The following is a 72089-nucleotide window of genomic DNA, read 5'->3' as shown; positions in this document are numbered from 1 at the left end:
ACGTTACTTGAGAAATTCTCTACAGTAGCATAGTCTTTTAAACATGTTGCCTAAGCAATCTATTACTGAGGCGTTAAGTAATCTGGGTCACCTGGATCACCTAGATCACCTGAATCGGCTTCACTGGTCACAGCATTCGCTCCATTCACCTCGTGCTTTCGTCATTCTCCTCCAAGTTGTTCCAAACATGTTTCTTAAATTATCCTTTCACCTGATTAAAGGATTTCTTAATGGCTTCTTATGCTAGCTCTGATACCACTCAACACCTGCATGGGTCCATTGACCATCTGTGTGCCTTGCATCACGGCCGGCCCATTTTAGCTTTGCGATGACGTCCTTCACCAGTTCTATTCCTGATCTCTTCGTTCCGAATGTGATCTCTGAGCGTGATTCCCAACATCGATACTTCAATGGATTTCTGTGCCGTAAGCAGATGCTGTCCTCTCTTCCTCCATGTCTAGGTCCTGCTGAAAAGATTGATACGACTTGACCTGACTATGTTCGCCTTCAGCACATCCTTCACCAAGTTGAATGGTCTCCATCCTAATCTTTCAATTCCCGATATCTCATTTTCTATCTCTCGCCTCATAGTCATGAATATTTCCCTGTTACCATCGCCAGTGAATGTTCTGGTGGAGAAGTATATCAAGCAAGGAGACACCATCTCTCCTAAGCTTTTCACGGCGTGTCTCGAGATGGTCATACGAGACATGAACTTTAATGGAGACATAAAAATAAACGGAAAGCCACTGATCCATCTAAGATTCGCTGAGGACATAGCGCTGATAGCGGAGAGCATCGATCAGCTGCAGATCATGCTGGACGAACTGGATTTTAGGGAACCGGCAGTCAGCCTGGAGACCAACTGTACGAAAGGCGTAGCAATCAGTCACCTAACAGTCGGGGGTGATGGTATACAAGAGCTGAGCAGCTATGTGTGTATTGTTGAAAAGGCATTAAGTATAAAGGGATTAAACGAAAAGAAATAGGTATTGATAACATATTTTTTACAGATGCATATGCAATTTAACGTTGGAATTTAGCAACCAGAAAGATTGGCCGATCACAAGTAAAAGTAATTTAGATATTTAGGTGAATTTTATTGTATAAAGAAAAAAACAAGTCGACTACAGGACTAGTCATGCTGGCACTCACATAAAAGCCCTAACATACACAAACTTACATGCACACATGCATGCATATACACATATACATATGTATATGTATGTATATTTATAGGAATGAATGTACGTATGTATGTAAGTATATATGCATGCATGCATACATGCAGTGATGGACTGGGCAGGTTGCCTCCTTGCCCGATGGCAAGTGGGCACCTGCGCCAGTAGATTCTATATATGGGGGCCCATGTTAGTATCTAAGGGGCCCATCTCCTCAAGTTTGAGAATTAAAAAAAAATTACTCCTGGAAGAATGCATTAATTATTTCAGCCTGGCTGTGTTTGTAGACAGTTGAAAAGAATACTTTAAAAATATATATATATATAACATTGTAGTTGCAGGTGCGCCCCCTTGTAGTTGCGGGTGGACCCCATTCTAGTTGCGGGTAGACACCCTTAGTCTCCTGGCAACTAATAATTTTAGAGCCAGTCCGCGGCTGCATGCATGCAGAATTACAATAGTTATGCTGATATGTCAAGCGATCTCACTGAAACAATTTCAGAATGCTTTTTGTTTTGTTCTTTTCTCCATAAAATAGAAATACAGTATGAATGTACAATAAAGTATTACGATTTTATTTGGAATTTCATCGATAAATAACTATAATTCGTAATTAGCTTGCTCTTTTCTCAGAGCACAATGAATTAATTTACAGAAATTAAATTAGAGTAAATGTACATTTTGAAAAATAATAAAAATTATAGGAAACTGCTATATATGTCACATTCAGTTCAAATATGAAATGTATTCTAATTGATGTTACCACTTCATTAAATAATTTAAATCGTACTGAAATCAGATCGTTTCATAATTGATTTGATATAGTACTAATGTTCCCAAAATCGTATTGAACTTACATATGCCACCATCTAATGAGATTGGGGTCAACGGAATATGTGTAACAATGTGTATTTATCTCAAATGTCAAAAATATGCTAATTGTATTGATTGATTTAATGATTCCTTGATAATACATTTACATGACCTAATTGTGTTCCGAAAGTTTACAAGGGATATTCACAAAATGATTACAAGTGTGTCTGGTATATTAGACTCTACAATTGCTTCTACCTCGTTTCTATAGTCTCATTCATAATTGCTATTCAATATCTCCTCATATGCTTATATTGCCAAAGCATAATATATATATATATATATATATATATATATATATATATATATGTAAGTGTGAGTGTGTATATATATATATATATATATATATATATATGTATGTACATATATATGTATGTACATATATTTATATGTGTATGTATATATATATATATATATATATATATATATATATATATATATATATATATATATATATATATATATATATATATATATATATATATATATATAAGCGACGGAGTGCTACTAACAACAACAACAGCGTCGTTGTTTCCAGTTGATCCGATCAACGGAACAGCCTGCTCGTGAAATTAACTTGCAAGTGTCTGAGCACTCCACAGACACGTGTACTCTTAACGTAGTTCTTGGGTATATTCAGCGTGAAACAGTGTGACAAGGCTGGCCTTTTGAAATACAGGCACAACAGAAACAAGAAGAATGAGTGAGAGAAAGTTCTGGTGAAAGAGTACAGCAGGGGTCGCCACCATCCCCTGCCGGAGCCTCGTGGAGCTTTAGGTGTTTTCGCTCAATAAACATTCACAACGCCCGGTATGGGAGTCGAATCCGCAATCCAATGACCGCGAGTCCACTACCCTAACCACTAGGCCATTGAATCTCCATATATATATATATATATATATATATATATATATATATATATATATATATATATATATATATATATATATATATAAATATATGTACATACATATAAGTCATAAATTAGAGGCAATGTAACCATCTAAGGGATAGATGTATCCATAGGCACTCCTGGTATTACCTCAGTATGTATGGTCCTTGTTATAAGGTATACGGTAGTAGGTAATGTAAATGGTAAACCGTGGTTTAATATATATATATAAAGACGATAAGAAATGGAGTAATAAACAGTGAAAAGTGGATTGTTGGTGTTATAAAGTCATTATTTAATTAAGAAGAGAGTATATTTACCGCTGTTTCGGTATATCAATCAACGAATATTTTTCCTTCTTTTTCCTTTCCCTTCCTCACATTTTCTTTCGATTGCTTTTCTATTTATCTGTGCCTCAGCAGTGATTTTCTTAGATACCTCCATCGGTGTATATGCATTTTAAGTGTAATAATCTTTGACTTGCCTTCAATTCTTACTAGAGTTGGTATAATTCTTGAAAACATGACACTATCGTTGTTTAACGCATGTTTAAAACAAATAAACAATAATACGTTAAACGATATAATTGTTTCAGCTTGTCCTTTTAAATGTGTTGAAGATGGGATGTGGACAATCGCTTTGTAAATATGGGATTTCCTGATCCGTTTTTCTTTCATCGTCTTAAGACATGTTCAAATGACCAAGATGTACGGGAAGACTTATAGAGTGTGTATACAACTGACATTATTACTCGTTTACTCAAAGTCAACAAACGTTCGTAGATATCTGCAGCAGGCTCAACATTAACTACCACTACTACTACTACTACTACTACTACTACTACTACTACTACTACTACCACCACCACCACCACTGCTGCTGCTGCTACTACCACTACTACTTGTACGAATAATAATAATAATAACAATAACTACAAAATAATAGTAATATTAATAAGTTGTATTTATAAGACGAAAAAGAGGAGGAGGGGAGGGGGAGGAAGTATAAGAAGAAGAAGAAGAAGAAGAAGAAGAAGAAGAAGAAGAAGGAGAAGAAGAAGAAGAAGAAGAAGAAGAAGAAGAAGAAGAAGAAGAAGAAGAAGAAGAAGAAGAAGAAGAAGAAGAACAATACATTTAAACAAGATATATGCACTTAATTAGAGAAATATCTTTGGGCTTTCCTTATGACTCCTGACCATGCGCAAATCACTGATTTATTAAAAACTAAAGTGAAAAAAACCAAAAAGAAGTGCATAAACGTGAAGAACGAAATGAATATCATATTTTATGTGTGTATTTTGGGAAATCTCTGTAAGGAATAATTTCTAAGTTTGATGGTCAATACGTGGTTAGACACCTACTATGATGATAACAGTTTCAGTCAAAATTAGACCAGTTTCATTCAGGAATATATGTCTTTATATATTTTATAAAACAATCAGTACAACAAAGCCGAAGTATTTGTACAGAGAACGTGAGTTAGAAATGTGGTATGAGATAGATGTACTGAACACTACACTTATGATAATTTAGAAAGTACATTCTTTGGACTTCTTAAAGTCAGCATCCGAGAAATTATTGACAGACCAAGAATCCTTCCGTTTTGAGCCACTGCTTCCCTACTGTAACAGACTACGAACGTATGGTCAGAATGTCGCAGGAACGAAGTGTAAGCTGGACGCTTGAATCCGCGCCAACCAGGTTTCAAAGGCAACGATGATAATACTGATACGGACAGAATATACCCAGCAGGCAATGACACTGGGCACGTCCTGGTAAGAAAGGAAAAATGCTAGAAGATAACAATAGAGCGACTAGGGATATTAGAAACATGAATGGAGAAAAAGATAAGAGTAAAAGAAAAGCCTGACGCAAAACAACAATAAATTTTAAAGAAGTAAATGAAAACTAGAGCACTCAGAGAGCGCAAACCTCCGACAAGGCAACACCTCCGTCCTCTCAACCATTAGCCAGAGATGATTTTTAAAATGGGAATATGTGAAATAAACTCGACTGCTCTCACAAGCGAGAATACTAAAAATGTACCCGACTGCTCCCAAAAATTACGTTAAAGAAATGGAAAAATAATCCAGAATCCTTGTCTGATACCAGACCAATCCCCAAATCTAATCAGTTGTTGCGATCGTTTCGGTAATTTGATGCAGTAAAACGTCTGTGTGTAATGAAACCAGGAAAGAAACACGATAGTATTCTGTCAGACAATTGATCCCGACTAGCCAAGATATTTCTTTGAAGAGTGAGTAGAATTTAAAAATACATCGATCTAATGTTGATTTCGAAAATTACTAAACAATTCGCATACCTCACACACGACAAATCTTTCCTTTTCGAGTCGCTGCTTCCCTACTTTAAGAGACTACGAACATATCGTCAGAATGTCGCAGGAACAAAGTGCAAGCTGGACTTTAGAATCCGAGTCAACCAGCTGGAGACCAAGGGATTCAACACGAACGGTTTGATAATATCCATATTCCCAGTTGGTTAAAGTTGGCGATCTTTGGAAAATTATCCAAATCATTTTCCAAAGCTGGAAAATGTAACGATGGTTACTTGTGACATATGGAAGAGTTATCTATGGATTCTAAATCCCAAGACTCTCCACCAGGCAGATTACTTTTCTTTCCTCCCGATATAAACCAAAAACAAAGTCTGGAAGAAACACAATGTAAGTGCGCAGCTTTGATTCAAATCTAATGAGGTATCACTCTAATGTTGAAAATAGCAAGATTACGTAAATTTTCAATCCGAACTTTTGCATAAATTATATCTCTGGTCAGTTAATTTGGGATTCTCTAACGACACTGATACCTTCATTTAACTAAGGTATATTTGGCCTGATGAGTAACTAGCGGCGTAACCCTGGTTGAGTAATGATTATTTCCAGGATTCTGCTAGGTAGGAAAGCCTAAGTTCTACCTGGTCCATTCTCTCAGTTTGAGTATATATATGTATGTGGTGTATGTGTGTGTGTGTTTGTGTGCGTGTGTGTTTGTGCGTGCGTGTTTGTATTACATATAAACATGTGATTTTTTTTATGTATGTGTATGTGTTCCTGTACATAGTAACTTGCCTATGTATTGTTAATAATCTCCGATAATTTCGAATGCAAATATGATAATAGATGTTCAGTTCGTCCCAGGAGAATAGCTTCAACTTTATGACGGGGAAATGGATCCGAGATAAAGCCGTACCTTCAGTTTAGGCAAAGCACTGAAAGCTGATAACATAAAAGAGTCGGGCTTCATTTTGAGGATGCCGAGCTTGTGTTTGGCTACCAGTTCTAGAGTCAACCGACTGTGTAGATACTGTTTCCTAGCTTAATAAAAGTGTAGAAAAACAGGTGTAGCTTCCGAACTTTTATTACTTTGTCAGTCGCCAAATAAATGTATCATATTGAGATTCTGGAATATATTGTATATGAATATAACTTAATGAAATTGCGAAGTAGCGAACCGCAGTCAGGTATTTCCATGCATATAGATATAATTTAAATGAAAATGTCAGTGAATTTCACAAAATAGCAGAGAAACTATAATAGCAATACGCAGTGGAAAGGAAACTATTATTGCATAGACGTGTAAGCTAGCTAAAATGCATTCCAATGCATGAATAAACATCTAGTAGACAATGGATATGGTTGACTTACATTTTCTCTAGTGTATAATCTATTTAGATACTAACGGGAATCGAATGGTCTGATTGCATCTCTATAACAAGGAAAATATTGGAAATTTCGATATTCGTATTCCTGTGTAATTTTGAAGCGCCATCATATGTGTAACTGTTTATATATATAATCAGGAGCTTATATCGTCTCACAATAATATAAAATGTAGATGTGCAGAAAAAAAATCGGAAAATGGAGGTTCATTATTGTTTGAACTAATTATGTCGATCTTTTCTTCGAAAGTACAGAGCAGTCATCAGTATGATTGTTGTATTTCTATAGTCGATTTAATTAATCTAATCATTTGGTAAAATGCTTCCAGATAAAATTTCATTAACGATGTATCTTTAAATGTATTGTTGTTTGCTTTACAATATCTGACGAGTGAAAAGAAGTTACAAGTAGAACATGCCTTTGGTGTTCGATTTTTTTTTTCTTTTTCATTTCATTCACTTTGTCAGCTGCGAATAGGAAAAAAATTCGCTCGATCTCCCGCCAAATAACGATGATAATAATGATGATGATATAACAACATTAATGATGATGATGATGATGATGATGATGGTGATGATGATATAACAACTTTAATAATAAGGAATAAGAATAAGATAAGAAGCAGAAGAATAAAGAGAAAAAGAAGAGGAGGAGGAGGTGGTGGTGGTGGAAGTAGTAGTAGTAGTAGTAGTAGTAGTAGTAGTAGTAGCGAAAAAGAAGAAGAAGAAGAAGAAGAAGAAGAAGAAGAAGAAGAAGAAGAAGAAGAAGAAGAAGAAGAAGAAGAAGATGATGATGAAGAAGAAGAAGAGGAAGTAGAAGAAGAAGAAGAAGAAGAAGAAGAAGAATGATCGCCATTATTTTGAGGGCAGCCTTTTCAAGAAGCACTCACTTTTTCATCTTCATTACAATATCGATGATCAGAAATAATAATTTTTTCTTAAATCTCCTTCATTTGATCGAGTTTACCTGAATTTAAAATACAATATCGTGTTAATTTGTTTTATACAAGCTTAAAGCATTAAAAAAAAAATTTATGTATGTCTTAATACTACTACTATTACGATGACAAACATCTACAACAGCAACAATAATAATGGTTTCAAATTTTGACTCAGGGCCACCAATTTCGGGATAGAGGTAAGTCGATTACATGGACCCCAGTGCTCAACTGGTTCTTATTTAGTTCACCCCGAAAGAATGAAAGGCTCAGTCCACCTCGCCGGGATTAAGATTTAGAATGTAAAGTCAGACGAAATGCCGCTAAGCATTTTGCCTGGCGCGCTAACAATTTTAACATCATGACAGCTTAAACAACAACAACAAAAAATAAAATTAATTATAATGATGAATTGAATGAAAATGAAGAATAAATTTAATTTCAAATCAACGGAGTGTATAGCAGAAATATTATCGATAATTCAAGTTTTAGAAAACCTTTAATTTTTTTTCATTTCATATCTTATGAAATTTAAAAGTTATACAACATAAATGAACGAACACAACGTACGAACCAGAGGTACATCAGGTCATACGTTTACCTTGAATGTGGAAATCTAAAATGTTAAATTTATTTACTGGCATTGAGAAAAACAAGATACGCTCAGTTGGAATTTATCCTCTTCCACTGCATTAAGCGAGTCTAGGTAGTTGGTATGCCAATGCGTCCACCGTTTTCTGGTACTAGGTCAGTATGCGTCGACGTCAAAGCGCTCGGGGTGTAGCGTTTTGTCCATTTAGGAGAGTAAATTGTGGTAGTGTAGCAATTCTGAGTTTCGTTAATACAAGAAGCTGAAAAGATTGGCCGCAAATAAGCTTTACTCTTCTAGGAATGAGAGTACAGTATCCGTCAGTAGTAGATTTAGCCAGGAACTTCGCTGGTCAGCAGACAACCATGTTTAAATAACTTTCCTAAACCTTGTTTTCATTCCAAAGCTCCATTTTCATTTCAAAGCCTCGTTTTCATCTGGTAGTCGTAATATTAAGAATAATAAATATATGTATAGTTATAGTGATAATATTGGTAGCCATTACCACAAACATATCTACGTTATCTAAGTTATATTAGCGAGGGGTATTCTTCGGTTTTGAGTCTCCAATCAATGATTTGAGATAAATGTTTTACCCATGTGTGGTAGATTCATACACACACAAACATGCACACGGATACAAAAACACACATGTCAACGCACACATGTCAACGCACACATATGTTTGTATATCATATATCATACATTACATATCATATATCTTATATTTATGTAATGTACGTATACTATTATAATTTACACCATTTATAAGTCGTATAAAAATAGCTATATAACAAGAGGGGAATGGAATTTTTAGTATCACGTAATGCTATATATATATATATATATATATATATATATATATATATATATATATATATATATATATATATATATATATATATATATATATATATATATATATATATATATATATATATATGTATATATATATATATATATATATATATATATATATATATATATATATATATATATATATATATATATATATATATATGTATGTATGTATATATGTATATATATGTATATATATGGGGGAGCGCAGTTTGATAGTGAGACAGAGACCGATAGAAATATTGACAGACACTGTTATAGATATGGATTATTGAAAGCAAGTTACGTTTATTACTAAATTTTGCAGACGAGTATTATTAATGCATTTGCTCTGATTCTTTGAATAAATAGTTTTAGAATATAAAATATGCCGCTCTCATTGAAATTTAATCATGACTGGAAGTACAACAGTTAAGTCATTGAAATTTGATATTTTCGATAGTAAAATTTTTGAAAAGTGTGGTTTTCCACTAATGAATAATGCAAGTGAATACATACTTGACTGCATCTACAGAGCTCGCACACCTAAGAATTAATAATTACATACTGACTGTGTAACAATAGCAACCCTACAGATATTGACATTCACCAGAATTAATGGCAATCACCGCCGTTACACGGGATACATTTAGTATATTGACATATAACCATAAGTCTCACACAAATGAATACATTTTCATTCAAAGAAATAATTCTTTGTGTAGACATTCCATTGTCTGAAAGGAAATTCTGATTTAATAACTTTTACTTCATATATTGGAAGCCATTCTTTCTCTTATGATCCCGTATTTGAACTGAGGCAAACGAAACGAAGTGTATGCATTACCTCTATATGTATATATATATATATATATATATATATATATATATATATATATATATATATATATATATATATATATATATATATATATATATATATATATATATATATATATATATATATATATATATATATATATATATATATATATATATATATATATATATATATATACATATATATATATATATATATACATATATATATATATATATATATATATATATATATATATATATATATATATATATATATATATATATATATACATATATATATACATACACATATATATACATATATACATATACACATATATATATATTTATACATATATATACATATACACATATACATATATATCTATATATACATATCTATAGATATATGCATGTATCAATGTATGTATTTATATATATGTGTGGGGGGCGGTGAGTGCGTGCGCGAGCATTTGTATGAATGTATTAAAATCTAGTGTACACACCCCGTTAGATTTGCCTGAGACTAAATAAAGGATCAGACGAAAACAAGTAACTTTTCATATATGAAGAAAAATTCAAATACACACACACATGCACACACTCAAACATATATGTATGAACTATAAAAATAACTATAAACAATATTTGTGTATATGAACAGATAAATATATATATATATATATATACATATATATATATATACATACTTTATATATATATACATATATATACATATATAAGAATATAAGTACATATGTATATATTTTTACTAAATATTGGGAGCCTGTTGCATTATAACAATAAAAGCAAAATTTCTTTCCTGAGAGACCTGGCTGCATGCAATCAAGCCCTATGCATAGCACTCGTGGAAACTCACCTCAACCCTTATATAGAGGATGCAGAAGTACACGTACCAAAATATGTCATACTGCGAACAGACAGAAGGGAAAGGAGCCATGGTGGAGTTGCTGTATACATCCGTGACGACCTCACACCCCAGGTCTTACTGTCATACTCAAATTCGGTATGCGACACCCAAATTGTATACATAAGACAACATAATATAGCCATATGCAATACATATTGCCCACGGGCTGCTCCAAACCACGTTGGCAAATTTGAAGTTTGCCTCAGTAGAATTAAAGAAATCCTCATGAAACTGGAACACCATGTGACCATATTTCTTATGGGTGATTTCAAATTCCCCAACGTCAAATGGCCCGAAGGTCTCATACTCTCAGGAATGACTTATCGCAAGCAAGCACAGGTGGAATGCCTGCTCAACCTCACCAATGCCCTATTCATGGAGCAAGCTGTTCTCAGACCAACTAGAGCGAATAACATTCTAGATCTCTGTTTCACGAACAACACGGTCATCATTCATGATGTGAAAGTGACGCCGACATTAGTTTCGGATCACAACATAATAGAGCTGTCTATGTTTGAACCGAAAGAAACCAGAGACATACAGCCTAAAGGAAGCACCGAAAATCTCTCCAATCTAAACTTCCACAAAGCGGAATGGAAATCGATCTAGAAAGAGATCCTCAGAGAGCATTGGCCAAAATGTCACTCCACACCAGACATTGACATGAAACTAGAATGTTTCATGTCTAATGTGCAAGCCATATGCCAGAAATATGTCCCAGAGCACAAGGCCAAAACAAATAGGAACAAGATTCCAAGGGAGAGGAAGATCCTCATGAGACGACGGACGAAAGTTGCAAATCGACTCAACCAGCATCCCAAGAATGGCCAAAGGTCCCGCCTAAAAACGACACTGATGGAGATTGAAAAAAGGCTGCAACAATCCTATGTGAAGGAGAGAGCAGACAAAGAAGCCTGGGTTATAAAAAAACATTAAGTCAAACCCAAAGGCCTTCTTTCATTACGCAAAAGAAACAGCCTCAGTACGCGGCAAGATTGGACCCCTCTCCGAAGAGGATGGCACCCTCACAGACAGTCCAACTAAGATCAGTGAGGTACTGAAGGAGCAATTCAAAAGTGTCTTCACCACTCCACTGGAGCACAAACAAGTGAACGAACCAGTGGACTTCTTTGCTACCTCCCCATTAACCAGTGAGGCAGTTACAATGGAATACATCAACATTAGCGAATAAGATGTACTACTAGCTATACATGAAGTGGACACAAACTCAACTGCTGGCCCTGATGGTTTCCCACCAATCCTCCTTAAATCGTGTAAACATGCCCTGGCAAAACCCCTCCAGATCCTCTTCCAGAGCTTTCTCGCAAACGGCAGACTGCCAAGCAAGCTGAAGGAGGGAATAATATGCCCAATCCATAAAGGGGGAAGCAGCGCTGATGCAAAAAACTATAGGCCTATCTCTCTGACTTCACACATCAGCAAAGTCATGGAAAGGAGAGTCAGAGGAAAACTAATCGCATTCCTTGAAGAAAATAAATTGCTGAGTGATACCCGACATGGCTTTCGACCAGGTAGGAGCTGCCTGACCCAGCTCTTACAACATTATGACTGGGTGTTGAGGCAGTTACTCAACAACTCAAATGTGGACGTAATATACCTTGATTTTGCAAAAGCTTTTGACAAAGTGGATCATGGTGTGATATGCCACAAACTGCGTGATCTTGGCATAACTGGAAAACTTGGAGAGTGGTCACATGACTTTCTGAAAGATAGAAGTCAAGCAGTAATGGCTAATGGAGCCACCTCTATGAAAACACAAATAATGAGCGGTGTTCCACAGGGCACTGTCTTGGGACCATTGCTTTTTATAGTCGCTCTCTCAGATACGCCTTCAAGTGCCCGGGTAGCCACACTTGCAAGCTACGCAGACGATACGAAAGTCTCGCCGAAAATACAGAACTCCAGTGATGTTGCACACCTGCAGCAGAAGTTGGACTCAGTTTACAGATGGGCTGAGGATAATAATATGCAGTTTAATGCTGTAAAATGCCAAGCCCTGCGCTACCAACGCCCAAAACTGAATATGAAACTTACAGAGTACACTGGTCCGCAAGGAATTTCAATCCCAGAGCCGAAATCAGTGAGAGACCTGGGTATCGACATGAGTGATGATGCCTCTTTCCAAGTGCACATTACCAGGATGGCAACAAAGTGCAGACGATTGACTGGATGGATCCTGCGAACATTCAGAACCAGAGATAAGGAAACCATGATGATCCTCTGAAAGACATTCGTCCTCAGCCGCCTGGATTACTGCTCACAGCTATGGTCACCCAGCAGTGTGAAATTAACAGCAGACCTTGAAGCAATCCAGAGAAGATTCACAAAGAAGATTGTCTATTTGTAACTGCTCCGCTACTGGGAAAGGCTGAAACAGCTAAGACACTACTCCCTGGAGAGAGGGCGAGAGAGGTATGCAGTAATATACATCTGGAAGATCCTGGAAGAAATTGTGCCAAATTTTGGCATTGAAAGCTACACCAATGCTAGAACGGGACCACACTGCATAGTGCCAAAGATCCCAGGAATGCCATCGCGCTTCAGGACCAGTTACTGCAACAGTTTGGGTTTCAGGGGCCCACAGCTTTTTAATATTCTCCCAAAGAGCCTGAAGAACCTGCACAAAGTATATGTAGGGGTTTTTAAATCAAAGCTGGACCTCTTCCTGTCGAGAGTCCCAGATGAACCTACCTCGCGGCAGGAGGTGCAAATGAGGGTTGCTAAATCAAACTCCATTCTTCACCAAGTGCCACAAATTGTCAGAGGCTCCCTGTAATAACAGTATAGCAACACGGCGGTGCATCAGCATGGCCGCACTTCTAAGCTGAAACTATAACAACAAAATATATAAAAATATATATTTTTCCGAATTTCTGTAAATGTATTTTTATTCTGTAAATGTGTAAAAGTTGAATAAAGTTATAACATGTAGGAGAGGGTCTTTTTTGCTTGACATAGTGTTAATAATCTCTAACACCACAATCACAACTGATATTTATTTAAAAAGCTCAGATACACACCGGTATCTAAATTTCAAATCGTGCCACCAAGATACACAAAAAAACCAACAACCAGTACTGTCTATCTCAAGAAAGTGTACTATAGAAATTGGTCTATGCCGGGAACATTCGACTTATTGATCGCACAAGATTTCTGCTCAAGCAAATATATCCTCTCCTACTTATAGAAAATAGCATACAAGGAGCAAAAGAGTTTCCAATCGAACAACGTAGGGTAAACCTATCGACGGAACACAATACTATTTCTAGTAACACTCAATCCGCATCACCAAAGCATTTTTAACATTATCAAAGCAATTTTGACAATCATGAATCAAAGTGAAAAATAATAAAAAAAAGGAACATATCAAATCAAACACTTATCTTAAGCAAAAGGCAACCACATAACCTAAACAATCTATTAACAAAGGCAAAATTCAACATCAAGAAACATGATCAAAAGTTCGCAATATCCAAGTGCAATGATAACAGATGCGGAACATGTCAAAGCGTGCATAGTGATAGATACACTAGAGCAAAAGATGGACAGATTTTCGCAAGTGCAGATATGAATTGAAATACTAGAAACTTAATGACCTAATTGCGAGAAACTATATATTTGCGAGACAGGGAAGGTATTATGGGAAAGCTCATGAGTCCACAAGCAACAAATGCGGAACACTAACGTTCGCCAAATTCCACTGAGCGTAATTTTTCCTTTCCACTAACTGCATGATACAAGTGAGTTTGGAAGAAAGAAAAAAGAAAATAAAGAAAAAAGAAAATGTTCAAGAAAAACGAAAATCTTCAAGAAAACGAAAATGTTCAAACCTCTTCTAAACGAAGATAACAACAATAATGTATATCAATCAGTTAATGCTGTGAATTTTAAAATATCTTTAACATCTGATTATAAACAGCCTACAGAAGACTTCCACCAATTGAAATAAAAACGATCGAAACCAACTAAGTTTGTTCACTCATTAGACTATTACATGTAAAACGCAAGCTAATTGGTTAAAATAAAGGCGGGATCTATGCCAATAATATTGGTACACTTGGCACACATGACGCTGAAGCTTCATGTGGATTTGTCAAAACCCTGTACCAAAAATTCAGCTTGTTGGAGCCTTCTATGATGATGATGATGATGATAGCGATAATGATGATAATATTGATGATGGTGATCATCATCATCATCATCATCATCATCATCATCATCATCGTCAGCATGATGATGATCATAAAGAATATATTGTCTATATTGATAATGTCTTTGGGATACATTGCCCTATATAGGGAAGTCATGTTATTATCGAACATCTAGGTTGTGATTAAAAACTTGAAGAGCATTTTCTCCACAACTTCAAAACTATTTGCGCGAAAAGTAGTATACCAAACAAACATATTTTATTTTGTTGCGCTTTAATTCCCAAAAAATCTTGCAACTAACAAATTCATGCACTTTGGAAAGGTCAGATTCAAAGTATAACAATAGCAACAACAACAACAACAACACCTACTACTACTACTACTACTACTACTACTACTACTACTACTACTACTGCTGCTGCTACTGCTGCTGCTGCTGCTGCTGTTGCCACTATTACTACTACTAACATTACAATAACGATAATAATGATATTCACCACTAATATAAAAAGGAAAAACGAGAAACTCTTTATCTCATTTGCAGTATATTTTAAACGAAATTTATAAAATGCGGATTAACAGAATTGTGGAAAGTATTACTACCATTTGTAACGCAGGAAACCATTGGAACTCCCATATAGCTGTTCGGTATATATTTCCCAAAATTTATCTCAGCAACAAATAGTTTACATCCTTTCCCTTCACCAACCAATATTATTGACTTGTGGTCATGCAAAATTTCGATATAATGGAAATCGAATAGAGAAAATATTATCAGTAACAGAAAAGCAAAACGTTCTGCTGCAAAGAAGAGTAAAACGCAACTGAACAATGACAGCAAATCTTTCAAATTCAGTTACTCGACCTAGAATCCTTTTGATCTTAGACCGTACAAATAATTATATGACGTAAGAAGGCATTTAAACGAACAGGCGTGTGAAACATTGGCACAAGTACAGAAAATATTGAATTTAGACTGTTGGAAGGTGTCACCCGAAGTTATTCCATTTCTAAATCTTTATCTATTACCGATGAATACTATAAATATTTTCATGTTATTTCGTTTTCGTTGATAATTATACAATTTTGATATATTTTCTTATTGAGAATTTTCTATAGTGTTTTTCAGCTTGATCTCTAAGTTTGTTTGTTTTTTGTATCTCGAAGGTGCAAAATCAATGTTAGAATACATAATAATGTATAATGAAAATGATTTAGTCATCCATACTCAATGCCAGAGTAATATGCTATTTTTCTGCCGAATGTAAATAACGCTTCTATAGAAATTAATTAAATGTATATTTTACAGATGTCTAGATGTGTCTAATTCCTGGTGGATATTTGAATGGCTCTGCTAAACGTATATAAAGTATGTTTGTAAGTATAATTGACTTGACAAAGTATTATGCAGTACCTGTTGTACACAATTGCCCTGACCTGTATTATAAATATTTATAAAGTGGAGCGGTTGCATTTGTAGGAAATACTAATCCAATTGAGTTGATTATATTTATCAGAGATGTTGTCCTCACCAGTGTATTTTCAATTTATGTCGAATACTGCATAAAATATTTTATTCATGAGTGAATAAATTATCTGCTAAATATATTCTTACAACGAACAATTCATAATAGCATTGCATATTGAAATTAATTAGAAGAATTCATTTAATCAAGCAGGTTGCATTTTAATGCTTTTTTTTATTTCTCATGAAACACACAATTGAAAAATAACATATTTCCTATTGCGATGTACTATGGCATAAAGTTTGGTTTATAAACCTGATTCAGTATAGTTCCATCCCTAGCACAAGGACTTTCTTAAAGTTAATAATTTTTTCAATTTTATTGAAGTATTATAAAGTATACTTGATAAATTTAGTAAGGATTTTCTAAGCCCTAAATTAAGTGTTCATCGTTTTATCATTATAAAATTATTAATTATTCAACAAAAAAGCAAAATATCGACATGTTAATAAATATTTAACTTCGTATAATTATAAGCATAAAATACATGGAGTTTTATCAATTATCTACGCATAAGCATATAAATGTATTTCTTTCACAGCTTCTCTCTCTATACATATATGCGTGTGTAGTGTGTGTGTATATATACATGTATATTTAAACAAGAAGGTATGTATATATATATATATATATATATGTATGTATGTATGTATACATACAACACCTCAATTAAAAGATTTTCCAGTTCAGTTTTATACGATCATTTTATTGCCACTCGTGCATCCTAGATATCATAACACATTGTGTGAATAATATTCTGTTATCATATTTATATCAATACTCTTAAAAGTTTCCTAGTGAGAAGAAAGGGAAAAGGCATGCATTTAATACCTGCTTCTTTTTTGGAATAATCGTAAAATATTTTATGAATCACTTAAGAGCCGTTATGTTATTTTTAGAAATTGTTTGAAAATACGGAAATTTGAAGGAAGATCTTTTTTTTTCTTTCGTATTATCAACAAACAAATTATAATCTATATCGATATTCAATTAACTGTAACGAGCATGAATGGTTGGTTTATAAATTCAGAAAGGGTAAATTACGATGAAGACAAGGAGGATATTATATTTAGATATCAGTTGGGAACAACTGAATATCGGAGGATATTCAGTACAGCATTATAACGTTTCGCATTGTCAGTGCTTTAACAGAATTTTAATGAAAATTTCCTCGTTTCTATTGAAATGTAGGCAAGTGTAATGTTTACCTAATTGACTCAGGAGAAAAAGAGATACAGGGAGAGAAGTTATGAGCGACAGTGTTAGTGTTACACACTGATACACATTCACGCGTTCATGTAGCGGTTATTTTAAATTTCGTCTCAGGTGAAGCTAGATGAAGAAGACTAAGCATATTTACAAACGTATTCTGCAAAGTCCGAAACTGGAGTACTAGGTTATCCATTTCTCCGGCGATCTTCCTAGAGGTAAGACGAAATTATTTTTCGCCGCCCGCACACATTTGCCTCTATACATTCAAGGTAGCTTTACATACCATTCTACAGTTATCAACTACTTTTGCCAGCAAAAATAGGTGCCTTATTGTGCCACTATTTCCTATTTATAATTCTACCTTTACGGTGCTTTATTTCGCTGGAAAATAATATTATTATATTGTAATAATAATATATACATACATATATATACACTCACAGAGCTGTAGATATTATATATGCTGGTCAACATTTGTCTACGGAGTCTCCTTATTCTGTAAGGAGAGTTTAATATACTGTAGCAAAATACGTCGTTCTTTGTAGTTATTGTATACTACGTAACACGTATGTATTTCACTAGAATCGCGTATCTTTTTATTTGTAAAATCGTAAATGATGTTCAACAATTTTTGATTAACATTTCTTAGTTGTATGTAAAGTCTCCGTACCCAGGCATTGAACATATGGTACTTTCTCAAAGAGACTCTTTAAAACTCCCTGGTATCAGTAAATATTCGCTCATGAATTTTTCTAATCGAAACAAATTTTCTGAGGATGTGGTTATATTTTCATCTCACATTGAATCCGTCTATCATTACCCAATGAAAAGATATATATTAGATAGTTTAAAACTTATACAGTCTGTTAGAAACCATGCTCTGAAAAGTATATTTTAAATTTCTCTGGATGAAACGTGTATTATCTGTTAAACAAGTTTCATTTATCCAAAAGTTCATAATTATTTACAGAAAGTAGTAGTAATTAATTCATATGACATCGCAATCCTCGATTATGTAATACAAACTTCAGTTTGTAAACGAACATCTTGTATAAAAAAAAAAAAAAAAAAAAATTACAGGATCCATCATACTCTAACACCTACTACTAAAATCACTTCGAGCAGTGAAATCACATCGGAAGATGCTCTATGTCTTCTATTACATAAATCTTAACATCAACATTAAAATCATGAAAATTTCGATGTTCAATCCTAAACATATGCAGTATACGTCAGGTTATTCGATTTATTTGGATTAACAGTCAGAGAGAGATGAATACGCTGTTTCCCTATTTAAGAGAATACAATAATGCTTTCAGAAAGAAAATTGTTGCCGCTGTCTTATAATCTAAAAATAAGAAATAACTCATTTGAATTTCGGAATCGTGCAAAAACGAGAAAAATATCTTTATAAATCATTGAAAATATAAATGTTTGATAATCTAGATCAGTGTGCATAAACCATACATTTTAGAATATACTCTACTGAAATGTTAACACAAACAGCACTCTGAAGGCTACATTATGTTTATAATATGCAACTGAATTCTTATGCGTTTAAAATATTTATTTTCACCACTATCCAATATTCTACAGCATCGACAATGAACTTTCATCTAGCTTTTAGTATATCTGATTTTGAGCACATATAACATTATGGATTAAATGATTTCACAAGCATATGCGTGGATGATTTGTATGTTAATAATATCCAGTTGATTTATACCCTACATATGTGGTATTTATATATCAAGCTTAGAACCTAGTAATTATAAAGTAAAGGAAAAGTGGTTAAGGTAATGTCCATGTACGACGCTTCAAATTAATTATGATATATGAGTACGGTTTTCATATATCTCACATATCATTAGTTGGAAATGTGTATGATGGCAGTTAAATACTTCATAAGTGATAATTTATGAACATTGCTGGAATAATTAATACCTCAATAATTGTTAATAATGATGCATATTATGCTATGTAGCTGCATGGTTACTTAAGAATTCAATATATACCAGCCTTCAATAGATTGCCAGCATGATCGAAAGTATGACTGGGAGGAACTGCTCAAGTAGCTAAAAAAATAACGCGTTATTCCAGAATTTTAAAGCGGAGAACGATAAAAATTTACAGGCGCAGGAGTGGCTGTGTGGTAAGTAGCTTGCTTACCAACCACATGGTTCCAGGTTCTGTCCCACGATCAAGTCCTGTGCGTGGATTTGGTAGACGGAAACTGGATGAAGCCCGTCCTATATGTATATATTTATATATATATATATATATGTGTGTGTGTGTGTGTGTGTGTGTATGTTTGTGTGTCTGTTTGTCCACCCAGCATCACTTGACAACATATGCTGGTGTGTTTACGTCCCCGTAACCTAGCGGTTCGGCAAAAGAGTTGATAGAATAAGTACTATGCTTATAAAGAATAAGCTCTGAGGTCGATTTGCTCGACTATAAAACCAGTCGGTGCTCCAGCATGGCCGCAGTCAAATGAGTAAAAGAGGAAAGGACTATGGAATAACAAAATAAACTGAAGCAGCAGTACTTGCTGTATAAGAAGGAAAATATGGAACGAATCAAGGGAAAACAAGGAAACGTGCTATATGCCAACAGCATACAAAATGCACATTGTAAGTTTTAGAACAAAGGATTAAAACATATCATCGACTGAAATGTAACTCAATACTTGAATATATCAAAGTAATGGATATTCGTGAATCAAAATCATTTATACTGTAGTTGGAAAAACTATCGAACAGAAAATTTATATATTTAATATTGACTTGATGGATAAAATATTCAAGAAGCAATATGATTAGAAAGTAAACAAAAGTATTCTCCATTTATATAACGTGTAACATGTAGATTTGGCATTTCATGATTTGACGGGACAGAAAATTTGATATATTAGGTGATATTCATTAAAAAATTACTGACACATACAGGGATGAATAAAGAAAAGGAAATGTAATGTGCGCCTGAAACAGGGTTCTTCCAAAGGATTTCTGGCGTAAGGTTACTGGAATGGAAAATAACACGGATATACGGAAGTTAGTACAAGTCCAACCGCTATTCCGCCGCTTTGAGTGGATACAGTTAACAACAGACGTGATTAGAATGTCACAAGAAAGGATCGCAAGAAAGATTCTTCTAATCGAGCCAACCTGCCGGAAGTCACGAAGTCGGCCAAGAAAGAGAAATCTCGAGAGTATTCGTAGTGCAATATTATTCCCAGTTCGAATATGCGCTACCAGCCGACGTATGTGAACTGGAAAAAAAACATAAGAGAAGGTCTCTCTCTTAACAGCACGCCGCACCAGCGTCCACTTTTCGAAACTGAAAAGGAAATAACTACTTCGAAACGCTTGCGTCTCACAGTCTAGATACGTGGCGCTGCGTGCTGATTTGGATGTATTTACACCATATGTCTACATCAACAAATTGCCTTTCGAAACAAAACAGTGAATAGCTTGTTTACAAATCCGAACGTGCTTTTAGTATATTCCAACTGGTAATAACAACAAATTTATACTTATCACTGCTTTGCGCTTTCACACCGCAATATTCTTAGTGTCAGTTGGGCAAACTTAGTCATCCAGCAAGAAAATATTATGACTGTTACATCCGTTGGGAACATTTGAAAGTGATGTCTAAGGATATTGGGAAGAGAAAATGGGCAAATGTATGGAAAGGAATATAAGTAAGCTTGATTTACTTTCGCTCCCAATAAGGCACCTACTGAACTGAGTGCTTCTACTTGAAGTTGTACTTTCACTAGGCTATTCGATTTCTAAGTTTGTGTAACGCGCGTATTTTAACCAGTAATACTTGTGAAACTGTAGCCTTCGAAGTAATTTATCTTAAGAAACGGATATTATAAAATATGTTATGGGCTGACCTTCTGCTAGTTATCTTATCCTATGTGGAATAGAAACTCGTGCTTTGTATGCCTCTGCAACATTTTACAATTTGTTGTGCTCGCACCACCTTTCTATTGTTATTGTGATCGTCTTACTAGAGTTTCCGCATCCTCATTTCCAATCGATTCTTGCCTTCAGGCGGGTTTCAGTTTACCCATGGATGTTCGGAACAGGCAATAGATTATAGAAATTAAACGTTATTAACAGCCTCCTAAGTTACCAGCCTGTTTGATTTTTATTTCTACAAGAATTCACTTGTCTGATGTTTCTGGATTGTTACTTCTTTAACAGTATAACCAATATTCTGAAAAACATTTTCTGTAAGACAATTAAGATAAAATTTTCAATTATGCTTTCATTTCTGATTAGTTGTGCTTGTTTCACAAAGAACAGTAAATTGAGTTTTAATATTCACTGCAACATGTAAGTTCTTCCTTGTTTTCCAAGGCATATCGAACACAAATTCATGAAAAGCAACATGAACTAATTTAATATTACAACAATTTCCTGAAATCTATTATGTATAAGAAACCTAAGCGTGATGTTCTTGATAAAAAATACACTAAACAAGTTTTAGTGAAGTAGTCCAAAGAAACCTATCATCCACTTGTTAGTACTATTTCAATATTTCCCAGCTAGAATTTAGATATTGGCACTTAGGTATAAATGATGGAAGTATGGAAATTAAATTTTGAAGGTTTCTTTTTGTTCATAAAACACTGCATCAAATTTCATGAAAATATATTTTTCCTTTCTAAATGATTGGAGAGTGTGAAGAAAAATATGGCAAACTTTAGAGAAAATACTCTATATAGAATGAAACACAAGCATAGTTTGTCTTGTTTTTCTATACCTTGCACTCAATTCAGATTTTGCAAAATCTATGAAATTATTTCGTATTATTCATGCATCGTACTCATCAGTAGCATTTATAGTTTTCAAATATGTTCAACCTTCAAGAAACCTAGTGCAGAAAAATTTGATCCAAATGGGTTCTTATATTTACGGTGGATATTAAATGTGCCTAAGCCTGAACAAATAATTTGGACTATGAGTTTGAAGAAATTTCAACAACAGTCCACATACGTCTTTTATCTGTAGTTTTCTAAATACACTTCAACCAAGTCATTTGAAATTTTTACCCTGATACCAACTAGCAGAAGTTTTTCAGATCAGAGTATATCTCTAATTCAGTGATCCAAATAAATTACAATATATCATTTATATTTTAATTTATCTGTTCTACATTAAGATCTAACTGTAACATTTGAACGATCAGATATGAATAGCATCGTCTACATGCATTATTTGCATTAGAAAAGGAAACAAGTATTTGAAAAATAGAAAATATATTTCAAAAAGACAATTACTGTAATACTGTTTTGAGAAAAAGGAAAAAAAAAGAAATAAACAAGATGCGGTAAACAATGTAATTTGTATTCACAACCTGAGCTGCGAAAGATTTACAAGTGAACATTTATTTTAAAGAACAGTTCCTTCGCTCATTGGCCAATGGATATCCATATGGCATATGTTTCAAGAAATGGGTCTCTCTCTTGCCCTGCCTCAATCAGTCTCTCCCCATCTCTCCCTATATCTCCCTCTCCTCTCTCTCTCTCTCTTTCTGTATCAACACACATGGGCACAAATGCTCAGATGTATGTATGTATGTGTATACTTAAGCGTTTGTGTGTAGTTAGCTATTGTCTTTTCATTATATGTATAGCCACCAAGCGAAGACGTAGCAGTCTTAAATATTTCATCAGCTAGAAATTCAGAGCTAGAATTGCTATTTATTTGTCAGTAAGAAAGTATGTAATACCAACGGCTAACAAGACATAGCTTGCACAGCAAAAGGGTACGTAAAACAAAGCGTAAGATTATTTTACTGCAAACGTCTTGTGATCTGAAGACTCTACGAACAAAGACCAACGCGTTTATACAAGCATACTCAACATAGGTCAGAAAAATAGCATTTAGCGAACACATCGACATTGGCGCTACTAACGAACACACAAACTTCAGAATGTTTCCCCTTTATAAATTCAGGGACGATGCAACCTATAATTAGCGCATTGGCAAAGAGTTATATTTTATTGCAAAACTATAAACCCCTTCTGAATGGTTCCACCACAAATGCCACTACTACAAGGGCCTTAGAATAATACCCACGCAAATATTAAAAAACGATATATTGAGAACGGCCACTACCCATGAACTTATTGTGGACAATTCCAATCACGACTGCTGTAACCACACAGGTCACTTTAAGTCACTTGAGCATTTAAGACGATTTTACCAATAGCCTACAACTGTCATACCCATCCATTCCTCTCCATTTTCTCTACTTTGTCTTCTTCTTCTTCTTCTTCTTCTTCTTCTTCTTCTTCTTCTTCTTCTTCTTCTTCTTCTTCTTCTTCTTCTTCTTCTTCTTCTTTTTCTTCTTTTTCTTCTTCTTCTTTTTCTTCTTCTTTATTTTTTCTTCTTCTTTTTCTTCTTCTTCTTTTTCTTCTTCTTCTTCTTCTTCTGCTCCTCCTCCTCCTCCTCCTCCGCCTTCTGCTTTTTCTTCTTCTTCTTCTTCTCCTCCTCCTTCATCTTCATCTTCTTCTTCTTCTTCTTCTTCTTCTTCTTCTTCTTCTTCTTCTTCTTCTTCTTCTTCTTCTTCTTCTTCTTCTCCGTCTCTGCTATTACCTACCTGCCTACCTACCTACCTACCTACCTACCTACCTACCTACCTACCTACCTACCTACCTACCTACCTTACTATCGAGCCTTCACAAAACTAATAGAGAGAGACACAGAAAAAAGGAAAATATCCCACGTATCTGGAAACTATGGAAATATTTTTAAAAAACATTTCATTTCATTTTCCCACAATTCAATTTTTTTCCATGCTGTAAGTTGAATAAGTCGCAAAGACTGAAACCGGTACTAAAATGTTCTTCATGATAAAATTTTTTTAACATTTTCTACCTTACACATATCGACTCATTTTCCTTACACATATCGACTCATGTGTTACTTTTCGACCTTCTACGTATAAATATATATACACATTTGTAATGTATGCATGCATATATACGTATGTATCAAATTATTTATGTGTCTATGTATGTAAGTATGTATGTATGTATATGTACTAACGTGTATCGATACACATATTTGCAGATATAAAAATATTGGATGTGTACACCTTACACACATATATGAAAATGCCATTGTGTTTCCCTGTTGCAATACTCTTACTGGACTTTTAACGTTATTTTTATGCTTGGAAAGTTTGGTAGATATTTTATGGAATAGAATTATATCCATTGATCGCATATGGTAATAGATTCACTCTTGACATGTATGTCGTTTGATCCTTTACTAACGGAATCTTTCATTTCTTCCTTCAAATTCTCTGACAAGTGCATTCCAGTAAATTCCTTGCTCTTCTCAATAATCTATGCTTATGCTTCTAAATATCTATGTCTAGATTAAAAGATTTAAAGTTATATATCCGTTGCCCTACATGTATATACGCGTGTGCAATCATATATATCTATGTATGTGTCTGTGTGTATAAAGTTACATATATATATATATATATATATATATATATATATATATATATATATATATATATATATATATATATATATATATATATATATACATACATATATATATATATATATATATATATATATATATATATATTTATACGTATATATATATATATTTATACATGAACATGTATGTATGTATGCATCCATGAATGTACGTATGTATATATATATATATATATATATATATATATATATATATAAAATATATAGTTTTAGGGAAAATAACCAAGTTTCAAGAACTCATCGATGAAAATCCACTATCACATATAGAAAAATTAATAATTAAAAGCACAATAAATGAGTATAATATAAAGTAAAGTAAATATCATAAGATACATATAATATAATATAATATAATAAATATATATATATATATATATATATATATATATATATATATATATATATATATATATATATATATATTTATATATATATATATATATATATATATATATATATATATATATATATATATATATATATATATATATATATATATATATATATATATATATATATATATATACATATATATGTATATATATATATATATATATATATATATATATATATATATATATATATATATATATATATATATATATATATATATATATATATATATATTTAAATATATATATATATATATATATATATATATATATATATATATATATATATATATATATATATATATATATATATATATATATATATATATATATATATATATATATATATATATATATATATATATATATATATGTAGAAGTATGTATGTATCTATCTAACTATCTATACATCTAACTCTTTCTCTGTGTGTGCATACACACACACACATATATATCCAAGTACACGTATGAGTATATGTGTATTTGTGTCTTTATGTTTCGGCATATGTAATGAATCACGTATTCAGAAGCGCAAACCATTCTTAATATATTACTTTCAACGTGCACAATTTCTTTCATCCCTTCAATAAATATCTGGTCTTTGGACACTTTTTTTGTGTTCTCATTCTTTGTTGTTTTCAATTTTCATCAGAGTTTTTCATTCTGAGAGATTCGTCTCTGTGAAAGTTTTAATGAGTAGGATATATGCATATACATAAAATGATATATGATAATTGAAACATTCATCACATCATCTATTTCTCACTCTTGTATTCCTATGTCCGAAATGTTCAGCACACGTAAACAGAGATATAAACACTCGTACACATATGTTGCTTATATATAGATACGCGTGTGTACTTTATATCATACGTATAGGCGTGTATACATATGTGTGTATGTGTGCATGCATATAAGTTGTTTGATATGTTTAACTACCATGCACGTCCCTTTATTTCATTTATTCAAAGTGTATTATACTAATAACATTTATAAATCATTTGTCCACCTAACTGCACAAATCTGTAAACTTTATGATACACTAAAAACTAATACCTATACTAAAAAATGCATGCCGTAAGACTGACCCTGATAAATTAAATGTTTCTCCTACTTACATTCTCCTGTGAATATCTGATATACAATCTGAAGACCTGGGATATCTAAATAGATACGCATCTGTACAACAAATGCTTGTTTGAATACTAAAAAACAACATAACTTTAAATTTAATTAATAAGAGTCTTCCATAAAATCTTCCCTTCAGATGAACTTATAGTCGCTACAGTGCGATGAAGGCTAAGGAGGTCAGACCTGTCGAAGTCATTTGTCAACACAAGAACTGTTAAATAATAATACACGCGCGCGCAAATATTTACTTTAATTCACACACCACATATAGTTTCAGTTGCATGTACACATGCTCTGTCTCACACCGTAGACTAGCGTATGATTCCGTTTTCAGAATGCAGTATATAAATATTTCGTCGCTCCGGATGCGGTCGAAACTATGTCAGATAATATTCATCCTTCAGTTCTCGATTTCATGATACTAACATTCTCTCCACTAGCTTTAATGACAGCCCACCCACTTCCATTCATGTTGTCGATATGCTAAATGCACAGAAAACTAACACATGTGCTGGAAATCTGTACGTTAGGCCACTCACCCCGAAACTCTCGTATCACTATCTGAAAACCAAATCCCTCACGACCCCAGACTCGGCTCCCATTATCATCAATATAATATTGATCATAGTAATATAAATTTCAGCAACAACCATGCGAACACCAATAACTCTAAGGAGCTTGAAATATTACGCAATGATAACGTTGGTTCGCGTAGTCCTTAATAATAAATTTCAAGTATTAGAAAATATTGGATGCAATTGTTTAGACAAAATATCTTATCTGCTTCTTGCTAGATGTCTAGCAGTAAATGTGGTTTACAAATGTGATGTTGTAACAGAGACCAATACATATACTAATATCGGCTGTTCATTAAATCTCAAGTGGCCCTTACGTAAACGCTATCCTTCCGTTAAATTAGGACATAAGGCTGGCATGAAGTCTCTAGCCACGAAGCACTCGGAGGTCAAGGACGTTAATGTTAAATTGGATTGAAGTTAGAACATCAATAGGGTAGCTGAAACGTACTTCAACAGCAGATACGGCTGTAGGCTTTACTGCATGAAGCTGTTTGAAATTTTAAAGAGATCAAATAGTGAAAATCTAATAATAAACTAGACTTTCATTTTCCTGTATTCATAGGGCTACCAGCACGTTTAAATATTGTAAGGACATAAAACAGCCTCTATAATAGCTCCTAACTTAAGGCCAATCTGATTTATTCCCTGTATTGCTGACTCGATCGATCTACCTATTTGTTTTTGAGTCCTTCTCTCGTTTCTCTTTACCATTACTTTCTAACCGCTCTTACTACACTTGCATGGTATGCTAAATTGAAGGAACTAACTAATCTATTTGTGGTGTAGTCGGTATTAGGCAATAGCGATAGCAGTCATATCGAACGAAGATCTAGAAGCTTGCGCACCCTAGATAGTTCTCTTCCAATTCTTCTAAGTATGTAATACTTACACTATGATACAGTTATCTGAGCTGCGCTTGTTAAATAAGATATCGAACACACTATCCAAACCTTAGCTGCCACTATTGTCTGCAGTTGCTTTACCTGATTCACACAAAGGTGATTTTACTATCTAATTAAATAGTATCGCCGCTACCTGTATAACATTTCATAGTGTTAATCATTACAATATTTCCTACTGCTGGCTTTCTTTGGTATCCGATCTGGCGTTTCCTCTAGCTCCGTACTAGGTGTAGCTAATTAGATAATCCCCCTTTCTTTAAAGACCTTAATGATAAGTAGTACTCTGTTTTTATTTTTACTAACACTAATTCCATAAAAGATTTTATTATTTGATTGCCTTCACACCCTCCTCCAACTGCTAACCAACATCCACAGAATAGCCCTAAGTTCTACGTTTCTCTGCCCCTTGCCTTAGCCTTTAGCATTAGTTAGCGAATCCTAAACCTTGACCCCGACCAATTGGCTTACTCTTTTAGTCTTTTACTTGTTGCATTCATTTGACAGTGGCCATGCTGGAGCACCGTCTTGAGTCCAGCAAATCGACACCAGGACTGATTCTTTGTAAGCCTAGTACTTATTTGATCGATCTCGTTTGCCGAACCGCTAATTTACGGGGACGTAAATCCACCAGTCGGTTGTCAGTCATGAAAGAGTAGTGTTTGTAGTGAGGTCAATACACTTCAGCATATTAGCATTGTATATAGGCTAGATATTTTCAAACCATTGTGTTGAATTTTAATATGGGCTTTCTATAGGCGTGATTAGTCTAAGACTGTAAAGTTATTGCTATCTAGCAATGTAAGGAAATTCTATTATAAAATAAAGGGATATTAGTGGTAATCATATTTAAGAAGCCAGAAATGCTCTTAGACAGAATATAAATACTGATAGGTTGTAAGATATTGTTACAAATAGGATGATGTCAAGTTGAAGATGCTGATAATTAAATGTAAATTCAGAATAACCTGATTAGACGGGTTTTAAATTTTAAACAAATAAAAAAGAGATTAAAATTTGAACTAATCTTGAAATGTCTAAATTTAGCCGTAATGCAAACTAAGAAAGAAAAAAACAATGAAAATAATTAGCGGAATAATGTATGATACCAGAACAATATATATGATGGTGACAACATCAACGTCAACAAATTCAGTATCAATAACATTAATAACATAACAATAAAATAATATTACAAAGCAATAAAAATAACAATGATAATCATAGGATGGTAATACAATAACAATAAGAGTGAAAGCATCGCAATAATACGTGAATGAAACTAAAAAAAATCGAAAATTAATAGGCGCAGGAGCGGCTGTGGTAAGTAGCTTGCTTACCAACCACATGGTTCCGAGTTCAGTCCGACTACGTAGCACTTTGGGCAAATGTCTTCTACTATAGCCTCGGGCCGACCACAGCCTTGTGAATGGATTTGGTAGACGGAAACTGAAAGAAGCCCTTCGTTTGTATGTATATGTATATGTATATGTATATATATATATATATGTGTGTGTGTGCGTGTGTGTGTGTGTGTGTGTGTGTGTGTGTATGTTTGTGTATCTGTGTTTGTCCCTTCTAATATCGCTTGACAACCGATGCTGGGGTGTTTGCGTCCCCGTAACGTAGCGGTTCGGCAAAAGAGACCGATCGAATAAGTACTAGGCTTCAATTTGCTCGACTAAAGGTGGTGCTCCAGCATGGCCGCGGTCAAATGACTGAAACAAGTAAAAGAGTAAAAGTTAAAAATTTAAGTATTAAAAAGACTGCAATTTTAAAAGAAAAAAAATCATCCTTGAATATTTATGGTGGAAGCATATGTACTGACAGAGAATTAAGTCCGGTTTCAGCTGAATCGAGTGGTCCCTATTGCTGAGGCTAGGAATGTACCTGAAACTGACCGATCAGTATAGGGAATTCTCCACCGGTGTTTTGGGGGCGATTACATTTCCTCTCAGTACTTATCGTTAATATTATGCGACAGTGTCGTAAGTCCAAAAGGATTCTTTTTTCGGAAAAAAAGCAGTTTCACCTTTCCACTTCTTTTTACATTAGCAACAGTTTCACCTTAACAATAATACATTGTTCGGTGCATAAAATCGTAACTGCATGCATGTCTGATATTTATCCATCTTCTAAGGATAAATATTCAGTCTTTCTCCTATTTTCAAAGCTGTATTGTGCACGAAATTTGTTATCTTGTCTTTAAACTAGTAGACACATTAGACGCTTCCAACGTTTGTTTATGTGTGAGAGTGTATATGTATGCGTGCGTGTGTGTGTGTGTGTGTGTGTGTGTGTGTGTGGTGTGTGTGTGTGTGTGTGTGTGTGTGTGTGTGTGTGTGTGTGTGTTGTAAAATTTTGATTATTATACATTTTGGGCGTTCTTATATCTGTACGAACACAATCCGGCTCGTCACACTTAATAACTTACGTTTAGATGTTTGGTTATCACCTACATTAAACCACAACTCTCAATAGAAATTTTGTCTATCAAATTCAAGGAAGACGATGTCCAAACTCACTATCTTTAGATACTTTATTATCTATTTTTATGGTTTCATTCCACATATGAAAAATAATCTTTCATTCTATCTCAGTTTATTATGGAAACATATTGAAGCTACACTATCTAATACCTTTATTATAGAAATAAGCGAAACAGCATGTAAAAATTGAGGTACCTTTGAAACGACAGCTGAAGAGACACTTCCGCACTTATAATGCATGGCAATTGATTATACAGCATCCTACCTGTGAGGTATACGTGTAAGATGAGTCGAAACGATTGTATTGGTTCTGTATAGAGTGTCTTGTATCTACGGATACAAAAGAATTCCTGAAGTAAATCCAATGGATAATCCGCGACGTTAATGTTAACATCGGACAACCAAATACTGTGGATGTTCTTTAAGCTGCATACAGCAATGTCTTTATCCGTATATAAAATTATTACTACGTGTGTGTATATGTGTGTACGTATGTACATCTATATGTATATATATGTATGCGTATGTGTATGTGTATGCATGTATGCATAAATGTATATCACCATCTTTATATTTTTACACATCTATTTTTGCGAGTGTATAATCTATATCTATCTATCTATCTATCTATCTATCTATCTATCTATCTATCTATATATATATATATATATATATATATATATATATATATATATATATATATATATATATATATATATATATATATATATATATATATATATATATATGAAAGAAGGTTTGAAAATGCACTTATTTTTTAAAAAATATTTATTTACTTAACCGGTTTCACTTTTTTAGAAAAAGATTATCAAAAGTCTTTGAGAATAATAAAAAATGTTAAAAAACAGTTTGAGTATTATATATATATATATATATATATATATATATATATATATATATATATATATATATATATATATATATATATAATTTTTTTAAAAATCATTATTAAACAGGGACCTGTTTCAAAATTTAACAATCTTACCGAGTGTTTATTTCTCTTCAGCCTGATTTGTAATGTAACCATAATCATCAGAACCCCATAAAAAAGTTGCCCACCGCCATAGGTGCGCGTGTATATGGTTCTGCTAATTACAGCTTAATGGTAAAATTCAAACGTCTTCATTTTGGCGCGCTAATTCCAGGAATATGTCTGCAGAAAATATTTACTGCCTCGCATATATCCAGTATGAGAACTCGGTAATGGTGAATATATTATTAACAAATAGGGTAAAAAATCATATATTAATTAATATCGATTAATTACCAGGAAGCTAGCACATTTAAAGAATCAAAGAGATTCAGTGGTATCCCGCTATATTTCATGAGAAAAAATAGGTCTTATTAGACACAATATGTGATCTATTTCTAGCACATTGAATGTCCACGTTAGTGGTCAACGTCATATATAAAAATGTATCTATCTATCTATCTATCTATCTATCAGACTTGAAAATGTTGGCCAAGGTGTTAGCCAAGCGGTTGGCGCTTGTCATCGAGAAACTGATCGGCAAGGCGCAAACGTGCGCGGTGCCGGGCAGGAGCATCCATGACAACCTCCATCTGATGCGCTACATCATAGAGAGGGTAGTTAAGGAACCTGGCATGGGTGGGGCCCTGATCAATTTAGATCAATCGAAAGCTTTCGATAGGGTAGACCATCAATACTTGGAGGCTGTCCTCATAGCAGCCGGCTTCGGTCCCATTTTCCGCGGCTGGATGGCTGCCTTGTACAGAGGCATCCGTTCGGTAGTTCGCGTCAATGGGCATCTATCAAGACCCTTCGACATTGCACGTTCGGTCCGTCAGGGATGTCCCCTCTCGTCGCTTCTGTACGTGTTGACTCTCGAGCCACTACTGCGGAAGCTGGCGACGCTGAGGGGCATCCCGCGAGAGTTGGGATGCGGGACGAGCGTGTCGGCATACGCGGACGACGTCACCGTCATAGTGTCTAGCCAAAAGCACATCGAGCTTGTCGGCGAGACACTGAGAGACTACGAAGCGGTAACGGGAGCAAAAATCAACCGGGATAAGTCAGTGGGCTTGCGGCTCGGCACCTGGAGAAGCAACCCCATGCCGTCAAGTAGCGCCTCCGTCGTGGGACGTTGGACTGACGGTCCGGTTGAGATGCTCGGGGTCTGGTTTGGTCCAGACCTCCAAACGGAGAAGAACTGGGACGAGATAACGAGAAGGGTGGCCACTCTAGCCTGGCAATGGGCCGAGAGGAAGCTTTCCCTGAAAGGTCGGGCGGAGGTGGCGAACACGTACATCGCGTCCGTCATCTACTACCGCCTGACCGTCGTTCCTTGTCCCGACCCTACCATCACCAAACTGGAGCGCATCCTCTTCCGCTTCTTGTGGAAAGGAAGCGTTCCGATGGTTAGGCGATCCGTTTGCTGCCAACACCCGTTAAAAGGAGGACTGGGCATGCCGTGGTTGATGATGCGCAGACACGCGCTGAGACTGCGACATCTCCGGCTCTACGTAGACAGCGGTGAACAGGTGTGGTCACCGTTTGTGCGGCGCGCTTTCCCGCAGCTCGTCTCCATGACCGAACTGCAGTCATGGATCAAGAAGAGGCCGAGGAAGGGGAATGGCACCGCGAGTGTCGCGCTGCTCTTCGGCAACTCCAACAACCCGGGTCAACCTTGAGCGACTGCATCACAACTAACGCATTCTATAGTGGATTAGTGGAGGGAAGGTACGACGACGATCTCGGGGCGAACCTGGGCGTCGACGAGGAATACCTGACCCGCCTGTTTAAGACGACCTTCGGGCCGGGACCTATGGACAACTTCCAGAGATCCCTGGCCTGGCAGTGCTATCGAGAAGCACTACCCGTTCGGGATAAGCTCTACAGGCATGGCTCGAGAAACACGGGGCCGACCTGTCCGAGATGCCGGCAGAGCGACGAAACCGTTCTGCACGCACTCGTACAGTGTCCCACCATTTCCGAGCTGTGGGCTTACGTCGAACAACTGCTATCGCGTGTGGGACGAGTCGGTCTATCAGCCGAGTCTATCGTGAATATTGTCGCGCCTCCTTCCTTTAAACGGGAAGGAAGAGCTATTTTCATCGTACTTGTGGCTATGGCGAAAGAATGTGTATGGTGGACGCGTCTGAAAGGTCTAGAGACAAAGACTTTCCTCTCTGGGCAATCTCTCATCAACTTCTTCAAGTATCACCTGAAGAGGAAGTTGAGAGTAGAAAGGGAAGTCTTGTCTAGTGAATGCTTCAAAAAAAGATGGGTGAATGTAGCAAGGATGGCACGTGTGAACGACGGAGCCATCTTGAGCATAACCCTATGAACAAGAAAAAAAAAAAAATAAAACAAAAAGGCAAAAGAGAGTCACTTACTGTTATAGTTTCTTCAATGAGAATATTGACCAAGGTTACCGTGGTCTTTTCCGTGGGCTTTTCCTTCCACGGCTAAACCTAAACTGTCCTCCCCTCTTTTTACACGAGAACATTACTGTGTGATACACGATCCCTATTGATCGGCCTTTCCTTTTCTTTTTTTTTCGATCCCTTTTGATCGAACTTCCCCCTTTTTCCCTTCCTACGATCCCTTTTGATCGACACCACCAATTTTTTTTTTTTTTTTTTTTTCCTTCCTTCCCCCTCCCAAAAAGAAAAGCTCTACATTGTATTTGTCCCATCTTCGTTGAGCCCTGTGTGGCTAATAAAAGAAATGTATCTATCTATCTATCTATCTATCTATCTATCTATCTATCTATCTATCTATCTATCTATCTATCTATCTATCTATCTATATATATATATATATATATATATATATATATATATATATATATATATATATATATATATATATATATATATATATATATATGTACATATATATATATATATTTGTGTCTGTCTGTCTCTATGTCTATCTTATTTCTTTATTGCCCACAAGTGGCTACACATAGAGGGGACACACAAGGACAGACAAACGGATTAAATCGATTATATTGACCTCAGTGCGTAATTAGTACTTATTTTATTGACCCCGAAATGATGAAAGGCAAAGTCGACCTCCGCGGAATTTGAACCCAGAACGTAGCGGCAGACGAAATACCTCTAAGCATTTCGCCCGGCGTGCTAACGTTTCTGCCAGCTCGCCGCCTTATACATATCTATCTATCTATCTATCTATCTATCTATCTATCTATCTATCTGTGTATGTTGTAGTGCGTGTGCGAGTGTGTGTGCGTCTAATTGAGGTGATTTGTGTTACATACTAATATTGTGTATAATGTTGTAAATGCACTGAGAAATACTGGAGTATATTTTGAGTGTCAATATGTTAGAGTGCGTTGAAATACTTTTATGAAGCCGCTTGCGAAATAGAGCATGATACAGGAAGAAAATATATAAGAAAAGTAAAAGATACGTATTGTCAATAGTTGGATATTTGCTGATCTGTGAAATTATGTAGCTACGTGTCATGTCACAGGTAATAATATAGAAGCTTCAAGGTTAATAAAGGTATAAATATATATAAATACATACGTTCTATTCCAAAGCAAAAATCGTATAAACGTAATTGTGGTCATTAGGATATGTTAAGTGCCTGGTCATGCGATGAAAATATAAAAAATGCTGAAAGTGAAAATAAAAGCTTGAGGTAAAGAGAAAAAAACCTGAAGCTTCGAAAGAGAAATAACTATGTTTAAAATTGTTTGTAAACTGAGGTGTCATTCCTATATTACGGTGTGATAATGACATTCTTGTGTTGTCGAGGTATAAAACACTCGTGTGAGAATGTATATAATTCATATAACTAGACAAACTTTAAATAAAATGATACAGTCTGGAAATTAGTAATAGACGATATTAATAAATCTCTACATGCATACAAAAAAAAATATGATTAAAAAACATTTGTGCAAAATAGCATCCTCGTTAAAAGAAAATTAATTATACAAATGGAAAAAAAAATAAATTATATAATATATACACATACGGGAATATAAAACGTAAGTGAAATTTTCATATATTGCAGTGGTTGTTATGATCTCGTTAATATGTCATTAATATGAACAAGTGTCGATACAGATGACGTATAGAGACACACGTTTACCTTAAATACTATATGTATTATATATATATATATGTGTGTGTATCCATGCATTGTCATTTATATGCGTATACTTAACTACACATACACATATCTCTATACAAAAATATATATTGAAACATTTATGCATATACATCATACACCACTCGTGAAGGCAGTTGCATGAATGTACAGATATACGCATATCAACAGTTCGTGCAATGAAAGAATCCTACAAACTAAAAAGCGGATGAATAAACATATATAAATTGACATTTACTTGAATTAGACACGAATAACTAAACATAAACATATATACTTGAAGTATATGTTTTAATATATCAATTCATAAACAGATGCAGATAGACATACGCATACTCATATATATATATATATATATATATATATATATATATATATATATATATATATATATATATATATATATATATATATATATATATATATATATATATATATATATATATATATATATATATATATATATATATATGTATGTATGTATATATATATTATGGCATATAAATAGCAAACTCAAAGAGCAAAATATTTTTACTTTATTCTAAATTCCAATATCGTAGGTTTATTTTTTTGCAATTTATTTTGTATTTATATTTTACTTTTATATTTTCTAAAAATATTTATGTTTTTACAACTCTATTAGATAAATACTGTTTTAGTAATAGTAATTATATCAAGATAAATATTTACATTGTAACAATGCCTATATCTAATTGAATATTTAGGTGAATGTTTGCATTACCATTGTAGAAGTAATAAGTGGCATTATTCTATATTTGAAGGAAATTAACGCTTTTATCTCACAAGTTTTAGAGTGAATGTTGTTTTCAAATGAAACCAGATTCAAATATTATTATTTCCCGTTTGTCCAGTTGGAAATGGTTTCAAATTCTCAGTATAACACTTTTCCATTCCTTTGGCTTCACATGTGTCACAGAATTTGCAATATATGTAATATGTAATACGTCAATGAATTATTGCAACATGTCATGTTTTCATATGAAATGTCTATAGTATACAAATTGACACGTATATTAATATCTGTTATTGCACTTAGATAATGTGTATTATGAATCGAAGTGGAAACCAAATGTTGTCATTGTTAAGAATTGTCTAATATTTTTCGGCTGTTATCTGTTTGAATTGCACCACCTAAGTTGTATTTAATAAATCACATGAGCCGATGTGAATTACCTTGGATTCGGTGACGTCAACAATATTACGTTTAAATAATAATGTAGATTCACTTGTTATCCTCTTTCGACGCGACATTGAATTTGTTATACAAATATTAACTATTTATAAGTAAATAGTTTCGTATGAAAATCATATATGAGACCTGAACTAACTATGTCAAATGTCGAATGATGACCAAATATATATTATCCAAAATTCATATTCTTGATAGGAAACAAGCCAGTATATTTTGTGTGTGAGACAGACATCTTTAAGTAAATATTTAGAAATATATTGCAATGAAATTATATTATTATAACCTTAACAATTGAAGGGGAAATTCAGAGAAGTGAAAAGAGAAATGTTTGATTGAAAAGTTCAAACCAATTCTGAAAGGGCAATAGCATAATTTGAATGTCCTTTGAAATAAATTTGAAGATTACATACACTCAAGTTTTGTTGCTGTTGCTATACAAATATATGTTGCTATATAATTATTCACCAAGGTATTCACTTAGGCATGCGTTTCTGGTACTATGTTGTAATTAGCGTTGCCATGTAAGAAAATTATCTTAGTAAACACATAAAAGAATACCTAATAAGTAAATAAAAATAGGAAAAGAAATATATTTCTGCAATTGTTTTCTGTTTATGATTGAATAATATATATGCAGAAATAGGAATAATACAATCCAACGTACGAACATGCATACATACATACATATATATGTAGATACATAAATAAATTTATACATGTATGGGCATAAAAATTAACGTTTATTTCTATGTAAAATTATATATAAAACAATTTGCCATTAAACTAAAATATTACTCTGTATCTTTTAATAGAATACATACTGTTTTTTTCTTTAGAAGAAAAACGTTTGACAGCAGGAGGGTAAATAACAAAACGCTTTCTCAGAAAATATACTTATCAATAAATAATATTTTTTTTATTTACGCATAATACAGTTAATTTTGAAGACGATACCGTCAAAACCAGTACTAGACTGGTACATTATCTCTCGAACATGATGTAAGGGAAAACAACATTGATCTTTGCCTGATTTAAAATAATATGGTAATGGACGACTTTCAAGCAACGCATTTCTAGTGATTCTTCTTATGTTTTTTTTTGCCTTAAACGCGTAAGCACATTCACAATACATTTATAAACATATTTCATCTCAGACATTTGTACTAACTCTATGAAAAATAAAACACCCTCCTACAAACACACACTTAAGAATATATGTCCGTGTTTCTCTCTCTCAATATATATATATATATATATATATATATATAAATATATATATATATATATATATATATATATATATATATATATATATATATATATATATATATATATATATATATATATATATATATAATGATATTAGGGACACAATCCAAAATTACAGGTAAAAACTCAATTAATATCAATTTATAAAAAAAATAAATTTAAATTGAGGTTTATAGATAAAATATATATAAAATATATAGTTTTAGGGAAAATAACCAAGTTTCAAGAACTCATCGATGAAAATCCACTATCACATATAGAAAAATTAACAATTAAAAGCACAATAAATGAGTGTAATATAAAGCAAAGTAAATATCATAGGATAAATATAATAAAATGATTACACGTGTTTCATAACTAATTTTCAAATAGAAAGGAAATTTAAATCGATTAAAATCAATTGAAATTATCGAAAATTAAATTCTATTCAAAAATGTAGCTAATCGTCAGATCTTAAGTAGAACAGTAATTAGATATATATATCTCAACCAACAATAAGTACCAAATGAATTAATATGAAATACTTATTTTATAAAGATAGAAAAATTATAAAAAATATCAAAGTATTAACCATTCAATAATCTTCCCTTCCTCCATTATAATAACATGTATATTATATCCACTTTTCAAGTGGCTTTATATCCAAAAAACAGCTTACATAAATTATCATTGTTTTAAATTATCTTTGTTTTAAATACAATTTGAACGAAGGGAAATAACCCTGAAATCCGGATACGTTCGTGCTGCTGATCGAGGTGAGAGGGATAACTTCCCTTGGCAAACAGGACACAGTCGTGTGTCGATAAGCCAGCTGGAGGAGATGTCCTCCTGGGGCTAAAAGCAACAGTAACATCCACCCCTAGGGGTCAGCCACACTTAAGTGGCAATATACTACACTTTATCGTGCAGTTACTGTTAATACTTCATTTAGAGAATTAACATTGCTTGTTTTCACCTTTTCAATATCAGTGAAGAATGTCACTGGAAAAGAAGATATAAGGTTTGCCAGATTTGTCTCTCTCACCAAGGTCATCAGCTGTCGAACGCCGACGAAGGGAAATATCCCTGAAATCCGGATACGTTCGTGCTGCTGGTCGCGGTGAGAGGGATAACTCCCTTGGCAAACAGGACACAGTCGTGTGTCGATAAGCCAGCTGGAGGAGATGTCCTCCTGGGGCTAAAAGCAACAGTAACATCCACCCCTAGGGGTCAGCCACACTTAAGTGGCAATATACTACACTTTATCGTGCAGTTACTGTTAATACTTCATTTAGAGAATTAACATTGCTTGTTTTCACCTTTTCAATATCAGTGAAGAATGTCACTGGAAAAGAAGATATAAGGTTTGCCAGATTTGTCTCTCTCACCAAGGTCATCAGCTGTCGAACGCCGACGAAGGGAAATAACCCTGAAATCCGGATACGTTCGTGCTGCTGGTCGCGGTGAGAGGGATAACTCCCTTGGCAAACAGGACACAGTCGTGTGTCGATAAGCCAGCTGGAGGAGATGTCCTCCTGGGGCTAAAAGCAACAGTAACATCCACCCCTAGGGGTCAGCCACACTTAAGTGAAAATATACTACACTTTATCGTGCAGTTACTGTTAATACTTCATTTAGAGAATTAACATTGCTTGTTTTCACCTTTTCAATATCAGTGAAGAATGTCACTGGAAAAGAAGATATAAGGTTTGCCAGATTTGTCTCTCTCACCAAGGTCATCAGCTGTCGAACGCCGACGAAGGGAAATAACCCTGAAATCCGGATACGTTCGTGCTGCTGGTCGCGGTGAGAGGGATAACTCCCTTGGCAAACAGGACACAGTCGTGTGTCGATAAGCCTGCTGGAGGAAATGTCCTCCTGGGGCTAAAAGCAACAGTAACATCCACCCCTAGGGGTCAGCCACACTTAAGTGGCAATATACTACACTTTATCGTGCAGTTACTGTTAATACTTCATTTAGAGAATTAACATTGCTTATATATATATAATTAATAATATACATATGTATATAATTATCTTAAGGAAGTAAAAGAGAATACGGGAGGTAGGTCATTTTCCCCCATCTCCCTTAATATAAGTATATACATATGTATATATATTATCATTAATTTAATTTATAAATTACCTATAAATTTTGGTAGCATGCTGTCCACCTGATAAAAATCAATAACGTGATGTTTATCCTTAAATATATATATATATATATATATATATATATATATATATAAAATTCGCGTATATTTCTATAGAAAAAGAGGTGACCCAAAAAGGACACCTTACATGCTGAAAAGTGCAGTTAAATCCCAAACCACGGATAAGAATAATTCAAATGCAATGAAAAATAAAAACATTTCAATAGCTACAACATGTAATCGAGTTTCGACATCAATGAACAAATAAAATAATTTGCCATCCGTGTCTCATCACTTTGGGTGCTATAATTAATGTATATTTGTGGAACACTGAAGACACACATGTTCGATCTATATACATTATCATTTTTTAAAACCACCGCGCAAGCGCAGCTATAATCGGTAGCAAAGAAAAATTACGTACCAACGTTCTTCAAAATGAAGAAAATGTTTACTATGAAAATATTTATGGTAGAAAATTTAGATAAATATTCTGCCAGTGGCTAGCATGCGTAATCGAGTCAATAGACAGTATATTTTTTATATAGATTAGTGTACATTTCTATACACAAAAAAGGTGACCGTAGCAGGACAACTTAACTGTGGAAAAGGGCAGTTAAACATCCAAACCAAGGATATGTGGATAAGAAGATAAGAGTAATTTCAAAGGGAATGAAAAATGAAATAACATTTCAAAAGTTACCTCAGGTACTCCAGTACACGGATGGCAAATGATTTTATTTTTTCATTGACGTCGAAACTCGAATACATGTCGAAACTATTAATTTAAAGCTGAAAAATTTTAAGGATATATAAATATATGTGTTTTTGTGTGTGTGTTTATAAGGGATGATATGATTGTATTTATTGCACATTGCATTAAAGAATAATACCTATTATAGCTACCCTAAACCTAACGTTTATTTTTTGTGAGCAACTCTCTGTACTCAGTAACCTGGATGCTCTTAATACTGATTATAGCTACTTTTGTTCATTGCGTAATCAATTAATATATTTTCCGACAAGCCTCGCAACATCTCGTTCATTGTCAGTTGATATACGAACTATATGTATTCTTTCATATGTTACTTATAATGTTTGAAATATACTTTTGAATTTTTAATTGATATTACCAGAGAATAGAACCGAAGATTGAATAGGGTGTAATGTTTGTTAAATATTGTTATAGTAGTACATATCCTTTCAGTTTTGCCTATATCGTTAAGTGCATCATCACATATATGAATATTAATAAAACATATTAGATATTAATGTATTACGCAATTAGATAATAACTTGCGCATTTCTATACCTTTTATAAATTATTTAACATATTAATATTTGTAGATTTTTGTTAAACTTTTATTTATATAAGCATAATCTTTAAAATATAATTTTCGGTACAAAGACAATTCAAATCAGGAATATTTATTTCTTTTAATATATTAAATATTTACTTTTGGAACACTCATTGTCTTTCAGAAACTTTTTCTATTCTTTCAATGTACGTAAAACCAGATGAATTTTATTCAATTATATTAAAATCGGTATTGAATTCGTTATCATCACCAGCATTAAACTAAGAACTTGAGAGAAATCTAAATGGTAAATTTAAAATTAGAACAATGTATATTACCAAATTTAATAGCTAATTGTTTGAAAATACTTCTAGGTATAAATGTTTTGATCAAGAATGTGCAATATCTTACAAATACACTGAAATAACCAGTTTTCTATTGAGAGGGTTGCACTTGTAAATAAAATTTTCATTTTAAGTTTATTCGTTTAATCTAAAATATGAAAAAAGAATTCAAATTCATTGCATTAAATGTATATGCGTTTTTACTTCAGTATCGTTACATACTCATGCACTCTCAAAGAGACAGAAATAAATTCGACAAATATAAATGTTTCCAATTTTTATTAAATTGACGGGTTAAAACATTTCAAATATTTTAACATGGAATGCTTAGTGCATAAGGTTTCATAGTTCACTATTTTCGGAAGGAAACTTCACTATTCATATTGGCTAATACAGTTGTAAGTTTACAGAGATGTACTTGCATAGCAGGTGACCTGATCCGAGATCGTGTGCTGGAACAAAAACAATTGCAGCGTGGAAGGTGTTTATAAGCAATTTAAAAAAACACACAAAAACCGTTACATTCCCTTCAATATTTAAATTTAATTTGCCAAAATATTTTCGCCGCTTTGAGACCGCGACCTGTTCACAGCACGGAAGTTTTGTCAGTGAACAGGTTATTTAAATATTGAAGTGAATCTAACAATTTTAAGTTTCTTACACTTATAATAAAGGTATATATCGATAAATATACAATGTGACAAAAAAGAAGATAGACGTGTAGGAAGATTATCTCTAAAACGGGGACCGAGAGCCTCTCGAGCATGGTAACAAATATTGTTAATGAGAGATTGTAGTATTCTTGTAACAAGAATGTTATCATCCAGAAAAGCAGACGTATTTATGCTTCCAACCTATGGCTAAAAGAGTTCAGTCATTAGCGACATTGGAACGCCTTTCGTCACGCACGGAAAGATCTGCGTTTATTTGATGCAGGGCCGTGTGCTAACTGATATGACATGCACATCTGGGAGTAGCATTGTGTCACAGATCATAGAATTATGCAAGATATGTTGAAATTTAAAGTAATACCAAAAGTTTGGTTGTTACATTTTCAATGCCTTATAAAGAGCATAGATTTACAAGACTTAAAGAATTCCTGCTGGAAAGATTTAGAACACGATTGTATTCTGGATAACACCAAGAAATGAGGCGCCGTCAAAAAATGCTTGCTAAATTTCAAAAGAATCCTTCACTAGATACAATTTTTATATCTGATAAGAATCTTATTCTACACTCTTGACAGCGATAATGTGACAAACACTGAAAACAGTCTTCATATATTTATTGATAAAATTTCATTGGCAAGTCATTTGAGAGGACTAACAATGAATCTTGATAAAACTGTTATTATTTAACATCCCTAATCCGGAAAGATTCTACTGAATTATAAATAATGTTATATGATAACACTTTGAGAAACGTTTCGTTCAGATATCACGGCTGAACATTTACTTGGAATAAAAATTCCGATTACAAAATAGTAAATAAAAATCTGTATATGTTTCGAAAAAATACACTGCTGGCAATGATTTTGATGTTATCGAAGAAAGTGGTAACACAGTATATATTGTCAATAGATGCATCCTGTTTTTGCGCCGTATGATTGTCAAACAAGAATATATTTTTCAAAGCATATTACAGAGATAGAGCACATTGAAAAATATTTTCTAAAAATATGCAGTTTAAGTCGTAGAGGTTCATACAAGAATATTGTAAAAGACGTGAGAAATAAATACGTTACCTTTGAAATTAAAATACCAGTGAGTAGGAGAGTAAGCGTAAGAAAAAGAAATATTAAGGGAGTGAGACCGATGATAGGAAAAACGAAACTACAGAGTAACAATGTTTGGCACTTAAGTCGCTATGTTCTTAAATGATTAAAATATATATTTAAGGAAAATGAATTTGTGAGAACATAATTTAAATAAGGCCTAACAAGGATTATAATAAATAAACAGTGTTGCATGGGAAATTAAAATGTAATTTGAATAGATTCATTTTGGTTTCTAAAGCATGCATTTATATATTGTGAACGATAATTGAGGGAAATAAATCTTTTATCTGATGTTAATGAAATTAACGACAAAAATGTGAATAGTTTACGAACGTTAAGTAATGTTAAGTTAATATTTAAAGAAATCAATTAGATTATGACACAAATGTTTTATTGATATATAATTATTGACCGAATTTTATTATTTCAAGTATGAAGAGAAATATGAAAAGAGTAAAGGGTCGTATAGTACGGATTTAAAAAGAAACGGAACGAGGCATACATTATTCGAAATGGATATTCATAAAAAGAAAATAGTATAAGTTAATGGATGCGTAAGAAATATCATTAATAGGTAAAGATACGTAGGTGACGAATGGAATAGGAAACAAATTGGATGGTTTATCGTAAAAATATATAGTCTAAAATGAGTTTAGGTAGAATGGACAGAGAAGATTTTGCGAGATTAGCAAGTAAATTTAAACAAATAGGTTAAAAGATGTATGCTGGTGGTAGTTTATACGGTAAAAGTTGAAGGTGAGAGAAGGATGAATTAAATACCTAAGACTAAATAGTAACAAGTACTGGAAAATGTATAACAGAAAAGAAAATGTGGACGGTGGTATCCAGCAAATGGTCAATAATCCTATTTAGGTCAATAATCCTATATAGGTAATAAGGTAAGCGTGTGCGGGGAGATTATATGCATATAATCCTCTTTGTAATAATCTTTGTTTGTAGTAGGAGTGCATTTTGAAGTTTGTGTTTATTGAAAGAAATCCATTCATTATATTTACTAAGGATGATAAATATAATGTTTATATGGAATAAAGTCTATAAAATATTTGCGTTATGTATGAGACTTTAGATATTCAAGTCATACAGTATTTCAGCTCATACTGATATCATTGAATTCCTAAATACAGAGATTTCATTCTTTGTTTTATCTTTTGAATTTCTAGTTATAGTAACAGAGTATACGATGTGACAGCTACATATAATAATAATAATAATAATAAAGAAAATTTCCTCCATAGCGCCCAATTTGTGGTTGGTATAAATGTTGCACTGTTAAAATATCGGAATGGCTGGATTACTGTCTGCACCAAGTGCGTAAAAATCAAGTTCCTTCATACAGGATACTTTGATTTTGTTTGCAAATTGAACACATTTTCTTAACACCGAAGCAATGTTAAAGACTGATTTTTGGTAACAATGGATGTTTCTTCCTTACAACCCAACATCGTTCTCAATGAGCGGGGTGGAAGCATGCATGAAAGCCTTTGAAAAACGGACAAAGAAAAGTATTCCCTCAAAGTTTATCTGTAAATTATTAAAATTTATGTCACAAAGTAACACAATGTAGTAGGAGAATTTTTTTTTCTATCAGACGAAGAGATGCGCCGTGGATACTTCTATGGCAATTAATTTCGCAAATGTCTTCATGACAAAATTTGAAAACAAATTAATAGAGACATTCAAATCCCTGCATGGTAATGAACCTATACTCTGGTTACGCTTCATTGACGACGCTTCTTTCGTCTTGGAAGGAACTCAGGATAGTTTAGTCAATTTTTTGCATTGTTGTCACAGCTGCGCAAAAGACTATGGCTTTAAATTCACGTCAAGTTTTTCAAAAACTAGCATTGAATTTTTTAACACAAAAGTCAAGTTTTCGGAAGGCCAAATAGTCACAGAAATATTTTGGAAACCCACGTCATCCCATATTTATTTTCACCACCGCTCTGATCATCGACATCATACAATCAGATCATATCCAATGTCCAAGATTTTGAGGATAAAACGTATTTGCACGGACATTGAGAATTATTAGAAACATGCAAATGCTTTTGTGCACCATTATGTAAAGCGAGGTAATAATGAATAAAGATTGAAGGAAATTGTGAATGACATAGCTGAAATTAGTAGTGATAATCAAACTTCACGCCTAAATTTAGCAGTCACAAAAGAGCTTGTCGCCAAATTCCTTTAGTGATTAACTGACACCGAAGTTTCGCTGGCATTTCAAAAGTGTTGCATGACAGTTACCAATATATTTCAGAAAAATATTTTCATTTCCGACAAATATTTCCTCTTCCGTCTTTTGTAGCCTTTAGACTTAATACAAATATCAGAGAAATAATGACAAGTACCTCTAATAAATACTCCGTTTGTGTTTCTGAACGCTGCACGCTCAAAAACATGCATAAAGAGAGGTAAGCACGGTTCGTTGTGCAATAATGTGAGTCAGAGCAATTCCATTAAGAGTCATAGCAGAAATGTTATGGTTGACACAGAAGGAGAGACCTGTAAGGATTCTCATTTGGTGTATGCAGCGGAATGCACCAAACGCAAAATGATTTATGTTGGTTGCACAACAGAACGATTACAAAAAAGATTTAACAGACATAGGTACGACGTCAGGCACAATAGGAGTGGTTCCATGAATCTTGCAGAACATTTCACATCAAACGGGTGTAAATTTGGGGACGGGAAGATGAGCATTCCCAAAAGATACCATCACCTCACTGCACTCTCAGTCCTCAAGACACATGAGGATAGATATGCTTGTGAACTTTTGACATCTCAGCAAAGAGGAATTAATAAAATGGAAGGTGAATTCGACCACCGTTATACTAAGCCTTTTTATTGACTTATTTTTATCCCCAATTCTTTACTTTCTTTCTGTTTTTTTTTTCTTTCCTTCCTTCTGATACCTCTTGTGAAAGGCCGAAGACTGATGACATCGTTTTACTTGGAAACAAACGCAGTTATTCCGGTTTAATTTTCAATGTCTCGCTGTTTCCTGTCTCTGAATTTAATTCATTTCATATTTTGAACTTGTGAAAGATCCACGGAGTGTCGAAATATTTTGAAAGTTTTTCCATTTCTTTTAGAGAAACGTTGTCATCTGCTGGTATTGATACATCAATTAGAAAGCATTTTTTTCTTCATAATCTTTGACAACTATATCTGGTCTATTTGCCTTAATTTCTCTATCTGTGTGTATTGGCATATCCCAGAGTATGGTTGCTTTCTCGTTTTCTGTGACCTTTTCTGGCGTGTGTTTATACCTATCTTAAAAATCCTTCAGTCTCTGCTTTGAGTCCTGAGCTTCTCAGCCATTGCTGGGATTTTTCTCTGTCTATTTCTTTTGCATGTAGTTTAGCCCAGTATTTACCATGTAGGGGCTTTTCTTGCCATCGTTTTATCATGGTCCGTTGCTGTTCTAGTTTTAGTTTGGATTTCATTTGTTTTATAGCTTTTGTTGTTTCTTCTTCTTCTTCTTCTTCTTCTTCTTCTTCTTCTTCTTCTTCTTCTTCTTCTTCTTCTTCTTCTTCTTCTTCTTCTTCTTCTTCTTCTTCTTCTTCTTCTTCTTCTTCTTCTTCTTCTTCTTCTTCTTCTTCTTCGTATTTGATAGGTAGATTGATTTCTTGCGTGTATTTGTCAGCTTCCTTAACTGAAAACAGTTTTTTGTTTTGATCGTGTTTTGTGGCTATTTGTATTAGTTTCCCTTGCTTCTGGAGTAGGTATTTTTGCAGTTCTATGGTGGTTATTTTATAATAGTTTTCTAGCTGTATAAGACCTCTGCCACTTTCTGGGCGTTGTATATATAGCCATTCTATGTCAGATTTTGGGTGGTGCATCCTATATCCTATCATTATTTTTCTTGTTTTCCTGTCTATTTTACATCGTTCGTTTAGTGTCCAGTTAAGGATGTTGTAGCTGTAGCTTATAACTGGGACAGCTAAAGTTTCGATACCCATTATCTTGTTTTTAGCATTGAGCTCTGTTTTTCTTATTGATCTAACTCGTCTATAGTACTCTTTCTTTATTTTTTCTTTCATTTGTGTATGTTGTATCCTATCTAGTTCATTGACTCCTAAATACTTATATGGTTGGCTTTCGTCTAGTTCTCTTATTTCATTGGCTTTATCTAGTGTTATATTGCTACTTTTAACTACTTTTCCTCTTTTCAGGGTTGCTTTGGCACATTTTTCTAATCCGAATTTCATATCTATTTCCTTGGTAAAGTCGTGTACTGTCTGTAGTAGTGTTTCTAGCTCTTTGTCGTTGTTTGCATATAATTTTAGGTCATCCATATATAGAAGGTGGCTGACTGTTTTTCCGTAGCATTTGTAACCGCATCCAGTTCTATTTAGCAATTCTGTTAAAGGTGCGAGTGCCAGGCAGAACAGGAGGGAAGAGAGCGTGTCTCCCTGGAATATGCCTCTTCTAATGGGGATGACTTTCGTTTTCACAAGTCCCTCTTTTGTTTGGAGCCGTAGCACTGTCTGCCATTTGTTCATTGAGTGCTCTATTTATTTTATGATAATTGGTGCCACCTTGTTTATGGCTAGTGTTTCCAGAATCCACGTGTGGGGAACACTGTCGAAAGCCTTTTGGTAGTCCACCCAGGCCATACTGAGGCCTTTCTTCTTTCTGCGGCTGTCTTCAGTTATGGCTTTATTGATCAATAATTGATCTTTACAGCCGTATGAGCCCTTGCAGCATCCCTTCTGCTCTTCTGGAAACAGGTTGTTATTTTTCAGGTGTTTACTCAATCTCTGCGATATTATTGCAGTAAAGGCTTTGTAGATTGTAGGGAGACAGGTTATAGGTCTATAGGTTTGTGGTTTCTCCGTTTCCGTGGATTTGGGGATTAAGATGGTTTTCCCTTTTGTGAGCCATTCAGGCATTGTCTCTGGCTCTGCTAGTATGTTGTTAAAGTTTTCTGCCAGCTTTTTATGCATTCCTGGCAGGTGTTTTAACCATAAATTGGGGATCTTGTCGTGTCCAGGTGCCTTCCAGTTGCTTAGTTTTTGCAGTGTCTGGGTGACCTCTTCAGTTGTTATAGGGGCCCAGAGTTGCTCAGATGTTAAGTTCGTTGTTTTAATGGTCTTTTTCTGGGGTTGTTGCTTCACCGATCATATTTGTTTCCAGAATTTCTCTAGTTCTTCTGCTGCTGGTACTGAAGTAATGTCTATTTTATTTTTACCCAGTTCTTGGTAGAGTTATTTTGGGTTGGATTTGAACTGTTTGTTTTGTTCAAAGAAACGTTGGCGTTTCTCATACCGGCGGATCCTTTGTGCTTTGGCAAGGATGTCTTGCTTTAGTTTTTCTTTTGCCTCAGGTAAGTCTCTTTCTGTAATGCTGTATGTGTACAGTATTTTTGTTTTCTTCTTGTTACTTAGTAGTGTTGATTGATTACTAATTTCGTTGAGAATCGATAAATCTTTTCACTTTTTTATTATTATTATTATTATTATTATTATTATTATTATTAATATTATTATTATTGCTATCATTAGTATTATTATTAACAATGATAATAATAATAATAAGAAGAAGAAGAAGAAGAAAAAGAAGAAGAAGAAGAAGAAGAAGAAGAAGAAGAAGAAGAAGAAGAAGAAGAAAAGAAGAAGAAGAAGAAGAAGAAGAAGAAGAAGAAGAAGAAGAAGAAGAAGAAGACGAAGAAGAAGAAGAAAAGAACAGCACCGAGCTGAATAACAACATGGATGTGCTGCACCGGGCTCCCTATACAAAAACGGATCTAATCCAGTAACATCGATGGAATTAGGCAGTAGAACCGGTGAAAGATTTGAAGGAAGCGGTCTTTTAACGAAGATAGTTTTCTTAAAAAAATGAAATTTCACTGCCATACAAGGCACAGGTCCTCCTATGCACGATGTCTCAATGAAACATGTGCGATCACACACGCAAGACTAACACCGGAAAGTTTACAAACTATATAAAAAAGAAATGGAACAAAGTAGTAAGTACATATATTGAATAATTACGCATGCACTCGAGCGTGTACACAATGATACATACGTTTTGATACCCATAGAGCTACACATGCATTTTAATGTTTACACAACTACGTGAAAATCACACGACACACTCACGCATACGAAAACACATATCACAAACGAAGCAAGACCAAAACATTTTTCTTCTTTATTTATTTTCATTTTGTGAACAAACACAGACAGTGAACCATTCATAAGTTTAAAACGCCACACACACACACACGAAAGAAAAAATACACTATGCCCGGAGATAAAAATCTATCAACAAGGGAAATACATATGAATACCGATCTGCTGGCCTTGAAAAACTACGCTACGAGCAATGTTTACGTGCTGAGAACTCGGTGACAGTGTTGTCTCAAAAAACTGACGCTAAACAGACAAATCCGTCCCCTAATGTCAACGCCTAAGCTCGTCATGCCTCAATGATAACAAAGCAGATCACAAACCAGATTGGTCGTCGACCGAATCACGAAGGGCCACTTACTCGAAATAGATCTGCTAGCCTTAAGAAGCTACGTCACGAGAGCTAGGAGACGGTGTTGTCTCAAAAAATTTACCCTAAACAGACAGATCCGTCCCCTAGCGTCAACCTCGAAGCTTGTTATGCCTCACTGTTAATAAAACAAAATACAAACCGGAATGGTCATATACCGGATTATAAAGGACCACTTACTCGGATAATGAACCAGATCCGAGACGAGAAATCTGCTACTGGTTCAAATCTTCCCGACACACAGGAGCTGGAAGTACCCCACAACCGGAATATTCCAACAGATGGCCATCCATGCTCGTCATCAAATAACCAAAAGAAAAAGAATGAAAAATGGTCTAGGGAAGATAATAAAGAAGTTCTTACAGCCTTCTACCATGCCGTATATTTCCCTACAGATAAATCTAATACTGTACAAACCTACTTAAACTGGAGACAGAAACACCTTGAAGTAAGACCCTACATAGACAGTAACAAACTTGCCAACGTCAGAAGAAACATTATGAAAAAAAAATTACTAACTGAAGTAGAGATTGACTAAATTAAACAAACAGTAAGGGATCAAAGGAATGAAACTGCAGCTAAAGAAGATACTACGGAGGAAATAATTATAAACCAGCCCAAGGCTGATGAAAATACAGTAATGACTGAAAGAGTTAAGGTAACTGATAGGCAAAGTGAAATACTCTCTGAACCAACCATAAACACTAAGGCAAGTGAAAATCAAATAGATGAAGAAAGTCATACAGAAATCGACGCAACAGAACTACATTATCTAAAAAATCAAATCATGATTGAATGGCTGAAAATTAAAGAAACTAGTATGAATGAACGCGACACTCTCCCCAAAATTCGCAATTCTAACCAAAACCTGAAAATAATTGGTAAAATCCGCCTTGCACTTAAGGATATAATTTCAGCTAATGATGTTGATATTACAGATCTCAACTACCTGTACTATGCATCCGCAAGAATCTCAACGATTCTATGTGGTGAAAAGATTAGAAAAAGACAACAATCGCACAAAAACCCTTCTTGGCAAGAACACATTCAACACCAAATTAAGCTGCTTAGATCTGACATAGAATGTTTGAAAAACCTTAAATTTGACAAGAGTATCAAACCTACAAAGACCCAAAAACTAAAGAAAAAATATAATATGAAAACCATAGTTGACATTGATGCCACCATAGAAACCATCAAGCAAAAGGTATGTGCTAAAGCTGCCCGCATAGCAAGGTATGAAAAGCGTGTTAGATTCTTCCGAGATAATAACATGTTCAAAAATAACCCCAAACATTTCTACAGGAAGATAGGGAAAACACCAGTAACAATAAAGTATGTCCCATCAAAAGAAGAAGTGCAATAATTTTGGAATAAAATCTGGGCAGAAGATAAAACACACAATGAAAAGGCCCCTTGGATTGATAGAATATCTACATACCTAGATTCCTTAGAGGAGCAAAAGTGGGAGGGGGTCAAAGTAGAAGATATAAGATCTGCTCTCAGGAGGTCAAGCAAATGGAAGTCTCCAGGAAAGGATAAAATTCCTAACTTCTGGTTGAATGCCTTCCCAGAAATTCATGAACTGCTAACAAACTTTACAGCGATGTTTTGCAAAATCCTAGCTTGATGCCCTCTTGGCTAGTTAATGGTTTAACATTCCTGCTTCCAAAAAATGAGGAAACAAACGAACCAAAAAATTATCGCCCCATAACCTGCTTAACAACAATGTATAAGACGCTAACATCTGTCCTAACCGAGTACACCTATAGTTTTTTAATAGAAAGTAGCATATTCCCTAATGAGCAAAAGGGATGTAAACGTGGATCTTATGGTTGTAAAGATCAGCTACTCATCAATGAGATGATCTTAGAAGATTGTCACAAGCGACACAAAATCTTGTCAATAGCCTGGATAGACTATAAAAAGGCCTTTGATAGCCTACCACATAGCTGGATTAGGAAATGTCTGGAAATGTATAAAATAGCTCCTACTCTGCGAAACTTTTTATCTGTAAGTATGAGATCATAGAGAACCACACTGATGTTGAACAATGACAATGAATCTCTAAATGCTGGAGATGTAAGAATTTCATGTGGCATTTTCCAGGGTGACTCACTATCACCACTCCTCTTCTGTCTAGCCCTAATACCGCTCTCAAAATTGCTCAATGATGCACAGTATGGTTATAAAATATTTGATAAAAATATAAATCATCTCATTTACATAGATGATTTAACGCTCTTTGCAAAACATGACCAACAACTCAAAGGCCTACTAGCGATTGTTAAACAATTCAGTGATGACATCAGGATGCAATATGGCCTTGATAAATGTGCAAAAGCTACCTTTATTAAAGGAAAAATGACAAATACATCTAACGTGAACCTTGACCAGCAAAATGTCATAAAAGAGTTAGAACCAGCGGAGAGCTACAAATACCTAGGGGTAATTGAAGGGGACAATATCAAGCACTCAGTGATGAGGGAAAGGTTCAGAAGAGAATGTTATCGCAGGGTGAGAGCAATACTGAAGACAGAGCTGAACGCGAGAAACAGGATCGAAGCGATCAATGCTCTAGCCATACCAGTCGTGACTTACAGTTTCAATATCGTTAACTGGTCAATTACTGAAATATGTAATGTTGACAGAAAAATACGAAAACTGTTGACAATGCATAGAATGCACCACCCTAAGGCAGATATAGAACGTCTTTATCTGCCAAGAAAAGAGGGAGGCCGAGGACTTCTACAGCTGGCATTATCAATGAAGGTAGCCACAATTGGCCTAGACACCTATCTGAAAAACTCTGAGGACTGGATGCTAAAACTTGTCTTAAAACATGAAAGCAAGAAAGCATCTTACTCAGTAACAAAACAGGCAAAGGACTATCTAAGTGAATTCCAATTGCAACAAATTCAAGAATTAGACGAACTAGAAACACCTGCAGAAAAACCTAAGCGCTTGAAAACCCGTGCAAAAATTGGTGCCTTAGATATTATGACTGGAAAATGGCATGGAAAACCTCTCAATGGCAAATACCCAAAGAGAGCGAATAATGCAGATATTGACAAAGCCCTTACCCACCAATGGTTAATTGCCTCTGGCTTGAAATCAGAAACAGAGGGGTTTATCATAGCAGCCCAAGATCAATGCCTACCTACAAAGAACTACCAGGCCAACATATTAAAGAACGGCAGCTCCCCATTATGTCGTATATTCCAACAACAAAATGAGACCATCGATCATGTTGTCTCCATGTGCAGTCTGCTTGCGCCTACAGAGTATGTCAACAGGCATGATAGAGCTGCACAATATATTCACTGGGTAATATGTAAAAACCTGGACTTGCCCCATGATAAAAACTGGTGGGAACACAAACTACCTCCAGTACTTGAAAATGATCACATTGCACTCCTCTGGAACTTCACCATTCAAACTGACAGAAAGATAGACGGAAATACGCCAGGCATCATACTGAAATACTTCAGACAAAAATCATTCCTCCTCATTGATATGACTGTCCCAATCGATATAAACGTATCTGTCAAGACATACCAAAAACTGAGCAAATCTTGAAATAGAAATTAGCAAAATGTGGAATCTGAAGACGAAAACAATACCTACTGTCATAGGTGCCCTGGGAATGACAGCGAAACGGGCTGATTATTACCTAGCTCAGATACCAGGAAACCCCAAAATGGCTGAAGTTCAAAAGAAAATGTTCATGGGAACTGCCCATATCCTACGTAAAATACTGTCTATGTGATCTCAAATTTTAAAGCAAACACATAATTTTCTTATGGTTTCTTAAACATTCACTTGAACAAAACTGTACGAATCCAAATATATGGTACCCTAGGCATAACACCTACATAAACTTCTAACTTATTATCTCTTGAGGTCTCTGGGTGAGACATGGATCCAACTTGTACAAATGCAAAACAAAAGTCAAACATAAAATAATAATAATAATAATAATAATAATAATAATAATAATAATAATAATAATAATAATAATAATAATAATAATAATAATAATAATAATCCCAGCAATGGCTGAGAAGCTCAGGACTCAAAGCAGAGACTGAAGGATTTTTAATTGCTGCACAAGACCAAAGCCTCCCCACCAGAAATTACCAAAAACACATAATGAAAAGAAATATAACAAGTAACTGTAGAATATGTGGAGATCGACAAGAAACAATAAATCATATTATCTCTGGCTACCCAGTCCTGGCTAAGAAGGAATATATTCACAGACACGACAGAGCTGGGACGTATATACACTGGAAGCTATGCCAACATTATGGAATAGCAACAGAAAAAAGATGGTATAAACACACGCCAGAAAAGGTCACAGAAAACGAGAAAGCAACCATACTCTGGGATATGCCAATACACACAGATAGAGAAATTAAGGCAAATAGACCAGATATAGTTGTCAAAGATCATGAAGAAAAAAAATGCTTTCTAATTGATGTATCAATACCAGCAGATGACAACGTTTCTCTAAAAGAAATGGAAAAAACTTTCAAAATACAAAGACCTGGAAATAGAGATAACTCGAATGTGGAATCTAAAAACAGAAACAATTCCTATCATAGTAGGTGCCTTAGGTATAATAAAAAAATATTCAGACAAATACATAACAAAAACACCAGGACTTACAAATATATATAACATACAGAAAATTGCACTACTGTGTACTGCACACATTCTACGCAAAACACTTTCAATACAGTAAACATAAGAGCACCACAGCAAACCACAGCACATACCCAAGGCGCACAGAGCTGCGCTCGGTAGTGAAGTGAAAGCACGTTATAAAAATAAAACTACTGAATAATGATAATAATAATAATAATAATAATAATAATAGGTACAAATTATAATGTGATATTGGAAGAATTGAAACAAAGTGTAGTAGCAACCAAGACAAAACTGGAAAAATATTACAATAGAAAAAGACAGTTCAGGGAAACTAGATTGTTTGAAGCAAATCAAATGAAACTATTTCTGGAACTAGATGGGTAAATACACAAAACAATGATACTAGATTCAGCGGAAAGCAAGGCCTTCTGGAGAGGGATCTTCGACCAAACTGTAGAGCATAATGTTTAAGCAGATTAGTTGCATGAAATCCAAGATAGTTTAAGAAATATAGAAGTCCCAAGAAGAAATAAATATGACTACAGAATTGGCAAAAAAATAAGCAGTTAAGAAAATTCTCAAATTGAAAGAGCCCAGGACGGGTGGGGTCCAAGGTTATTGGATGAAAAAGCTGAGAGGGCCCCATGAAATGATAGCACAACAGCTGGGTGAGTGCTCGCAGGAAGACGCAGTACCCAGCTGGATGACAAAGGGAAATACATTGTTGTCCTGAGGAACCTGAAAAGGGAAATGTTGCATCAACTTTATACCAGTAACATACCTTCCTCTAATGTGGAAGGAGATAACGAAGGATCAGCTCTTAATTGATAATCTAATTATCTGGAACTGCAAGGGATGACACACAAACCTGAACATCACATGGGCTGACTATCGGAAAGCATACGATATGATACCTCACACTTGGATAATAATAACAATGGAAATGTATGGAGTAGCAGAGAATATGAGAAACTTATATGGAATAGCATGAAATGCTGGAGAATGGAATTGACAGCAGAGAAGCAAGTACTAGGAGGGGAGAAAATCAAGAGAGGAATATTCCAAGTGGACAGTCTGTCCCCACTGATATTCGTGCTGGGAATGATCCCCTTGAATAAAATACTAAAGAAAAAAATATGTTGTGGTATGATCTTGGAAGAAGTAATGTAAAACTGAATCACTTGATATTCATGAACGACCTGAAGCTATTCAGAAAAACTGAGGTAGAATTGAATAGCCTAGTCCAGTCTGTGCTGAATATTTTTCCAATGATATTAAGATGAGGTTTGGGCTCTTAAAATTTGCTACGATGGTGATAAGACGAGGAAACCGTGCCAGGACAGAAGGCATATAGCTGTCAAGTGGTGAAATGATGAGTGGAATGCAACCTCAATTCACTTTTAAATACCAGGGAATACTTGAGATAGATGGAATCAAACCCTACAACATGAAGGAAAAGACAAACAGAGAGCATATATAGCGAGTGAGAATAATAACTTCAAAGCTGAATGCCAGAAATACAATTTCAGCAATAAACCCACGCGCAGTCGCAGTAGTTAGATATGGCGCTGGAATTTTGAAGTGGACAGACGAGCTAAAGGAAATAGACACAAAGTCAAGAAGGCTTCTTACGATGCATGGAGCCCATCATCCCCGTGCAGACACAGATCGCTTGTACATGAAGAGAGCAAATGGAGGAAGGGTTCTGATAAGTGTGGAAGACTGCGTACGTATCGAACTCGAAAGCTTAATGGCATACCTCGCCCAAAGCAATGAAATTTTGCTAGTGAGAGTTAGGAACGGGTACGTATAGAGAGCAGAAAAAATAAAAAATAAAGCAAGAAATACAAAAACACATGGAAAACAATTGCGCAACAATGGACAACACAATCAATTCCATGTAACCCCAACAGAGGTTGCTGGAAAAATAGGTTGGATTGGCTGATGAAAGGAACCCTAAAAAAACGAGACAAAGAGCACTACACTGGCAGCACAAGACTAAACTTTGGCCAAAAACTGGAGGATCAACCATAGGAATGATCAAGCGTCGCTGCTGTGCCGCATCTGCAATAGCGTGGATGAAACCATTGTTCATATCGCGAACAGATGCTCTAGATTTGCACAAAACCACTACAAGTTGTAGCGACACGAGCAGGCAGTAAAAGCGCTGCACTGAAAACTGCGCGAAAAGTGGGGGCTAGAGAGAGGTAAAACGTGGTATGAGTACAAATCGCAGAGAGTGGCGGAGTCGGAGACAAGCAAAATCCTCTGGGAATTCCCAATCGAAACGGATTAGATGCTAGAGCATAACAGACTGGAACTAGCGGTGACAGACAAGGTGCACCGCATATGCTATATAGCTGATGTTGCATGCCCATTTGACCGACGAATAATCAAGAAGGAAGACTAAAAGATAGATACAACCCCCTTAAGAACGTAAACGCCCGGCTATGGAATATGAAGTGCCAATTATTTTTCGATCCTTGGGAAGAGAATCGGAAGGCATCAAGAGAAATATAAAGGCAATTGGTATAAAGTGCCCAGTAGAAATGTTACAAACGTTTTGCCTGCTTGTCACGGCCAGAATAATCAGTAAACTATTAGACACCGGAAAATAAAGAATAACATGATACCGTAGGCTGCAGGTATTAAGTCCGCTACGCATACAAGATTCCAGGAGCTCCAAGAAAACCTGACATGAAGAGAAAATAATAATGATATACATACATATATATATAAATGTATTTGTAAGTTAGTTTTTATTAATGAAATGTACAATGTGAAGGGAAGTGTAGTCCACAGAAGCCCAATATTTTTGTGTATAGTAGAGTGCTTACAGTTGCCGCTCTCGTGTGCAATTTAGAGAACATGAAAGGTTTTTCAAGCGTAAGGTGTGGTAGAATGAGATATTTTATAACATGTATTCATTAATTAGCCTTATTATAATATTGTGCAACTTCCGTGCAATATTTTATTGGATAGTGCAAAGATTCTGAGAAAGATATCCTTAATTTAACGATGGAATCTATGAATATAGTGTGACAATAAATTTATCACCCTAAAAACAAAAACATTTATTTTATTCATATTTCACATAACTTGCTATCTTACACTTCCGCCGATAAAATACTTGTTTCTCTATATTTTTATTTCCCTTTATATTTTCTTCCTTATTTTTTCTATTTTTCGATACATTGTATAAACCTTCATGATATGCATTCATCCCTCCTGAACTTTTATAAAGTTAATTTAGACGCCTTTAAAATCATTACATATTTCAATAAATCCTTATAAACATTTATAAAAGATATTATCAATAAAATATTTATCGGGCGTGACCCCTCTTATCTACTACCTATACAAATTCTTCACTACTTTTTAGAACGATATTAATAAAGAACAATATTCTCTTCTTAAATACCGATAAATTCTAGCGCAAACTCGAGGAGAGCTCACCTGAGATTTTATCTTGATAGGTTGCCATTCTTATTATTCATTGTTACCAACATGGAAGATTATTAGTAGGAATTTTAGAGCTTTAGCTTATCGGTTCTACTCCCAAATCCTGACCGGAAAGAGCTTGTTTTTCATTACCTCAGGTTTGTTAAATTATTAATTCAAATATGAAATAGAAGCAGCGCTAGCGTAATACTCAATATCGACTACATATACCCAATGCACAACAGTAGTGTGTTTGCCGGTAGGCTGCACATTGACGTGATGGAGATTACTCCCTCGCAGAGCCGGTTGTTAAAATACTTGAAAGTCATGACACCAGAGACTCTTGACACATGAAAGTCATTATACATTATAGTACTGTTATTGCAAACGGGGTTGATGCACTTGACCAGCCTTCCTTTGAAATTTGCTACTCGCTAAACTTAGAAACATTTACTTATTGTTATCATTGCTGTAACTATCACTAGCCTATACAATATTGATTCCAAATTGCTGGCACAGGGCCAGAAAATTCAGGGAGGGAGTAAGTTGTTCTTATCGACCACAGTACTTAACTGGTACTTATTAAAAAAAAAAACAGAAAGGATGAAAGGCAAAGTCGATCACAATTAAATTTGAACTCAGAACGTGAAGTTGGACTCAATGCCGCTAAGCATTTCTCACGGCGTGCTAAAGATTTTGCCAGCTCACTGCCTTAGTTACATATATTATATTAATTACCTATATTATATTACCGATATATGATTTATGAAGAAGCTTCTTCGTTCTAATGCACGGGAACATTTAAATTGTTCCGATTTACTTATAGTTTCGTTAGGTGATAGTAGCCGCACTGTTGCTTTCCTTCAAATTGTGTTCAAATATTCCTGTTCGTTATAGATTCTTATTTATCTTCTAAGTAACTATGACATACGTTATTATTTATATTACTTTCACATCTCTGTACAATGAATGTTTTACTTCTTGTTTAATTATACACCTCTGATCAAATCCACTTTGATATTCGCTTGCGATCATCACCTCTTTATTCATGCCCGTATCATCAAACTTGCCTTTCGTCTATGCTTCACTTTCTGATTCTTTCTCTTCCTTCTATACGCTGTATGCAAAAGCTACATTTTCCTTTTAATTTCTTTCTTATTTTTTCTTCATAATTTTCTTCAGGTTCTTTGTACGTGTTTTATTTTTTAAGATATTCCTTTTTTATTCTCTGTATTTCATCCATTTTTATCTTTCATATTCTTATACACTCCTCTGCTTCTCTCCATATGCATCGGTTGCAATAAAATCCTTTGAACTTATATATAACTGACGGAAATCGACTTTATGAGGAATCTCTATATTTCAATGTCTTTGTTTTCACCTTTTTCCCTCTGATGTTTCATTTTCTCCTTTACACTCTTTTTCTACATTTCTTAACATTTTCACTGAAAATATTCCATTAAAACTTTTTTTCAATGATAAAACATACTATTACGCATTTTAAAAATTCTCATAAAATTTCACTCAACATCACTGTAAAATCGGAACGTGGAGATTTCTAACTACACAAGGTTTCTATCTTCCTTTTCATCCACCCATTTCTGTATATATTTTCTTTTATTTTTGTCCTATCTTGTAACACCATTTTACATTTTACCCAAAGAAATCGACCCCAGAACTTATGTTCTTTTTACTACCTATTACTTATGTATCGGTTTTTTTTATAGAACCACTAACCTACAAAGACATAAACACAACAATACCGGTTGTCAAGTGGTGGTGCGGAATAAACACAAGATATCTCCCCTGTCTCTGTCTCTCTCTCTCTCTCTCTTTTCCACACATACACACATATGATAAACTTCTTTCCGTTTCTGTCTACCAGATCCACTCATAAGGCTTTAGTTGACACGAGACTATAGTTGAAAACATTTGCTCATGTCGACACGCAGCCAAACTGAACACGAAATTGGAAGGCAAACTTCTTGCCAATACATATCTGTATGTCTGTGTGTATATATATATATGCGTGTGTGTGTGTGTGTGTGTGTGTGTGTGTGCGTGTGTGTGTGTGCGCGTGTGTGTGTATATATATATATATATATATATATAAAGAAAGAGAGAAAGAGAGAGAAAGTGAGACAGATAGATAGATAGATGAATATGCATATGAAAATAAGCATATATATACACATATATCCATGTATATATGTATATATATATATATATATATATATATATATATGTGTGTGTGTGTGCATAAGTGCGTGATATACATGCGTGTATAGATGGTTAAGCAAATAGGTAGTTAGAGAGAAAAGGAGAGATGTACTTCTAAATATTAGGCTTACTAGCAAGGAACCTTACAATGTCAAATGTAGAAATAATAAACAAGAAAATCACAGGATATATGCTAAAAGGTCAAATATGACAGCAATTGCGCAAGAATTGTTGATAATGGAAAAGAATGTAAACTGAATAATAGCCAGAAAATATGGTTTCCTGTTGTTCTCTTTGATTGTCTCATTAACAGCATGTAAATGTAGATCTTCGAACCTTTGTATATATAGGAATGTTTCTAAGCAAAATATATTGTTAGCAGCAGCATCCTGGTTATAATATGAGCGCTCTGCAGGTCGTATTGCTATCAGCAGCATAAACATCATTTTCTCGTTCATCGCTCAAATACAATAGTAGTCGACTTTGCGTGTTATCTTTTCGAGGTCGACAAAATGCATAGTGGTCGAGCAGGAGTCGATGTAATCGATTAGCGTCCTCACTACCAGATGTAAGCCCCGTGCCTATAATTTAAAAAGATTATTATTATCATTATTCTCGCTATTATTTTTATGATTGTTGATGCTTTTATTATAATAGCGCTGAAATACTTGAGTCCAAATTCTGATGAGGTCGATATTGTATTTCCTTCTTTCCAGCTCGATGTAATAAGCAGAAGTTAAACGCTGGGATCAATGCAATCTACTAGCCCTATCCCCACAAATGTCAGAACTTGTGCATATGTAAGAATTATTTATATTCCTCTCTTGATATCGCCTACGTAAAATGATTTCTGAGCAACAGAAAGCCACATGTAGCAGGCTTTATTCCAGATATCTTACGGTCCTATTGGGTTTATAAAATATAAGGATGGCTTTGAGGATATTATTTACCGCATCGTTACTGCTTTGTAGTCGGAAGTAAATAAGTACAGAAGTTTGAGACCACCTCTTTTCATATTTAAGATTGCAGAGACACGCACACACTCTAACACACACTAACATAATCCCACCTTCCCCAGCGAGAGGAGAGGATGGAAGATGAGAAAACTAGGAGCAAACTCAATGTCAAATAGCCAAGACGATGTCATCATGAAACTCTCCAACGACATCAATTCCAGATGTCAGGCTAGCAACCTTAACAATGACATTAATAACAACAAGAAAGGAAGAATGATAATACCAAGTATATATTAGCGATAGGGGCAGAATTAATTACAATAAGTACTGTTAATGCCCACTTAAATGTGGATGTTTCGTCTGCACAAACTATACTGCGGTACATACCGGAAGAGGAAGCCTCATATTGGCTTATCGCGATATAAAATAACAGCGCATTTTGCACCAAAGTGCAATATGGGAGGTTTTCTTAGAGTATCCACTACAGTATAGTTTGTTCTGATAGAATATACACGCTCATGTGGGCATAAATGATAATACCATTAACAGGAATGACAGTGAAAGTAACATCATTCCTATTATAAGTCCAGGTTAGAGACCCTTGTGGTCAAGTATATTGTAATGACTCAAGAAAAAAATTTTAAGTGATTTATTAAGGTAAACAACATATGTTTTAAAATGAAAGGATTCGCCTCGTATAGTTTTATAAAAAAGTTCAGTACTTGATTACAGTTAATATCTTCCTTCATAGCTGCCTGCCAGCTCCTTCACACATTCTGAATCCCTGCGTGTAACCAAGAAACTTACCTGAGACTTTGATAATTATTACTTAACAATAACATATAGCTGAAATATAATAAGTGCATAGCATTATATGACAGAGGGTAAAGAAAGATTTGAAGATACACATCGGTAATTATCACATCCATGTTATCAGCTACAAACAATCTGCCTTCTGGCAGATTGTCAAAGTGTGCGTTGATGTGAATTTCCTTAGAACACCCCTACCTCACACTAATACATGCGTGAATTAAGTTTCCATTTTCTGTCCTACACATGTACATCTTTGTACGCACACACACACACACTCACACATATGTAATTTTACTTATAACAAAACCCACACACATATAGAGATACACTAAAGCAAAAGTATATATTAGACGAGGCTTCTGTTAACGTTTCAAAATGAACGCATTCAAATGACGAATGTCACTGAAATTAGCTTCGATCTTGTTGAACTGTATAAGAATACGTTTTGTTTACGCATGTCCTAACGTGATTAAGCAGCAAAGTGAATAAACCAGATTAAGAATATTTTGGTATGTCTGAGAGCAAAATATTCACGAATTTGTCTTATGAAGACAGGTCAAGCAATTAACTCTAACAATGTCTTTTGGGGTAAATATATTTTGCTTGTGTATTTAAAGGCGCCTGCTTATTGTATATAAGATCTTAAAACAAAAGATCCAATTAATTTGAAACGTCTGGAATAATTTCCTGCTTTACTCTCATGAAATGGCTATTATTATATACGTTAACCGATTGTATTTAAATTATAAATTATAAAACCACGCACGTTACGTCTACATAACAAATTTATCAGTCTGCGATTTAAAATACTTGTTTATTAAAGACGCTGTTGTATCTCTTTGAATACCCAAAATATTGATTGAGTTCTTTGAGAAGCAAAATGATGGATCAGCTTTATCAGGAGATTTGCAAAAGTTCACGGACTTTGGTCAATAAAGCTACAACAGATTTAGAATGTTCTATTATTAAAACTTATGATAATAATATTAATAATAATAATAATGATGATGATGATAATGATGATGATGATGATGATGATGATGATGATGATGATGAAGATAATGATGATGATAATAACTCTTTCAAAAATGCAAATACTTTAAACAGACACAATTTACATAGGATTCAATAATAAGGAGAACATGACTTAGTCATCAAAGGCGCTGTATGAAGAATAAACATACATTCAAAATATGAACATTCTTACATAACGCCTGCATTATCCTGCGAACAGACGATAACCATCCTTGTCTTGGATGAGAAAAGGAAATCGAATGCATTAAATTAAGATTCATTTGATATTTTGTATGTAAACAAGAAACATATTTACTTATTCCTGCCTCACTTTACTGGTCTGGAATTCTACAAAACATTTACCACTGAAATTCATGATAATATATTCCCTTCCGCTATACATGTACGTTTTACTTTTATTCATTTGATCCCCAGTACTCATGCTTTCTTTTTCCTAAGTGCGGTACTTTTTATATCCCTTCTTTAGCCAAAATGCTAGATTAAATAGACGTGAAAAAGAAAACACCGGTTGTAAAGCCACGTAGAATAACAACAGATAGAAACAGTAAGACACATATATGTACGATGGACTTCTATAGAGTGTTCGTCTATCAAGTTCACAGAAAAGTTATTGGTAGCCTTAGTGTTAAAGTTGAAGTGCGTAGGTTCGTAACGTTAAAGACTTTTCCACTCTTCCGGGGCGTCAGACTAACACACCGGTCTTTGAGTTTTGTTTTGTGTATATATGAACCTTACATTAGGATACTTGACCAGTGTGCACCTCAAAACCATGTGGCTAAAAAACGAGGTCTTTAACCGTACAGCCACACCAGCTCCTACATTCTGCACCACTTTCTCTCTTTCTCTCTCTCCCTCACACATACATGCTCCCTCGCTCTCACTGTCCCTCTCTCACACACACAAGCACACACAAACACACACATTCTCTATCTCTCTCTACCTATCTCTATCTGTATATATATATATATATATATATATATATATATATATATATATATATATATATATATATATATATATATATATATATATATACGTGTGTGTGTGTGTGTGTGTGTGTGTAACTTACAAAGACAAACAAAAGACTAAGACAGGTCTGTAAACAGCAAACACGTTTAACGCTCGAGAAGATGAGACAGTCTTTTACGTTTCGAGCCTATGCTCTTCAACAGAAAGGAACACGAGAAAATAAACAGAGATTGAATTTAAAAAAAAAAGCTCGAGTGTCTAGCGGTCGATCATATATATTTATAAGAAATTTAAAAGAAGGAAAATACACATACTTTATATAGTTTTAATATAATTTTTGATATATCGACCGGTTTCGCTTTCGCTATTCATGATATTATGGTTTACTTATTTGAATATGTATTTTCTAAATAAGAAATTTTTGTCCATGCTGTGTGTGAAGATATTTACGAATGAATGGTTTCATAAGTAGAAGAATAAGGGGAGGAATTTGTTATCGTTATCATTGCTGTTGTTGTGGGCAAGGGAGATAACTGTTCAGCTTATATATATGTATGTTTGCGCGTGTGTGTATGAACAGGATATAAATCAGTAACAAAGATGAACATCTTTTTTACTTACTTATGTTCTGTTCCCCTAACTTGGAATCTGAACTTCGGAAATATTATAGAAAGTACCTTTATAAAAATACATGTCTGAATTATCAAGGGTGCATATCTTCACTTAACTGGGTTGCGAGAGGAATATTGGGTACAAGATGCTTATATGGAGTCTTGATGTTAAATTTTCAAATAATATTCTTGGTGTGTGCAGATTATATTGAACTAGTCAGCTGCCTGAATTTGAGTACCTAATTCAACTGAATCTTAATTATATTTTATATATATATATATATGTAAAGGAAAACAAATAATGGAAGAAGAACGTAATAAGCGACAACAAAACATACGGACAGTCAGACTACAAAAAAAGACAGGAAAAAAACAGGGATCGGTAATTCGGAGCTTTCTATCCTTAGTCGAGTTCCTGATGATTGTAGCAGTCGGTTATACGAAAGCAAAGGCAAAAAGACGAAAGTCCTTGTTTTCGTATGCATTCGCTGGCTTTCGACCAAAGTATCTACTGCTCTTAGCTTAGATTTTCTTGGTACCGTCCAGATTGGAGCAGTCTCGCGTGTGACCGGCAGAAACTCGACTGAGGATAGGAAGCTCCAAATGACCCATCCTAGTTTTTCCTGCCCTTTTTTTGTATCGTCTAACTGTCCGCGTGTTTTGTTGTCACCTATTACATTCTTGTTTCATTTTATTTTTGTCTTCTTATATATATATATATATATATATATATATATATATATATAGCGACGTACGTACACTTGTGGCCCGCTATATGTATGTATGTATATATATATATATATATATATATATATATATATATATATATATATATATATATATATATATATATATATATATATATATATATATATATATATATATATATATATATATATATATATATATATATATATATATATATATATATATATATATATATATATATATATATATATATATATATATATATATATATATATATTTATATATATACATATATATATATATATATATATATATATATAAAAATATGCAGAAATGTCTTTAGTGTTTTCTCAAAAAGAAAACTTCAATAAATTGTTTATTTATCTTTGATAGCTAAAAGAAAGATAACAATAATTATCCAATAGTCCAGATTAAGGTTAACAATAGTTTTATTGAGTCGATGGAGACAAACATATTTTAGAAAACTGAATGGAATTTGAGGATGTGTCATTTTTATTAACTCTGTGAAGCATGTGTTATGGTGAGTATGTGACGCTGAAGCTTATCCATCAAGAGATGAATCCTCGTTGCTGGAAAATACTTTCCTGTGGTATAGATTACATATTCTACGTCACGATTTTCCGCTGATACACAGTTTAGGTTCTCTGTTTAAAACCAGAGTATTCTTTCAGAATGTCGCAGAAATTTTTATGATTTAATGTAGCAATTAAAATGTTCATTTCCTTATACGAATACCCAAATACTACACCACACAAGCTTTTAAAATCACCATGTTTTCTGACATGAAACTTGAAATTTTTATTTCATGAACGAACTAAAGAGAGTGTTCCAGAAAATCGCTAAATGGTACATGATACCGGAAAGATACATATTAAAACCATATTTGAAAATATCTACGAAAAGTATATAAGAAATGAGACATAATGACAGAGATATGTATTAAAAAAACTCTATTCAATGTAGAGTAATCTGTGAATGCACATGGAAAAATATGCTGACGTTATGAAAAGTGTTTTTTTTTTATCTAAGAAATACAAATTAAAGTAAAGAATTAAGCAGTGAATGATAGTTGCATACATTGTAAATGTCAAAGTAAGAAATATTGCTGAATATATAACTGAAAATGGTAGAAGTTAGATAATCTAACCCATTATTAGAAATACGGAAAAAAAACATACTGCATACTAGTGTCGCAAATAGAGGCTAGCTATAATAGTAACTTGACGAAAACATTGATGACACACAAGTTGAGCGACATAGTGTCTTTTTAAATTAAGAAGAGTACGAAAGTAGTGACATAAGTGATGAAATAATGGAAAAAACTATGGAGAGAATTACCATGAAAGTAATTATAATATTAATTTTGAGAAGCATGATGGCACCTATAAATATGAACATATATATATACGAATGATGCACATACACACGCATACACGTGCACGCACATACGCGTATGTGAAATGATTTCAAACATGATCAGCATCGCTGGATTCGTTTTGTTTTTAATTAAAAAAACAAAATCATGCACGGGAGGTATATGAAAAGTCTTGAACCTCAAATAAATAAAATATGGTACAAGAAATGTAATGAAGGTGCAAGAAAGACTTCAAGGTTCAAAGACCTTGGAGGATCAAACCTTTTAATAAGTCCATCGTATATTTTTAAAACAAATTTCCTGACTCTTTATCTAAGTATTTTACTTCAATATTTTTATGAGATTTCTTTTTTCTATATCTGTTCCTATATAATGCAGTGTGTTTTAATCTACACTTGCGTATATCCGGGCGTGGCTTTGGTCTCTTTATACCCGAGTGTGTAACTAAAAATATCAATATTGGAACAAAACGCATGTTCATTAATTATGTCTACAAGCACACATCTTTGAATTTACACGTATAAGACAAATATATTGAAATGATAACAAGTAACCCATCATATATTTGAATTGAAACAGATTAAGAGAGTAAGATTGATTGGTTACTAATGATTTAAAGAGAACAATCGAATCGAATCTGCAATTTCGAAAATAAAACTTAGTGTCGTAGCATAAATTTGGTACGCACTAATTTTAAATTAGTTAATGAATATTCTGCTTTTAAGAAGACTATAAAGTTTACGTATACGTTGCTGTTTACATTTTATTGCAGCTCCTTGTTTTGTATTATTTTTATTATTACATCCCTAAATCAACAACATTTTAATTAAAAAAGTGTCCTTAAGTTTCATTAGAGTAAAAATCTTAACTTACGGCAATATTTGATGTCTAATACTAAGGCTGTGCGTCTCTTAAACAAGCCATCAACATAAAAGGGCAGGTGAAAATAAACATATGCTCATAGACAAAACTAGATATTTGAATATATATTTTCAGTTCCATAAATCCCTAATAAACGCACACTGTGATAACAATTTGATACACATTATAAGTATTTCTTCGTATCTGGATGCCACTTTATGCGTTGAGAATATAAGTAAAAAGCAAACTAACACTTCTTAGCCTTCTCTTCTTTATGAATTAAGCTGTTGAGGCCAAATATTTGAAAACAATTCATTGTGCTTTGTAGATTTAACTTTTTGTAATGTTGCGACAATTAACTAGGCAGTTTAATCCTCATCTAACTGCTATAAAACCATACAAGTATCCCTATAACAGAAGAGCGATATGTCATATAGTAACTGTTATACCTGATGCGTTTTGTTTCTTTTGCATTCGTCCAATTTAAATTAATATTTGAAAAGAAAAATAGTGTAGGAGGAATTAAACTCCTTAAATGTTTTTATTTTCAAAATATTTCATTAACATTAGATGCTTTACATTTTTAACTAAATCACTTTATATTTAGTCGTTATTTAACGCTAAGCATTCGTACACTGATGATGAACCGCTTTGACATCAAAGTTGTATGAAATAGGATTTTATCGCCGATATCATAAACAATGTAAAATATAATGGGATATTAATTTCATTAAATCAATAATTGCACTTCATAGCAACTGAATTGCACTCATTCACACATTTGGCGAATATCCAATTTCATTATTCAATACATGCACATATACCTGTTAAATTAATTATCATTACTCTCATCATTATAGTTTTCCAGATGTCAGGCATTAAAATTTGCGGGCATGTCCACCGTTTTCATCCACATTTTCTTAATCATTTTTAGGATAACTATCGCTAGGTCCGCTAACATCTTCACAGGTACCATCAAATCAACCATCCTCATTTGAAAATATATTCAGTTTACTCACTAAGAATTAGATTACTCCATGCAATCAAAATTCTAGTCACGCGCTTTTAGAGTAAGCCCATGATTTTAAGTAATTCCTCATTAGCAGTCAAATTTGGTATGTCTGAAATATGGAAATCAGAACTTCATTAAGTAAAATTGGAAAATTGTTAGCGAGAATTTTTCAGATTAATTATAATCTTACGATAATAGTTATATTGTATTTTATTCTCTCCACGTATTTTTCATACCATTCTAACATACCAAGTTTAGTCCGAAGTTTCACTTTCATTTAATATGTTTCCCAACGTATATTATAGCCTTCAATTCATTTTTTTTACTTCTTTATCATCTTTCACTATTTAAACTTTTATCAACCAAATAATTAAATATTTGTTTACCAGGTTTTAATCGTTTGCACATTCATCTTTTACCCATTTTTAATATTTTACATATCCATTAATTTTCAAAATTCACGTTTTAATGTTTACCAGCTATTGGCTGCGTTTCCGCCCTTTATTAGAGCAATATTCTCGCAATATCTAGTTAAGCCATTCTATAATAATTTTACTATAAAAAAAAATCACTACATTTATTTACCAAAACATGGCCTGTTCCGTAAAACCTATTTCAGTATTCTTGTCTCACGTTCCGAAAAATTTAAGCAGCAATACTCTACCATCCAACATGTATCTACATTTCATTAACATCAGAGGTAATTGAACTTTCCAGGCTCAATTGACTTTAATTTTCAGGAACACAAATTTTTCATTTGGTTTTAAAATATGCCCGCAAAATTTACCTCAAACAAATTTCACTTAATAATCACGTAGTACATTTAAATGTATATATTTGTGGGTGTATATGTATATATATAAATATATATATACATATATCTATATATATATATATATTTGTGTGTGTGTGTACGCATATATATATATATATATATATATATATATATATATATATATATATATATATATATATATACATATATAAACCTATATATGTGTATGTATGCATACATCTATATATGCATATATGTATATTTATATTTACACACACACACACACACACACACACACACACACACACACACACACACACACACACATACATATATATATATATATATATATATATATATATATATATATATATATCATTTGTTACAGACTGACAGTTTTTTTATAATTTGTTTTTTTTTTTATCCGAAGCAGTTTTCATCTCTTAACAACCTCTTCTTCATTACTGTCTACATTATTTATCTCATCCTCTCTTTTTTCGGTCATCATAAAAAAGTACAATAGCGGATATTACTATTTATCCAACTTACAAATATTTCAATGGCCAACCACAATTACCTCTTCATATTTTTATCGACATTTAGCGAGAGTAGACTTCAATCAGTTCGTTTGTCTCGGACAGTTATTGTCAATACAAACACTTCAGATTTCGACTTTATCTATTTTCGATAGCATTCAAGCACGAAACTAACATATAACGATGACTTTCTTAATACTTATAAAATTATAAAAAAATATTATAAATATTTCATTCCAAGAAGATTGTTACTTTTTAAATACCGTTTTGACGGAAGCAATTTTCGAGAAAGATTCATTCCCTGTTTTATTTTTGTCTTTTCTTATATATATTTTACAGTGGTCCAGAGTGCTGCACTTGAGGCATTTAAGTGGAGCAGGAATGAGGGATAGAAAGGTTATTGAAATTTTTTGAGAGAAACGAGGCATCTGTTTATAATAAGTTTACAGTAATTAACTATTCTTTATCAAGTGCATTCAGACTCACCCTAGTTGAAATTTGCGTTGCATCGATACTAAATCAATAAATTAAGTACCGATTCTTTATTATTTTAAACTGCCATGTAAAAGAACAAACGACGTTTACGAGAATTATATATTTTTTCCTTTAATCAAACTGCAATACTTAAATTTATTGTATATAGTAGAAAAGACAAAGATTAAAGCAAAAATGTCTTTGTAACGATAAATATTATGCATTGAAATTCGTGAACTCGGATGAGTCTGTATACCATTAATCGAAGAAGAAACTGGCTTATCAGGTCAGGCTTCTTGTTTAGAATGGAAATAATTCAATGTAATGCATTTTATGTATTAAAAAAATGAGATTCGTTAGTATATTAACTAGAAGTACTAAGAACTTTACGCATATTATTTCGATGGTGTTATTGATATAATATATTATCGCAGGATGATTGTTTTGCCATGCACTTACAATTTTAGTACACTGAAATATAGTTAGGTACTAGTAACTATGCATAAAGTAGCAATTTTTCAACTCTTAGCTGCGCATACACCCACACATAAACGCACAAAAACACACACACAAGCATGCACACACGCATTCATATACTTGCTTGAACAAACAAACTACCATATAAATTGAATTATAGTGAACTATGCCGAACATTTTACAACAAAGTATAACCTCACTGTAATTCTGCGAACGAGTCAATACAGTTTAGTTTAGGAGGTGTGACTCTTTCACTTACAAGTACAATTCATCCGGACGGGGTTTCAGAAAAAATTCACTCTATACAATTACCTCAAATGGCTTATGTAGACCTGAGGCAATTGTAATCCCCATCGCCATTTGTTACTGAACAGGAACTGATTTGAGATCTTGTCGACCGCGTGAAGAATTCTAAGATAAATGGGGTACGCCTTCTTGTACACGTACACACACACACACATGTTCGCACGCAAACACACACACATGCGCGTATACACATGCACAAACGTGGTTATCACTGGACAGAATAATGCTGAAACACTCTGATAGACACATCATGCAATCTAGAACATTTTTTCCTATGCAAGTTCTAAACAAAACTGTCTGAAAAACGGGAACGTGAATCTGTGCGTAACAGTTTTCTGATATTTTGCTGCTTTGTAGTAAAGCATACTAATCTACCTCCGGTATTCGGGTACTATTTTTCCACCTTGTTTCGCATTTATGTGCCTAATCTGGTATATATATATATATATATATATATATATATATATATATATATATA

The 72089-nt window shown here is 33.9% G+C and overlaps 1 protein-coding gene across 1 annotated transcript; it reads left to right on the top strand.

The window, feature by feature from the left end:
• The first annotated feature begins 497 nt into the window (after positions 1–497).
• On the top strand, positions 498–989 carry LOC149136665 (uncharacterized). The gene has a single exon (XM_089348402.1). The coding sequence runs from the start codon at positions 498–500 to the stop codon at positions 987–989; it is 492 nt and encodes a 163-aa protein (XP_089204528.1).
• The last annotated feature ends 71100 nt before the right edge of the window (positions 990–72089 follow it).

Source organism: Octopus bimaculoides, chromosome 3 (genome assembly GCF_046866305.1).
Source record: "Octopus bimaculoides isolate indiv1 chromosome 3, ASM4686630v1, whole genome shotgun sequence".
Lineage (NCBI taxonomy): Eukaryota > Metazoa > Mollusca > Cephalopoda > Octopoda > Octopodidae > Octopus > Octopus bimaculoides.
The sequence above is the reverse complement of the archived record's forward strand: the minus strand, read 5'-3'. Positions and strand labels throughout refer to the sequence as shown.

Excerpts from the sequence above, each read along its gene's own strand:
- LOC149136665 (XM_089348402.1), top strand. The coding sequence starts at position 498 with ATGTTCGCCTTCAGCACATCCTTCACCAAGTTGAATGGTCTCCATCCT.